General features: G+C 47.6%; 4 protein-coding genes across 8 annotated transcripts; 1 reads left to right on the forward strand and 3 right to left on the reverse strand.

Moving 5' to 3' along the window:
• The first annotated feature begins 1,848 nt into the window (after window positions 1–1,848).
• On the forward strand, window positions 1,849–6,587 carry Pqbp1 (polyglutamine binding protein 1). The gene is made up of 7 exons (XM_059250708.1): window positions 1,849–1,882; window positions 2,556–2,641; window positions 4,925–5,036; window positions 5,228–5,340; window positions 5,422–5,700; window positions 5,906–5,969; window positions 6,126–6,587. The coding sequence occupies exons 2-7, from the start codon at window positions 2,575–2,577 to the stop codon at window positions 6,280–6,282; spliced, it is 792 nt and encodes a 263-aa protein (XP_059106691.1). The 5' UTR covers window positions 1,849–1,882; window positions 2,556–2,574; the 3' UTR covers window positions 6,283–6,587.
• A 55-nt stretch (window positions 6,588–6,642) lies between these two features.
• Slc35a2 (solute carrier family 35 member A2) lies at window positions 6,643–18,093 on the reverse strand. The gene is made up of 5 exons (XM_059250707.1): window positions 17,813–18,093; window positions 16,272–16,454; window positions 10,957–11,108; window positions 8,255–8,988; window positions 6,643–6,913 (listed from the first exon to the last, which is right to left on the reverse strand). Exons 1-5 carry the CDS (start codon window positions 17,904–17,906, stop codon window positions 6,886–6,888), a joined length of 1,191 nt encoding a protein of 396 aa, XP_059106690.1. The 5' UTR covers window positions 17,907–18,093; the 3' UTR covers window positions 6,643–6,885.
• Window positions 18,094–19,251: 1,158 nt separating this feature from the next.
• Window positions 19,252–24,138, reverse strand: Pim2 (Pim-2 proto-oncogene, serine/threonine kinase). Its single transcript, XM_059250725.1, has 6 exons — window positions 23,740–24,138; window positions 23,499–23,608; window positions 22,600–22,650; window positions 20,657–21,029; window positions 20,040–20,216; window positions 19,252–19,939 (listed from the first exon to the last, which is right to left on the reverse strand). The coding sequence occupies exons 1-6, from the start codon at window positions 24,110–24,112 to the stop codon at window positions 19,776–19,778; spliced, it is 1,248 nt and encodes a 415-aa protein (XP_059106708.1). The 5' UTR covers window positions 24,113–24,138; the 3' UTR covers window positions 19,252–19,775.
• A 3,725-nt stretch (window positions 24,139–27,863) lies between these two features.
• On the reverse strand, window positions 27,864–60,709 carry Otud5 (OTU deubiquitinase 5). 5 transcript variants are annotated; one of them, XM_059250440.1, is made up of 10 exons: window positions 59,583–60,708; window positions 59,341–59,453; window positions 47,087–47,177; window positions 35,516–35,580; window positions 35,275–35,431; window positions 35,028–35,176; window positions 30,530–30,733; window positions 28,979–29,180; window positions 28,782–28,895; window positions 27,864–28,507 (listed from the first exon to the last, which is right to left on the reverse strand). In XM_059250440.1, the coding sequence occupies exons 1-10, from the start codon at window positions 59,932–59,934 to the stop codon at window positions 28,383–28,385; spliced, it is 1,572 nt and encodes a 523-aa protein (XP_059106423.1). In that variant the 5' UTR covers window positions 59,935–60,708; the 3' UTR covers window positions 27,864–28,382. The 5 variants fall into 5 exon arrangements, with proteins under 5 accessions (XP_059106423.1, XP_059106421.1, XP_059106422.1 ...); XM_059250438.1 differs by having other exon boundaries at window positions 47,087–47,180; window positions 59,583–60,707; XM_059250439.1 differs by having other exon boundaries at window positions 27,864–28,504; window positions 47,087–47,180; window positions 59,583–60,706.
• Window positions 60,710–62,683: the final 1,974 nt, after the last annotated feature.

Below are 62,683 nucleotides of genomic sequence, written 5' to 3' on the forward strand. Positions count from 1 at the left end.
CTTTGGAACTTGGAGAACCAAAATGGGAAGTTCATGACTGAAAAGAAACATCTAAGATAATAACAAATTAGTTTTGACAGTTTTTTATAAATCTATAAAGCCAGAAAGGAAAGCCAGGCATGGTTCCACATATCTATAATCACAATACTTGGGAAGTGGAGGCAGGAGAATCACCAGCTGGAGTCCAACCTGGGCTATAAACGGAGACTCTGACCCAAAAAGAAAGTTTGTGTAGCCAGGCAGTGGCGGTGCATGCCTTTTATCCCAGCACTTGGGAGGCAGAAGCTGACAGATCTGAGTTCAAGGCCAGCCTGGTCTACAAAGCGAGTTCCAGGACAGCCTGGGATATACAAGAGAAACCCTGTCCCCAAAAAACAATATATATATATATATATATATATATATATATATATATATAGAGAGAGAGAGAGAGAGAGAGAGAGAGAGAGAGAGAGAGAGAGAGAATTATGCCCTGAGTCTGGCAGCACACACCTTTAATCCCAGCACTCCAGAGGCAGAGGCAGGTGGATCTGTGTGTTTTGAGGTCAGTCTAGTCCACTCAGGGTTCCAGGCTAGCCAGGGCTATATAGTAAGATTTTGTCTCAAAACAAATAAACAAACAATACCCAAAACATCTGTAAATCTATCTGTGGCGCAAAAGTGGGAAAATAGTACTTCTTTTTCTTTTCTTTCTGAGAGTGGGGGAGGTGTCTCACTACATAGCCTTCCAAATGCTGGGCTTATTACCGGCAGAATAGTACTCTCGATTACAACCAAGCATCAATCAAACTGTTTTGATGCTATCAAAAAATCAAACGGGCCAGGCGTCGGTGGCGTACGCCTTTAATCCCAGCACTCAGAGGCAGAGGCAGGGGGATCGCTGAGTTCGAGGCCAGCCTGGTCTACAGAGCGAAATCCAGGACAGACAGGGCTGTTACACAGAGAAGCCCTGTCTCGAAAAAAACCAAAAAAAAGAAAAAAAAAATCAAACGGATTCACCGGTACAAAGGGTTGGCAGGTTTCAACAGTGTTAACCAGCTAGCATTAAGTAAAGCAGCACAGGGTGACATTCTGTTCTCTGACCAAAGGAAAAAAAAAAAAAGCATGTCCAAGGAAGCCCTGTACAGTGTCATTTTAAAAATCTAAAACGGAAAAATCAAAAGACCGTGAGGAAGCTCAGGCCCCCACCTCTCAGCCCACAGTGAGTTCATACATGCCCTATCCGGAGTCAAACACCAGTCAGGGAAAAGCCACGCGAGGAAACCCTGTGGGTTTTGGCTCCACGCCTCTCCTCCCCCGCTGCTGGAATGGATCTGCCCAGCGTTTCTCTCTTGGCTCACAAAAGGGGTCTAGGAGAACAGTCAGGGGCACAGTGGCGTGGATTGTCCCACAGCGCACCTCCAGGGACAACTCCACTGTGGCGCTTTTTAACGAAGTCCGAGTGGGAGGAGCCATGGCGGACGCGCTGAGGCAGTGAAGTTTCTAAGCCTCCCGCGTCAGGGACTTGGCAGTGTAGCCTTGCCTTCCCCGCCCGCCTCCCGTCGCTGGCCTGGGCGTCGCAGGGACTGTCCCGAAGCCTGTGCCCATGGCCGTACCAAGGTTCGCGAGCGTACTCCTCCATGGCGCCAGCGTCTGGCCGGGAGCAGTCAGTCGCACGGGCGAGCCACTCCCCCCCTCGGGAACGCCCACAAGCGCGGGGGCGTCGTACGCAGGCCAAGGAAACAATTGGTTCTCCTTGCTTACGTCAGGCCAAAGGTGCGTTCTTATTGGCTAGCCCGGCTGGCCACATCCGTTCACTTCAAGCCCTGGAGTCGACCAGTTAACTGCGTCTGGGGCGTGTGGGGAACGGTTTGTGCTTTAAAAGAAGATCCCTTCGAGATTGGTAAGCATAGTGACAAAGAGAGAGAGGGGGCCAGGGTGACAGACTTTGATCGTCTGTATAGCTCTGCTGGTAACGCCGGGGCGGGAGCTTTCTTTGCAAGCTTCAGAGGGTGTTGGCATGTGGGCACCCCTATCCCAGCGCCTTGGTTCCTCCCACTTTGCTGACTTAGAGGAACGTTGGGTGATCCCATTTCTGGGTTGCGGGTGTGATATACTTGATCCCTCCGGTGATTGGTGGAGCCTTGGCCTGGAGAGGAACTGGGTCTCTGTGTATCCGGTCCCCGGTGCCCCCGGTCAGTGAGTGATGGTGGTAGTAGTCCCGACCATTCTGTCACGTATCGCCTTCATCTTTTTTTTTTTCTTTTGATTTTCAAGATAGGGTTTCTCTGTGTAGCTTTGGTGCCTGTCCTGCATCTCGCTCTGTAGATCTGCCTGGAACTCACAAAGATCCACCTGGCTCTGCCTCCCGAGTGCTGGGATTAAAGGCGTGCGTCACCGCCACCCGGTTCGCTTTCATCTTTTAGCACTCATTTTTGTTCTGTCCTTCCAGCTACTGGTGCAGTTAGGTAGGTCGGGGTCAAATGAGCCCACGCTGTAGTGTGGTGCATGGTTACTCGATATCCTGACTGAAATGTTTATCGGATCTGCCCTTCATACTGTCTGTTGATTCCTAGGACTGGTCAGCAACCCACGATGCCGCTCCCTGTTGCACTGCAGAGCCGCTTGGCAAAGAGGGGCATCCTCAAACATCTGGAGCCCGGTGAGAAAGCTAGTAACAGAATGATGATCTACCATGTGCCAGTGTTAACAGACGTCTGTTATTCTGTTCTTTACCCCGCCCCCCGCCCCCCCCCCCGCTCCCCCCCCCCGCTCAGCCTCCTCCCCCTCCCCCCCCTCAGCCTCCCCCCCCCCCCCCCGCCCTCTTCGAAACCAGGTGCATGCCTAGGAGGCGCTCTATCATCATCCTCAGCCCCAAAGCACACACCTTTTCCCCCCTTGCGTTGCTGGGGTCAAACCCAGGCTCTTGAATGTGCTCAACTATTGAGGTACATCTCCTTGACAGGCTTTATTGTTGATACTCGGTATCTTGCATGGCCTGGCAGGCATCCCACTGTCAATCTAATTTCCTGATATCCATTACTACTGCCTGGTAAGTACTATGTGAATTAATTTAATCCATGAATCAAATGGGCACGGTGCCATGTACCAATAGTCTCAGATACTTAGGAGGCCGAGATATGAAGATGGCTTGAGCCCAGGAGATCAAGGCCAGCCATGGCAACTTGGTGAGACCCAGTCTTCAAAAAATAAAGCTAAGCAGGCCCGGTGGTGGTGTCATACTCCTTTAAAACCCAGCACTTGGGAGGCAGAGGCAGGAGGATCTCTGAGTTCGAGGCCAGCCTGGTCTACAAAGTGAGTTCCAGGACAGCCAGGACTACACAGAGAAACCCTGTCTTGGAAAACAAAAGCTAGGCAGTACTTCAGAGACAGGCAAAGAAGGATTACAGATGACAGCCTGGTTTACATAGTGAATTCCAGGCCAGATATTTTTTTCTTTTAAATACACACACCAGAGATGATTATAATAAATCCAAAGGGGGTGACTACTTGGTCATTAATTAATGCTTGAGACATGGTCTCACTCTGTATTTCTGGCAGGCCTGGAACTCATTATGGAGATCAGGCTGGCTTTGAATTCACAGAGATCTGCCTGTTTCTGCTTCCCTAAGGCTGGGTTTAAAGGAGTGCACCACCACACTAAGCCAGTACTTATTTAATAAGAATCATATATCCTGCAGTCTATGTTTCAAATACAGTGGCAGGGTGTTGATGTTTTATGGTTAAACTCAGCAGATGTAAGTGGTAATGGGCATTATAACCTATTAACATTTATTTGGGGCTAAGTACCCAGCACATATGTTATGCTAATAGACTAAAATGATCATCTATCAATTAGGTTTACTGTATTACTAGATGCTAATTACACATTATTGCCAATAATAATAAAATCTGGCATGAGGGTTTTTATTTTTGTGTGTGTGATTTTTTGAGACAGGGTTTCTCTGTGTAGCTTTGGAGCTGTCCTGGATCTCGCTCTGTAGACCAGGCTGGCCTCGAACTCAGAGAGATCTGCCTGGCTCTGCCTCCTGAGTGCTGAGATTAAAGGCCTGTGCCACCACCGCCCAGCTCTGGCATGAGTTTTAACCTATATGGTGTGTTAGGCACCAGAAAGTGCATCATACTATTGGTGGTGCTAGGGTATGAATCCAGGGTTTCAGGCAAACTCCACATCATTGTTGTTTCTCTTAAGTCTTTTGAGTACTGAGCCCACTGCTGATAGTTTATATTAGCAATAGCAATATGGATGATCATACCTGACATCTCTTTTGGTGTCACTGGGCTGGCATGTGCTTTTTTTTTTTTTTTTGGTTTTTCAAGACAGGGTTTCTCTGTGTGTAGCCTTGGCTGTCCTGGAACTGGACATAGCTCATAGAGATCCTCCTGCCTCTGCCTCCTGAGTGCTGCAATTAAAGGCATATGCCACCACCACTCGGCATGGCATATGTATTTTATTGTTATACCCACAGCTGGAACCTGTTATGGGCCTACTGATTGGAAGGCATTGGGCTGATAATATTTATTCCACTATCACCAGACCTCTTGCTGCAGGCTTACTATATGTCAGCCCTTAGAAGTAGATTCAGAGCACTGTTTGGACTAATTCCTTGCTATACATGACTCAGAAACCTATCACAGTTCAGAAGGTGAATAGATGAGCCATTATTTTTAGGCACCCCCACACACACACACACACACTGCTTTTCAAACCCATGTCGTTTAAATAGGTTTAGATGATACATGGCCATGTGGTATCTGAACTCAGGAATTAGTCAGTTTTTGAAGATTCTCTATCAACTCAACACATACCTCTATGTCTTCCACATCCAATGGTATAGATGTGAGTGGTTATGGCCCCAGGTCCTGGGTATAGAAAGAGAACTCCCAGGTTCTTAAAGTACTTTTCTCTTCCCCTGTCTTTCAGAGCCAGAGGAAGAGATTATTGCTGAGGACTATGACGATGATCCTGTTGACTATGAGGCCACCCGGTTAGAGGGTCTGCCACCGAGCTGGTACAAAGTGTTTGACCCTTCTTGGTGAGCCTACCACCATGAGGCAGGAGGGACGGCTGGCTTTTCCCTTCCTGTGTTAATCCCTTATTGTGGGCTCCATAAGGAAGAGATCTGCATGTGGAGCCATGGGGCTGATCTAAGCAGAGGTTGGGGAGACAGTTGGTATCAGGGACATCTATGTGTGCTGATACTCCCTTCCCTTTTCCTGCCCACAGTGGACTCCCTTACTACTGGAATGTGGAGACAGACCTCGTGTCGTGGCTCTCACCACATGACCCCAACTTTGTCGTTACCAAATCTGCCAAGAAACTCAGGAACAGTAATACAGGTGAGTTGGCAAATGCAGGGGTGTCTTAGTGATTCTTGCAGTCTCAGAGAGGGGCTTTTCAGGACTTCTGTGTTACCACAGATACCGAGGACAAGTTGGACCGGAATCATGAGAAGTTGGACAGAAATCATGAGAAGCCAGACCGAAGTCACGAGAAGCCAGACAGGAGCCATGACAAGGCAGAACGGAACCATGAGAAGTCTGAGCGGGATCGAGAGCGGAGCTATGACAAAGTGGAGAGAGATCGGGACAGGGAACGAGATCGGGACCGGGGCTATGAGAAAGCAGAGCGGGAAGATGGCAAAGACCGGCGCCACCATCGCAGAGAAGAGCTGGCTCCTTACCCCAAGAGTAAGAAGGGTAAGCAGATCAGGTTGGGACTTGAATGAGTCAAGTGAGGTACCAGGGCACAGAATGGAGCGCATGCCTAGACCTGGGCTCCTGGAGAGGCGTGCTGTCGGCCATGGCATCCCCTGGCACCACTGCTTCCTGGGCGGAGGGGCTCTATGATCAGGGGCTCCTTGGACCTCAAGGGAAGAATTTGACCAGCTACTTATTTCTATAGCAGGGAGCCGGAAAGATGAAGAGTTAGACCCCATGGACCCCAGCTCATACTCAGATGCACCCCGGTAAGTGAACCCCCCTGCCAGTCCTCTTATTTCATGATTGTCGCTGTGCCTGTGAACAGTAGCCCTCCTCTTGTATTTCTTCCCATTCTTTCCTTGGGCAGGTGGGGGGTGCCCACTACCTCCTTTGCCTGTCCTCTAATTCTCTGCTGTCCCCAGGGGCACGTGGTCAACAGGACTACCCAAGAGGAATGAGGCCAAGACCGGCGCAGACACGACAGCAGCGGGGCCCCTCTTCCAGCAGCGCCCATACCCTTCCCCAGGGGCCGTGCTCCGCGCCAATGCCGAGGCCTCCCGAACCAAACAGCAGGACTAAACCTTTGTCCCCGGAAGCTTTGGCCCCTCACTTTTCTGTCTTTCGTCCTTGCCGCTCTAGAGATAGGACCCAGAGCTTTGCACATGCTGAGCAATTACTCCACCAATGAGCTATACTCCTGGCCCCTTTATTAGTTTTTGGTTTTGGTTTTTCAAGACAGGGTTTCGCTGTGTAGCTTTGGAGCCTGTCCTGGAACTCACAGAGATCCACCTGCCTATGCCTCCCAAGTGCTGGGATTAAAGGCCAGTGCCACCACTGCTCGACCCCCTTATTGTTTTTAATAAAAGCTTTTTTTGTGCATCAGATCCATGAGGCTTGAGTGCTTCCTTTCTTCATTCGTTCTAGGCTTTCCAACCCAAGTTGACAAGATGCAAAACACACTTTATTTGCAGAAACTCACCTAAGAAATACTGCAAAGATAGCAGGAGTTGAGGCGGGCCCATTAACAGAGGTTAGTCAGGTCAGCCCTATGTGGGGCAGGGTTGGTGGGGACAGGGAGTTCCCATGTCTGCCTCACCCCTAATACTGATAGAGAGTTTAGTCCCAGCTGGGCCAGGGCAAGAAGGGAGATCGAAGGCAGGCCAGCGTCTTCAATTCCAGCAGCTACGAACCCTTCACCTTGGTGAGCAACCTGTGGTGGAAACGGGAAGGAAAGAGAAACAGCAAGCTGGGGTGGGCTGGCAGCTGGGTGTCCTGAGCAAGCGAGGGCGGTAGTAGTAAGCTAGGAAACCTGGGGTTAATAATGGTGCTTGTGTGGAGAGAGCGGGCCCCTGGGTCAGAAAGCTACACATGGACTAAATAAATACAACATCTTTATTTGGCATTGGGTGTCCTGACATATGTTCATTACAGTTCCTTAGAAAACAACTCCCCCCAAAAAAATCAGAACAAATTAATCAAAAATAAAGATCCAGTGGCCCTATTTACATATAGCAAAGACAGCCCAGGCACCTCCCATGCGTGTATTTATGCGTGCGTGTGCGCGCGCGCACACACACACACACACACACAGAGACATACACACACACATACGCACGCACACACATCTGGGATACAGTTAAGGAGTTAATAAGCTTTGGGGAGTGCAGGGGTGCAGGTTCCATGATTCATCAATTCTGACACCCACCATGAAGTAAGGGTGTTTTAAACAGCCAATGGGCTGCAAGAGTGGGATTGGCTGCTTTCTTTTTCCTCTCTGGATGTTTCAGAAGATAATCCTTCGTCTTTGTCTCTTCAATTACACGAGATTCAGCCACTTCAAGGACCTCCCCTCCCCCCTTTCCCAACACTCTGGATCATTAATCCGATTATATCACAAACCCCCAAACTTTGAAAAGCGAACAGTGCTTATTGCACTCTCCCCCAGATGAGCTGATGCAAAATTCTCAGCTTGTGCCTCTCTCCTCACTCCAGGCACTTACAACAGGCTGATCTTCCAGGGTCTCTCTGCAGCAGGGAAAGTGCCCCAAAGCCACATCAGAGACCAAGCTGTTGACAATGATCCAGGGTGGTGGTGCAGGAGAGAAGGCCTCATACAATAGGAAATGGAACCCCACGAGGAGTCATTAGAGTCGTTAGTCGTTACTGAAGAACTGCAGGGCTTTTGTCCAGTCTGCTGGATGGCTGGGATGAACTGTCCCAGGCATGAGAGACAGGACATCCCCAGGAGAGGGTCGTGGGGAAAAGCCTGGAATAGCAGTACCCCAACCCTGTTCCCAGAGAGGTTAGCCTGGGGCAGAGGAAGCAGCTCTATAAAGCTCCTTCAGGAGAGGGGAATCCATGTACCAGGAAGGGTTCATGTGCCATTGGGCCCTAGTTCCATATCCCTCTAGAAGTATGGGAGAAAAACAACCCTCGAACCCCACAAGAGTCAGGCCCTGGCAACAACTTTGAACCTGCAGAAGCCCAACCCCCTCCAGCCCAACCCCCTCCCCTGGCTCCCCCAACCAGCTCTCACTTCACCAGCACTGACTTTGGCAGAAAGGGCTCCGTGATGAGGTCTCCTCGAGAAGACAGCTGTGGTGGTGGCGGCTGCCCAGGAGGCTGCTGGTGAATGCAGGGCCCAGAGGCAGAGGCAGAGGCAGAAGCTATGGCTTTGACTGCACCTCGGGGAAGGCTGTAGAGGTAGACAGCACCAATGACAAGCCCAGCGCCCAGGGCAAATAATGGGTCCAGGTGGAAGCCAAAGAGGCGAATGGAGGCAACAGTGGACAGCACAATGGACAGGGAGGTGGCAAAGCCCTTGAGGATGTTGTCAGCGTACTTGACAACAACAGCCACCAGTAGCCCACCGAAGGCTTGGTTTAGTACCACACCCCAGACAGCAGGCGTGTACCCAAAGAAGAAGCCTCGACGGGCCACAGCAGTGCCCTCAGCCCACCAGAGCCCCACCAGGCCCAGTGCTGTGCCAAAGAGGCCTAGCTGTAGGTTGCGCAGCCACACAGAACCTGAGCTGCCTTTGAGGATCTTCTCAAAGTATACCCCTGCGAAGCCTGAGGAGAGACAGGAGGCCACAACAGCTGCTAGTCCTGCCCCGGGATTCTGATCCAGTGGCCGTGGGCCACCCCCGCCAGCTTGCTGTGCCTGGACAATGGCAACCCCAGTGAAGAGCAGCAGCAGAGAGGCCCACTGCAGGCGGGAGAGGCTGCGGTTCAACATCAGCACGGAGAACAGTGCCGTGGTCAGGATCTTCAGCTGATACGTCACCTGCAAGTTGCGTAGGAAAGGCACTGAGGGCTGGCCCCCAACTCCCAGAAAGTGCAAGGGCTGGGGGACAGCACCCACTGTGGGCCTTCAGGCACAATGAAAAGGATAAGGTGGGGTCCATGGCAATAAAATTAACCACCGGGGCGGTGGTGGTGGTGCACGCCTTTAATCCTAGCACTTAGCACTCGGGAGGCCGAGCCAGGTAGATCTCTGTGAGTTCAAGGCCAGTCTGGTCTACAGAGCAAGATCCAGGAAAGGCACCAGAACTACACAGAGAAAGTCTGTCTCAAAAAACCAAAATAAAATAAAATAAAATAAAAATAAAAAAATAAAAATAAATAAAAATTAACCAACCACTGACTACTGACTAATTTGTGGCTAAGTAGTTCCCAAAGACCCTCCCAGAGAGCTAGGGATGTAGTTCAATTGGTCAAGAGCTCACCTAGCACACACAGACTGCTGGGTTCCATCCCCAGCACCAGATGCAGTGGTACACACCTGTAATCCCAGCACTCGGAGAATGGAGGCAGGAGGATCAGAAATTCAAAGTCATCCTTGGTTGTGGATAGTCAGAGGCCAGTCTGGGCCGGAAATCTTCTCAACAAAGAACCTCCCAGTGAGTTACAAAAAGGTAGCAGTGCCATGATGTCCCAGGCCACACCCAAATCTACAACGCAATCCTATTTTCCCAGCTATATGACAGGGACACATCACCTGTCCTCTCTGAGGCCTGGCACCATCTCTATGAAGTAAAGCTGAGGTATGTAAAACCCCCTCCAAGTAGGTGATAAACAGGAAGCTTTGTGATGAGGGAAGTCTTCAGACAAATGAATCAACAACAAAGCCAGAAAATACTTGTTGGTTACTATGTGTCCAGCCTGGGTCTAGGCACTCTAACAGAAACAGTGCATTTAATCTTCACAGCTACCTTGGAACTGAACACCACTATAATCTGCAATTTAATGATGAGAAAACTAGACCTGGTGGCCCATGACTGAAATCACAACACTTAGGAGGTGGAGTAAGAATCATGAGTTCAAGGCTAGACTGATCCTGTCTCAAAAAACAAACAGCAAATAAAGGCTGAAGACATAGCTTAGCTGGGAGTTCTGCTTAGCAGGCACCTCATAAACAGGGCCCTGGTGCTACACACCTCTAATCCCAACACTTGAGTGGTTGAGGCAGGAGGATCACAGCATATTACATAACAAGATGATGGGCAGCCTGGGCTACATAAGACCTTGTCTAAAGAAAACAAAATGAAATAATAAAATAAAATAAGGATGGGCAGAGAAAGGTAAGTGACTGACCCCCCCCCCCAAATCACATGGCTAGAAAGCAGCAGCACTGGGATTTGAACCCAGCCAACCTTGCTGTAGTATCTAGGTCCTTTAATCAACCTTTTGTATACAAGACTATCCACAGATGCCACAGACTTATCACTAAGCACTCAAGGATTCTTTCCAGGTATTTCTTTGGGTGTATACAGATGTTTTGCCTGCATGAATATCTGTGCACCACATGCATGGCTAGTGCCTTTGGAGGTGAAGAGGGCATCAGATCCTCTGAAAATGGGGCTACAAATGGTTGTGAGTCCCCGTGTGGGTGCTGGGAATTGAACCTGGGTCCTGCAGAAGAGCAGCTAGTGCTGCTCTCAACTGTTGAGGCATCTCTTAAGCCCCAGGAAAGAGTTTCTTTATGCAGTCCTCAAATCCCAAATCGTCCCGCTTCAGCCTCCTGCGTGCTGGGTTTGCAGGTATATACCACCATGTCTGGCCACAGGCCTATTTTCCGTTATCTCAGTATCCCCCCATTCCCAATTTTGACACATACGGAAGCCAAAGTTGAGGGAGTTCCAAGAACATTCTGAAAGTGACATAGTTCCTGCACTTTGCAGACCACCTCCCTCCTCCCGTCTGTATCTCCCTCTCCTGGTTCCCCGGGAGCTCTGCTGGGCTGGGGGCTCACCTGGAAAGTGGCTGCTGGCAGGTTGGAGATGGCGACATACTGGAGGTTATTCTGCAAGGTATAGATGAGAGACGGCACTGCAAGCTTGAGTGTGTCCACATACTGCACCAGGACAGCCTCGTGGAGGAAGAGAACTAGGTGCTTCACATTACCTATGCGGGAGGAGGGTCTGCTGAGCATTGGCCCAGGCTTGGCTCCTCTGTGCACCTCCCAGTCCTTGAACTACTCTTCCCTCCTAGCAGCTCAGTTTCTCCTACAGTAGTACAACAGAGCCAGTAAGAATTGAGTTGGGCATGGTGGCGCACGCCTTTTATCCTGGCACTCAGGAGGCAGAGGCAGATGGATCTGGTTAGTTTGAGGCTAGCATGGTCTACAGAGTGAGACCTTGTCTCAAAAAAAAAAACAAAAAAAACAAAAAACAAAAAAAAACAAGCACTTGACATTGTCTGTACAATGAAATAATTATCAGTAACCAGAAGCGTGACAACATAGAGCTTCTAGGTTCCTGGGCAGGATTATACAACTATCTCTCAGAAGGGAGGTTTTAGACTTTTTTGTTTGTTTTGTGGTTATACCCAGGGCCTCACACACCACTGGGCTACACATCCAATCCAAGGCTTTTAGACATCCTAGCTCCTTAACGGTCCATGAGCCACTTGAGGACAGAATCCATTTCCCACCAAACAGATCTTTTTCTCAGCCCTAGACACAATAAGCTGCCCCTACCCTATGGATGAATGCAGTCTTTTTTCCCCTTTCTTCTCAAAACAGTCTCTCAATGGAACCTGGGCTGGCCTCAAATTCTCCTCCATCCTCCTGCCTCAGCCTCCTGAGTATGCACCAACATGCCCAGATGAATGCAGTCTTTTTTTCTTGGAGGGGGTGGGTTGAGATATGGTCTCACTTTGTAGCCAAGACTGGTCTTGAACTCACAGAGACCCACCTGCCTCTGTCTCACAAGTGCTGTGATTAAAGGCGTGCGTCACCACACCAGGCTTTGCAGTCTTGACCATTAAGTAGAAGTCTGGTTAAGAATTTCTCCAATTAGCCGGGCGGTGGTGGTGCACGCCTTTAATCCCAGCACTCGGGAGGCAGAGCCAGGCGGATCTTCATGAGTTCAAGGCCAGCCTGGGCTACCAAGTGAGTTCCAGGAAAGGCGCAAAGCTACACAGGGAAAACCTGTCTCAAAAACCAAAAAAAAAAAAAAAAAAAAAAAAAAGAATTTCTCCAATTAATTAACTGAGCATCATTTCCTATGTAAAGCTCACCACATTTTTATTTTGGGTCTTGATTAAATTCAAGACCCCCATGTGTGCTAAGCACATGCTCTACCAACTGAGTTCTACACCCAGCCCTCCATCTTACTATTATTATTTCGTTTAGACAGATTTCATGTACCCCAGACTGGCCTTGAACTTGCTATGGATCCAAGGATGAATTCATCTTTTAGGTTCTACCTGAGGACAGTCACCCCTAGAAGATCTCCACAACCACTGCACAGGGTCCTAGGAATGCCTGTCTGATGCTGATCCATAAAATTCTCCCCCTTGCCCATCATAGCACTTATTTCAGTAGTAATGAATGGATTTTAACCTCATATTTTCCAGGTGTTAAAAAGGTAACGTGATGTATGTACCTTAAAACACATCACAAGTCCTGCAGAGCTATAACTGCACACCCTAAAAAAGCTCATTCATATTTCTGTGGAGAATTATGTGGCTATTCACACAAAAGTGGAAAACTCAAAACCCAGGTCTACCAAGAGCTCTGCATCAGGTTAGGGTTAGGCTGCTTGTTATTTTGGTTTTTCAGACAAAGCTTTACCGTACAGCTGAGGAAAGACTCTTATTCCAGTGCCAGGATCACAAGCACACAAGAGCTTTGCCTTTTGTAGAGATGGGGATGGACCCTAGGGCTTTAGCACATGCTGAGCTAGTGTTCAACACTGAAGGCTACATTATCACCAGCTAATTCAAGGAAAAGCAAATTGAGCATACACAATGACGTGCCTGTATCTGTAACACAAGCTACCCCAGAGGCTAAGGTAGGAGGACCATTTTAGCCCAACAGTTTGAGTGTAAGATTGGTCTAGGTAGCACAGTGAGTGAGGTCTTGTCTCAAAGAGGGAAAGGGAGGGCAGATCAGGTAGGCAAACAAATTAAAATTGTGGATCATCATGGTGGTGCATCCCTATAATCCTAAAATTTGGGGAGGAAGAACCAAGAATATCAGGAGTTCAAAATCAAGCTCAGCTACAGTGTTAAAAAACCAGCCTTGGTGACCTGAGACTATCTCAAAAAATCAAAGTAGGACCAGCAAGATGGCTCATCACAGTAAAGGTGCTTGCTGCCAAGCCCGATAACATGAATTCCATCTCCAAGACCCATATGAAGGAAGGAGAGATTCAATTCTTTTAAGTTGTCTACTGACTTCCACATGCATGCATAGCACATGGATGCCCAACTCACAAATTAATGATGATGATGATAATAATAATAATAAATTGTGGATAAAAGCTATTGCTGCTGAGTGGTAGCAGCGCATGCCTTTAATCCCAGCACTTGGGAGGCAGGCGGATCTCTGAGTTCGAGGCCAGCCTGGTCTACAGAGTGAGTTCTAGGACAGCCAGGGCTACACAGAGAAACCCTGTCTTGAAAAACTAAAACAAAAGAAGGCACATTCATTTGAACAGTGATAAACTACATCTTTTGGGTCTCTGATTTTATGCTTGAACATGTGGAAGACAGAGGCTGATGTTGGGGGTCTTCCTCTCTCATTCCCACCTTACTTTTTTTTAAAGATTTCTTTCTTTGTTTTTGTTTTTGTTTTTTTTTTTTTTGAGACAGAGTTTCTCTGTGTAGTTATGGTGCCTGTCCTGGAACTCACTCTGTAGCCCAGGCTGGCCTTGAACTCAGAGATCTGCCTGGCTCTGCCTCCTAAGTGCTGGGATTAAAGGCGTGCGTCACCACCGCCCAGCTTAAGGTTTCTTTTTCTTTTATGTGTAGGAGTGTTTGTGCACATATGTATGGTACATATGTATGCAGGCATAGTTGTGTACCATGTGGGCATGGCCCACAGAGGCCAGCAGAGTGTTGGATCCCCTGGAACTGGATCAACAAATCTTAGCCACCGTGTAGGTGCAGGGAATAGAATATGGGTCCTCTGGAAGAGGAGCAAATGCTTTTAACTTGTGAACCATCTCTCAACCCCCACCTTATTTTAGTTTTTAAGGTTTTTTTTTAAAAGTATGCATATATGTTGTGTCTGTATACATGTGTGAAGGTGCCTGTGGAAGCCATAGGCATTGGATCCCCTGGCACTGGAGTTATAGGAGGTTGGGAGCCACTTGAACATAGGTGCTAGGAACCGAACTCAGCCTCTGCCAGAGCAGACTGTGCTCTTAACTATACGGAGCCATCTCTCCAGTTCTTTCCACCTTATTTTTTGAGACAGGGCTGGATATTTCAGCTAGATTGGCTGCTCAGGGAGCCCACAGAACCTGCCTGTCCTCTGCCTGTCCCTGAACTCACAAAGATGAACTGGGATTAGATGCATGCCACTATGCCTGGGTTTTATAGGGGTTCTGGAGCTTAAACTAAGCCTTCATTATAGCACAGCAAGCTTTTTACCCATAAAGCCATCTTGTATGGTACTGGGGATTGAACCCATGGCCCTGAACAAGCTAGGCAAGTGCTCTACAGCTGAGCTACATTTCCGGTCCTTTAATTGTATGACGTGTGATGTGTATGAGTATGGGCATGCACATTCCATGGTGCAATTATAGAGGTCAAAGGACAACTTAGAGGCAAAAGTCAGTCCTCTCTTTCCACCACGGGTCCTGGGGATACAGCAGGCTGTCAGGGCTTGCACGGCAAGGGCTTTCACCTGCTGAGCTATCTCGCCGGTCCTATGTTTTATTTTGAGACCGGCTCTTACAAAGTTGTCCAAGCTAGTACTGAACTTACGATCCTTTTGCCTCAGCTTCTCAAGTAGCACCATCAGGTCTCGGCTTTGCTTTGTTCATTGGTAGTTTGGGGGTGTTTGTTTTATTTTTTATTTTTATTTTTATTTTTTGGTTTCTTTTTGGAGACAGGGTTTCTCTGTGTAGCTTTGCGCCTTTCCTGGAACTCACTCTGTAGACCAGGCTGGCCTTGAACTCACAGAGATCCTCCTGGCTCTGCCTGCCGAGTGCTGGGATTAAAGGCATGCGCCACCATCGCCCGGCTTGTTTGTTTTATTTTGAGACAGGATCTTGCTTCAGCCCAGGAAGACTTGGAATTTATGATCCTCCTGCCTCCTACATGCTGGGATTACCGGTATGAACCACCATACCCAGCTTTATTATTATTTTATCATGTATGATCTTTATTACGCTTCCTTTTTTAGATAGATTTTCAGATAGTTCAAGCCGTCCCAAAGGTGACCTTGAACTTCTGATCCTTCTGTCTTAGATTATAGGCACTTATCACAACTGGATATCAAACCCAGAGCTTTATGTATGCTAGGCAAGCGCTCTATCAACTAAGCTACACCCCCAACTCTAGGTATTATATTTTCATTTACTTCTTGCTTGTTTCTTTCTTGAAGCATGGGAGCCTTGAATTCATGGAATTAGTTGATGCTCTGCCTGGGTATGCTGATCGGTTGTGGTGACAAGTACATGACACTCCAGCCAGCTGGTCCTGGAAAGGTGCAGCTATGTAAAAGATAAACAGATGGCAGTGGGCACTGAGGGCACTGATGCTGCTTCATGACAGGCTGGCCAAGAGTTGAGAATAGTCACCTTGGGTAATGTGCAGGATTTTCATATTTTATTATTCTTTCTGATTGTGTGTGTGTGTGTGTGTGTGTAATGGAATTCTCCATTTTACAAAGTTTTTCTTTTCTTTTTCTTTCTTTCTTTTCTTTTTTTTTTTTTTTTTTTTTTTGAGACAGGGTCACATATAGCTCAGGATAGCCTTGAACTTCCTATGTTATCCTGAGCTCCTGATCTTCCTGCCTCCACCTTCCAAGTGCTTTTCCTATAAGCATGCATCACCACACTTGGCTTCCATAGGAGAAAGTGAAATCTTTGAATCACCCTGAGTATTCTGTTGCCTTGTGGACAGACCATCTCACTACTGCAGTTTCCAGGTGTATGGGATACACAAGTGGTGATGCAACTTCACACAGCTGGAGTGGCAAGGAAGCTTAGATGCACTTACACACTCCCCAAGCAGTTTCAGACATACCAGTATACTCTCCCAGCAAACAAACCTCCCAGGTGCGCTTACACCCAGGGAATCAGACCAGCCGACCCCTTCCCTGACTCATACCCCTCTTCTGTGCGAAGAGCAGCAGGAGACAGGTGACACCTTTGAGCACTTCAGCCATGACTACAGCAGTGGTGGCAAAGAAGCGGTCCCCAGGCAGTGTGCGAGCGTATCGGATGCTAAGGATGAGGGAGGCATTCTGGACCACCAGCACAGCTAAGGATATGTACTTGAGGCGCCGGTGAGCTGTAGGGAGTGGAAGGAACATAGAAGGATGGGGTCAGAAGCTGTCAGGGTGGGGTACAGCCACCCACCTCACCCCTCTTTTCTCAATCAAAAACCTCTCAGCCACTGGAACTTCCTCTGCCTGCCCATCCTGACTCAATGAGAGTCTGATTCCCTACCTGATTCCACACTCTCAGCTACTGACGAATGTGTCACACAGGGAGAAGTGGGTACCACTCTGGCCAGCTCTTACTCTGAAATCCTTGCTAAGGTGTGAGGAAATGACCTGGGCAGGCCCTGGACACACATATTCACTTCTTCTCCCTCCCCCAGGAAGCAACGCTTTCTCAGACAGCATTCCCCTTATTTATTGAATGCTTACAGTATGCCTATCACTGCACTAAGGGATTTACATGGATTCCCATCATTTGGTCTCTGAAGGTACTTTGAAAAATCCCATTTTGTGGATGAGTAAATTGAGGATTTATATGAAGTGATGTTTCTACTTGAAGGACTGTCCCATAAACGAAATAATATCCCAATATAATGAATGGGACCATTGTTTAAGATGTCCACCTCCTCAGGACTGTCCTATTTTCCCATTTCATATAATGGTTACCCAATAGTCTGATTACCTTAATCACATAAGGAAATCCTTCCCTACTGCATATAGTCTCTCTCTGCTGTACACCCTCCTCCCAGCCAAAGAATAATTCTTTGTTCTACCACAGTCACAATGAGCTCTCTCTGCTATATAGGACTTGGCACCCTCAGAATGTTCTTTCCCTGACCTATAAGGAAGAAACCCTCCCACTTAACATAAATAGAACTATCTCCATTTGGATGGGACATCCCCAGAACATTCTCTCCATGTAATGAAGGACAGTCTCATGCTCAAAATGGATCCACTAGTCATACAAGGATGTGCCCCACCCTGACAATTTATAAGGTCCCTTTATAAGGAAAAAGCCACCACCCTAAGAATCGTCTCTCCCTTCTATAAGGAAAAACTCCCACCCCAGAATCGTCTCTCCCTTCTGCAACTAAGGATTGTGCACACCCCCAGAACATTCTCAGTGGTCTTAGCCTCCTCAAAGGAAATTCCCTACACATTCATAACAGTCTTTATTTCCAAGTCCAGTGACACCGTCACATACACCCACAAAACGACCGATTCCTACCCGCAACCTACAATGGTCCGTTCTCTCCTCCCTTCATCCCACAACATTCTCACACACACACACACACACACACACACACACACACACACACGTAGATCCGTTCACAGGAGATGCCGCTGTCACTTCAATCAAGGATCACTCCACCCCTAAGGATCCCGACCTCCGCCCTGCCAACTGTTCTGCCTCAGGTCATCTCACCCGCTGTAGCGGACCCAGGTTCCAGCGCGCCCGCGGACACGGCCCCTGGCCCCGCCGCCGCCGTGGTGGATCCGCCAACCCCAACCGCTGCCATGTTGGCATCTGCCCGTGCCGTCCCCTCGGCAACAGCAGGCTACTTCCGTATCCATCACGTCCGCTTCCGGACCTCCGGAGTGGAGGGCGGGGCATTAGCTGGGGCTGGAAGGTGGTGTACTTAGCCCGTTCCCAGCCTAATTCTAAAATGGTGGTTTCGGGCTTCCCAAACTTCGTCCAAACTGGAGACCCAGGGTGCCGCAGAGCCCATCGCCCGCAGCTTTTACACATCTCCATTGGCCCGCTCGCGACACTAGACCCGGCCCATACCTCCCGTTTGCCCGCCTTACTGACCCCGACTGTCCCTACCACCTGCCCAAGCCGCCCCGTGCTCTCATTGGTTCCGTGGCTCCGCCATCTCGGCTTCTTATTGGAACCCTCAGATGGCACCACCCTTCTCCCATCAGAAACTCAGTTTTATTCCCATCTCCCAGCCAGGTCCCGCCCTCTAAGGGCCGTAAGCCAACTGGGAGGAACCGGACTTTCGAGAAGGCGGGACAAGCGAGCCACAAGCCTGCGGCTAGATTCACTGTTGAACTAGAGTAGGGAGGGCTAGTCACCGTAATAGAGAAAAATGAGGAGCAGGGCTCAGGACAATTGACGCCAGGATTAGAGAAACCTAGGGAGGTTGAGTTGAGGAAGATGCAAAGGAGGAGCATGAAAGTAAAGACAAAATTAAGATTTAAAGTTAAGAGCTACACAGAAAGTGCTAGAAAGATTCCACTTGGAGCCTGGGATTTATTTTTGTGCAAGTAAATCCCAGCACTCCAAATTTGTGGCTAGCTTAGGTTTCAAAAGACCCCATCTAAAAACAAAACAAAACCCGTCCAACTGGCCCAGCTCTGTGACTGTGTTTTTCTTCGAGATTCTTCTCCAGCCATCTCCTAAACTCAACATTCAGTATATGCTCCACTTGTGACTTCATTATTTATTAATTAAATAGGTTTCCACACATGGCTTTTTAAATAATCCAGGCAGGGGGGAGAAGGGACAGGAGGGCACACCTGCAGCTCTCCTACCTCCAGCACATATTTACAGTTTGCCACTGGACAATCCTGGCTCAGGAGGAGGCAGCAAAAGTTGGAGAGGGGGGACCCCAGGAGAACAAACAGTAAGACTTATTTCCTCCATTCCATCCCCCCAAAACCATCCATCCCATCCTAGTCTCTGGTGGTGTCCGATGATGTCCATCTCCCATTCCTTCCCAAATTATGGAAGTAAGGTTCTTCTCACCAGAATAAGAGCACTTGGGATAACAGTAGGGTCCCCTCACCAAAAAAAAAAAAAAAAGAAAAGAAAAAAAGAAAAAGAAAAAAAGAAAGAAAGAAAAGAAAAAAAGAGCACTGGGATACTAATTAATAGGGCTTAATAGGGCATTACCTTCCCCAGAATAATTATTTTCTGGTCTAAGGCAGGCAAGCAGCAGCTGAATGAGATCCCAGGGTAAGGGCCCTTTTGCTAAAGAGCTGCTGGGGTATTTTAAGGAAAGCACCCTTGCCCGAGTGAGAGCATTTGAACTAAGTGTCTAAGTTTGTGCAGTAGTATAGGAGGTGCCAGTGTAGGGACTACAATGTCAGAATAAGAATCTTAGGGCCCAGAAGGGAAGGAATCCAACCAAATAAACATCCTTAACAGAACAAGAAACAAGTAACTCCCCCCTCCCAAACAAGGGACCCCAGGTTCAGAGAGGAGAGCTCCTTCACAGGATTGGGATAGGAACTGGGCAGACTTGGCTATCTTCTGACCCCTGATCCTTATTCCCTGACCATAGTAATACTGGATTTTTAACAACCTGTATAACCAGGTCAACAGATGTCCATCTATCCCTGTAGCATGACCATGGGATTCCAACCAGAGAGCCTGGCTGGGCCTAGGGAAGCAGGGACCAGGGTAAGGGGTTGGGGCTTCCTTTGGAGGGATTGATGGGTGCTTCTTCAGCTGGTGTTTTCATCCAAGGGTCCAGTAGAATCTCCTCCAGTGAGGGTCGGGAACAGGGTTTAGGGGCCAGGCACCGGCGGATTAGGGCACAGCAATCTGTGGGGATAAGAAGCACAGAGGAGATTAGCAGTCAGCAAAGGGTCCCCAGTCCTGCGAGGAACGAAGCCTGTTGGGCTGGGGTCAGTGTGGGCCTCACCTGGGGAGACATGAGCAGGGAAGTGGAGCTCAGCCTCTAGAATCTCCTGGTCCCTCTCGAAGGGAATGTCCCCACAGACCATGTCATAGAGGAGAACGCCTAGTGACCAGACAGTAGCCGGGAGGGCATGGTACTGGTGTCGAGAGATCCATTCTGGAGGGCTATACACCCTGGTCCCTGCACACAAGCCAAGGATTAGATCTTTCTCTGACCATGCCCTTCCTCAACCCGTGTCCCCCCTACAAGTGTGAACTGTAAATTAAAGGAGAGCATCTGCTTGCTGGAGCAGTAACGATTCAAACTTAATAGCAGAGTCCTGTCAGCAGCAAAATAGCATAAAAAAAGTACTTCCAAGTTAACAGATCACCTCACCAAAAGCAAACCCAAACAAAAACCAACACTAACAAGATCCCCACACTAAAAAATAAGAGCCCAGAAGGTTAAGGAACTGTAAGATGAACTTTATCAGAGATCTAGGCTTGAGAATCGAGAACCTTAAAGGGGACAATATAGGTCAAAGGTTACAAGGACAACCCAATACTAAAGCTCAAAAGGCAGAAGAATTAAAGATTAAAAACAGCCCTCCCACTATAAATTGTAGGGAAGAAAAGCCTTACCATCAAAGTCCGTGTACGGTTCATCATGCAGCAGGGCACCAGAACCAAAATCAATGAGCTTAATAGAACCACGGCACAGGTCTATCAGGATGTTCTCATCCTTGATATCACGATGGACAACTCCGCGGGCATGGCAGTGCTGCACAGCTGCCACTACTTGGGTGAAGAAGCTGCGGCTACGGCTTTCACCCAGTGGGCCCTTCTCTGTGATGTAGTCAAAAAGATCCTGGGCGGGCATAGGCCGCTCAAGGACCAGCATGAAGCCCTCCGGCGTCTCAAACCAGTCAAGCAGGCGTATCACACCTGGATGCCCATTGCCTTCGCCCACCTTCCACAGCAGTGCTACCTCAAGTGGACAAGTGACTGAGTCTGACTGGGGTGGGAAATGAAAAGGAAAAAAAAAAAAAAAAAGGAAGGGAGATGTTAAGTCTGTAGCCCTATTGTCAATATATCAAAGTTTATTTTCAGAGCACTGATTTTGGCCTTTAGCAAGCCATTTCCCTTCCTAGACCTCCGTGTCCTCTCAAAGGCTCAAACCCATTGGAGTGAATAAGCAGAGACCATATACATCTGGCATGTAGCAGCTCAGTAAATATTTGAATAAGTTGAAGTGTTTTCTTTTTAGGGGGGAGGGAGCTTGAGACAGGATCTGTACATAAACCAAGCTGGCCTGGAACTCAAGAGATCCACCTGCCTCTACCTCCAGAGTGCTGGGATTGAAGTGTGCACCACCATGCCTGGCTTTCCAAGTGTTTTCTAATTTAAGTGTCCGTCCCCCCCCCCCCCCCCCCGCATAAGCACTATCAATCATGAAATATATCTGCCTGTCTTGTTAGCCAACATCCAGATCAGGGAAAGTTTTATGCACACTAGATACTCCATAAATGTTTGTAAATGGAAGTACTTTACAGCAAAGAGGGGCTAGCACTGAAAAAATATACTATTTTTTAAAAATAGTTAAATATACTACTGTATAAGTGTTGAGGGGCCAGCAGTGCCCAGTAACAGAGTAAGACTCAGTATGCTAGACAGAGAGAGCAGTTAGTTAGTAGAAGGGATCGAGTACATATTGAATTCTAATAAATGTACTTTACAAAGTGCCTATAATTATGCCACTGCATGGCTGTTCTCTGGCTTTTAAATTTTGTCTCATTTTTGAGACAGGATCTTGCCATGTAGCCCAAGCTGGCCTCAAATTCCCCGAAATCCTAGCTGCTTGAATGTTGGGATTACAGGTGCACACCACCAATCCTGGCTTTCATTTGTTCAAAACAGCTTACAGTGATTAATTGCAAAAGCACCTGGCACAAAGCAAACATTTAATGAATAAGATGTTTTGTCAGTCTTACTAATCAACGGGCACAACTCAATAACGCCACCACCATCACCCCCAACGTGAACAGGCAGTGCGAAGGGTCTTGTTGCCTCAGGTTAGGCCCTTTACAGGCCCACTAACTTGCACAGTCGCAGACAGGTTTTCTCACGGAGACGCAAATTCAGTTACTGCGCAGGCTCACCCTCCCTCTCCGACCCAGGGCCGGCATAGACTGTCTGAAATGCACGCCAGGGGGAGCTCTCTTACCTACAATTTGCCCAGACCCGCCCTGATGTCCGTTAGCGTTCTCCGGGTGGCAGGAGAGAAGCAGCCAGCATCACCATGACAACCAGTGACCTAAGCCCCTCCTTCCCCACCAGCATGTCCTGTGAACAGCCCCAGAAGCCGTGTTTGGAAAAAGGATGCGAAAGGAGAGTTTGAGAGGAGAATCCAGAGCTCTGGGGAAATTGAGGTGAAATCAGTACTATCACATAAAGGCAGTAAATACAGGCTGGTGGGGTTCTCACGGTTTCAGGGCCCAGGGAATCATATATCCTCTAGAAAAAAAATCAGGAGGTGAGTTCGGTGATGGAGTCCACGGGTCATGACGTACACCAAAGACACTCACCACGGTGGACCAGCCTAGCACACGGTTCCGGGAGATTACTTTGATGGCCACCTAGAAAAAAATGCTGAGATAAGGGGGCCAGCCGGTGATCCCAGACTCTACTCAATCTAGACCCTCTGCCTAATTCCAATCTCTGCACGTTGGTATTTCCAGTTCTCATCCATATCACACCCACTGGAGCTCGAATGCCTGTCCAGCACTCTGAAGTCCCCAGAAGCAAGTTCACTCCAGCCATCTAACATCTTTACTCCTGAGCTCTTGTCAGGAAAGCATGAAGACCCTCTGAAATCCAGAACGGAGTTTTTTTGTCTTTTGTTTTCTCTTTTTCCCACTGTCTCCCTACACCCCCCACCACCACCCCGTGATGTTGGTATTGAACTCAGTGCTTGTGAATGGTGGACAAAAGATCCACCATTGACCCATATCCCCACATTCAAATTCTAAGTTTTTTGACATCGCAAGCCCTCCTCCATCATCCTACCCATCTCCAGAACACAACAACTCTGTATCTGGATTCTTGTTCTCACGACTCCACACTTAACACCTACTTAAAAAAAAAAAAAACCACTTTCCCAGACACACACACGCACACACAGACACAGACACACAAGCACGCACGCACGCACGCACGCACATTCCGTGGATCTTGGGGTCGAGTCCTGAAGATATGCCCCCTTCCCAGTAGGAATACCCAGTCTTCCAGAATTCCTGCCCACCCTCATACCCACCTGAACTGCAGACAGGCGCGAGCACTCACACACATAGCAACCCTGCTCCTTATGACTCTACTACACATTTGCGGGCTCCCCACTGGAGCAACTGGCATCTCCGTCCCCGCCACCCCACCACCATCCTTCGCCCAAACACCTGACCCTCCCAGAACCCCTGTAGGGGGATACCTGACGTCTATCCGTGACGCGGTGTCCCGCGAAGACGGTGCCAAAGCCTCCCTTACCCAGGAGGGGGCCAAGTCGGTATTCGGCCTCGAAAGCTGCCCGATTCTTGCCACCTACGCAAGCGGAGGCGAGGGAGTCAGGGTGGCGGTGTACTCTGATCCCAGCCGTGACTCTCTCGCCCCCACACCGGCACCCACCATTCCAGTCCACCCAACCTGCTTGTGTTACGGGAGGTTGCGCTCACCTGGAGGCTGCGTGGGGGTCACAGGGGGCGAAGGAAGCCCCTGCAGAGGCTTGGTCAACATGGAGGAGGCGCTGCGCAGATTGAGCCCGCTGAATCCGCTGAGCCCGCAGGGCGTGGATGCCCGGGGCAGAGCGGCCGGAGAGCCAGGGCTGGGGGGCGCCAGGGTGGAAGGCAGGGAATCTGGTGGCCCGGAAGCGCCCGCAGACGGCGCGGCGTTAAGATTCGTCGCGCGCGCCAGCCCCAATGCTACTGAGCCGGGGCACGCGCCTCCCGGAGAGTCGCCCTGCGCGACAGCCCCGCCCACCTGGCTTTGATCAATCCGGACGCGGCACCTGCTGTACCCCGGCCAATCGGAGCCAGTCCTTATTTGCATGCCACCATCAACGTTTCAAGTGCCCCTTATGCAAATACACGCCAGGTTCCTCCGCGGAGGCGGGGACTGTATGCAAATGTGGGGGCGGGGGCGGCCGCGCGCGCGCAAACACACACGCACAGACACACGCGCGCGCGCGCGCGCACACGCACTCACGCACGCTGAACAGGTTCTGGGAATCCCTTTGCGACAACCCCGTTTGTTTTGGTTGTTGGTGTGGTGGGGTGTGTATACACACTTAAAAAAAAGTGCAGCCTCCTTTCCTAGGGCGCAGGTTTGTTACCGCCGCTTCCCAGCCTTGGGATCGGATACTACGCCAAGCAAGCTTTTGAAAATCAAAACCTGGCGGGGGTGGGGGGGTGGGGGTGAGTGGAGGGGGAGTGGTGGCACAAGCCTTTAATCCCAGGAGGCAGAGGCAGGGGATCTCGGTGAGTTCCAGGACAGCCAGGACTATTATATGAGAAACCTTGTCTTGAGAGGAAAAAAAAAAAGATTCAGAACCTGGAGCTAGGCAGGATCCTATCAAGCAAGGGTGTCTCTCACCCAAGTTCAGTCAGCTTTTGCCTCAAAACTGTAACCGGGCCCTTATAGAAGAGCTGGTCCATTCTTCAGGAAAGGATAGCTTATTTATCACCACCATGACAAGGAAGGGAGCAGGGCGGTCAATGGCAGTTTGGCACCTATAGGGTGGTTTTTTTTTTTTTAAATTGTCATTATCCTACACAAACCTGGTTATACTTAGCCCTGGACCCAGTCAGTGGGTCTAGAATATGTATGTAATGGCAAGGGCTTGGTTCTTGTGTGAACTACAACTTCCTTGTAGAAGAGTTGGGAACTGAAAGGCTGAAGAAGTGGTAAAACTGCCCCAGGCACGTCTGTGTAAATATCCAGAGGGCCTCATGTCCAGGAAGACCTAAATATACATGAAAAGCTAGGCATTGTAGAGTCCACGTGAAATCCTCGTACTCTATGCTGAGTCAGGAGGACCATCATGTATCGGTGGCCAGACTGGGCAACATAATGAGAATGTAACTTAAAACCAAAAGAACTGCAGAGGAGATGGCTCAGAGGAAAAGGGTATTTGCTACCAGGTCTGCCAACCTGTATTCAATGCCCACAAGTTGTTTTTTGACCTCTAATCGCGTGTGCAAGTCACATACTGACACACAGACATACACAGAGGGAGGGAGGACCATCAAAGGTACAGTCAGATGTATTCGGGCAGACTCATCCTAGACCTAGATGCACATGAAGATACACCCAGAAAACAATATCCCAGAAACACTCAGTGATATGACCTTACTCATTCTGTCCCATGGGGTCAATTAACACCGTATGTCCCACCAGAAAGTGACAAACTTGTTACAAGCACAGCAGCAGCACCACCACCAGATACCCACATTTACATCAAGATGTGTACTGCCCCAGAAATGAGGGACCCAGATTCTGTCACAAGAATATAGTTTTACACACGTGCGCGTGCGCGAACACACACAGACACACACACACACACACACACACACACACACACAAACACACACACACCCAAAGCAGGCATATAGTGATCTAAGCACCACATAGATAAGCAATGTCACAAAAATAGATCCAATCACATACACACTATCAGACATGCAGCCTTCTCACTGAAAGTATCCAGACAAACTACAGATGCACTGTTGCTGACAGGCCCACGCAGACATGCACTTCTCTCAGATCCCAGACACAAACTGTCATGGGCAGAGTCCCACACTCAGTCGCCATCTGACACACCTGGAAACAAGCCCTCGTCGGACACAGACACATACACACTCCGCCAGAGACACTGAAATGCAGAGAAACTGGTAGATTCACTGTGGTCACAGGCACAGATAGACACACAAAGCCTAACGGTTACATTTAATTTCCCTTCATTCGTCCAACGTTACTAGGTGTTTTACTATGAGCCTGACAGGCTTTAGTGCAGGGGTAGATCTTAAGAGACGAACAAACAAGATAAGTAAGCATCACAGCCCCAGCCCAGAAGTTTATTTCTAGTACAGTTATTGGGGATAGTTGTAGACAGAAGTGAGAACGTGAATGAGATCACACGGGGTTTTCTCAGGTGACCCCTTTGTCTTAAAAGACAAATAAGGATGGTAGCTGAAGACACGGTTAGGGCAAAGTGCAAGTGAAAGCCAAGAGTAGCAAGAGGCAGGCTGAGGCCAAATGGTACAAACTTACAAAATACGGTAATACCCCCAACATTTGTGCTCTACAAATGTACCAGGCACTGTTCCCAGTAGTACATTATTGACCATACACATTCTCTGTCAATACTCACAAATCAGAGAGCATGAGGTAGCAGACATTAATCACCCCTGTAGTTGCAGATGGGGCACTTTAAACTCAAAGACAGTCCAAAGCCACACAGCTAGAAAGTGCAGATAGATTTGCAATCAACCCTCTTGGCATGCTCATGCTTGACCATGTATCTCAGATACCCTGCGGCCGTCCACCGGGCAAACCACACCCTCACTGTGGGGCCACCACACACAGCCTTCTGCAGGGACCCCACTGAGGCATGGGGGGGAATACTGTTTTGAGAAAATCTGAGGGTCAGCCAGCCTTCTCAACCTGGGCTTTACAAGCCCTAGGAGGGATGGACAGAGGTGTCAAAAGAATTTGGAAACAACAACAGAAACGGATTTAGCCATTTCATTCTCCAGCTTCTTAAAACCCAGGCAGGCAGGGGTCACCTCTGGTCACTTTGATTAAACTCATGTAGCTAACTGTTTATTTCTCCATCAGATCATCCTAAGAATGAATACGAGGGTTGAGAGTGGAAACGCAGACATAGTTCAGTCATGGCCTTTACTTCCAACAGTCCTTAATTAGCCCGAGGCTCCCGTCTGGAACTATGGTAGGCGGGAGTAGGGGCTGCAAACAAAGGAGACCTGACACTGAAGAAGTTTATAATTCCTGAGAAAAGTGTCTCACTGTGTAGCCCAGCAAGCCTGCAACTCTACTCTGTAGAGCAGGCTGGCCCAAAACTCATAGATCCACCTGCCTCTGCCTCCCCAGTGCTGGGATCAAAGGCATGACCCAGTTCTAGAAGAGTTTGGTTGTTGCTGGTTCTGTTAAGAACCAGAATCTTGGTTATATGGCCCAGGTTAGTTTCAACCGCCTGGGCTCTACCTACACTGACTGCACCTGGCAAGAAGTTAACTTAATAAACAGATCAAAGATGAACCCCAGCTACAGACAGCACCTACTGGAGAACAAGTAGACTTCAGGTCAAACCAAACTCTGTCCTTCCCAGAGGCCCATCCACCCCTGCCCCACACAGAACAGAGTTGCTCAGGGAAACTGACATTTGGTTTTATTGTGCCAAGGACATTACAGATGGTGGATCTTGTCAACACCTGCAGGGCACGGGTGCCCCATCTGCAGAGGCTGCTCCCACTCCCTAAACTCCAATCTTGGGTAGTGGCCATGGTCTCCAAAGAGACCCCCCACCTCAAGATTGTAAACAAACTAGTGGCCGTGGAAGCAATAGGAATGCAGCAAGGTCAGGGTCTCATTGTCCAAAGCCAGTCTGCCACCTGCAACCCCCGCCACCTTCCTCTGGCTCCATCTTCGGCCCCTCCGAGGAGCTGGAGGCCAGAAGACAGCAGAAATCCATCTCTTTGCCTGCCCACCATGCCCCATGACCAGCTTGCCCGACTCCAAACCGGAGATGCCACCCTCAGAACCAGTGTTACCATGGGCATCGTTTTTGATTTCATGATTTTTGTAAGATAAAAGTACATTTTAATAAAGAAAAATTTAAGGTTGAAGGCTCAGATTCTTGGGGTACTAGGAAGGAAAATTTCCCACTCGCGCCTTTCCTGCCATTCTTTCTGGGGAGGGGTAACAAGTTTATCTGATGTGTAAGGAAGGGCAAACAGAAGACTTCCTTTGTGTGAGGGTCTCTCTTCTGGGGCTGCCTGGCTGCCAGATGGTCTGTCTCTGTGTGCCTCTCGCCTACCTTCGGCACCCTTTCCAGAGTCCCTGGTGGAAGGCTGAGATGGTGCTGTGCAAGGGGCAATAGGGCAGCACATCAGCTGGCAGAGACCAGTGTGGTGGCGGCAGGGATGAGATGGACGGAGCGCACGGGTGGGCCAGCCAGAGGGAAGTGGAAAAGAGGAAACCAAGGAAGGAAGCCAAGAGGGAAGAAAGCCAAAGAAGGTTGGGTGGCATCAAAGGGCAGGAGTTGGGGTTTGAGGGATGGTGTCCAGTCCCTGGGTCTCCATCAACTCTTGTCTGGGGGTGGCTCTCTGTGCACTTTGTTTTTCTTCATACTGTCTAGGTACTCCTGCTGGGACACTGCCAGCACCGATGCTAGGATCTCATCATCATCCCAATCATTCAGACCTGCTGGGCAGGAGAGAGAAGAGGAAAATGGTGATGGGGGTCCTCAGCCCCCCCATTTCCCTCATGCCTGGAAAAATCCATCCAGGTCCCAATCACTCACTGGATCCCTCAACTCTGTGAAACCCTACTCAACCTCTGTGGAGACAAGCTTTTAGGCCTGAAATGTTCCCTCTTGCCTCTGATTTGGGAAGATGCCCGGGGGGGGGGGGGGGGGGGGGTTCAAAAATCCTCCAGGCTTTCCCAACGTCCAGCTGGCCCATCCCCTAAGGGAGCTTACCAAAGGCAGAGGGGGACATCTGCTGGATGAGGGCCCGGCACTCCAGAGCAGGGTAGAGGGACACAAGAGGAGAAGTGGCTCGGTCAGCCCCTGCCGAGAACTGACTGCTTGTACCTGAGGCAGATGAACAGTCAGAGGTGGGCCCACCAAGCAGAGCCTCTTAGCCCAAGCAGGCACCCTGAAAGCAACTCACTGACCTGGTGCACAGGGTGAAGGAGGTTTGGCAAGAGCTAACACAGTGCCTGGGGAAGGGGGCTTAATGCCTAGTTCGGCATGCAGTTCGGGGTGCTCAGGTGACGAGGCTGAACTTCGTTGCCGTGGAGACCGGCTAGTCCATTCCTCCAGGCCACTGGAGGCGGCTGCTGTGGCTGAACTGCATGTGGCACTGGCTTTCCGGGGCTGCAGTAGGGAAGGAAAAAGTGATAAGGACCTACACCAGCTACGATCCTCTTGTGCCAGAGTGCTTATACCCTTTCCAGAATCCTGGCTACAGTACAGCTTTAATGTAGCACAATGGAACACAGGCAGATTCTTTAACCACTACCGTGACTTGGGGGTTGACTGAGAGAAAGTCCTATTTTTCTTTCAAGAGATCCTGACTCCACAGCACGACCACAGTTCCTTTACCATGTACTACCTTAGTAGCCTTCTCATTGGTCTCCCACTTCTACCTTTGCGTTCTATAGACTGTTTTACTCAGCAGTCAGGGTGATCATCCTGTTAGGTCCTGACTCACATCCCAATCCTTTTTCTCTTCACAGCCCTCTCATTGTTTCTGCCTCATTCAGAGCAAAACCAAAGTCCTCCCCAGGGTTCACAAGGCACGCTCCAACCTAGTCCCACCACCCTGATTTCACCCACTACATTCTGTTCAGCTACAGTCTCTGCCTGAGTTATACCAAGTATGCCGCACTCACCCCAGGCCTTGCTCTGTCCACATACTCAGCTAACATACCCCTTTCTGGGAGTCTTTCCTCATCTCATCTGCTGAAACCTACCGTGATGACTGTTTAATACTATGACTTCCATCTATCCATTTGGTTTGAAGTCTCATTCTTCCCCTGTACCAACTGCCCATTTTTCCATCTACCACACCTCCAACTAATTTATTCATTATGATTATTGTATTTCACTTTGATAAACTGTGTGTAGCCTTAGGGCAGAGACCTTGGCCTGGTAGGTTCACAAATGTATCCCACTACACTAGGAATAGGACCTCCTGCTCCTGGCACAGGCCTACAATAAATATTTGCTGAACAGATTATTCAGCTCTTGCAAACATCTAATCATTCCGAACTCCTTTGTGACTCCTCAGATGCCTGCCTTCCCCCTCCCTACCCTAAAAAGACAACTGATTGAATCCTCCACCCCTACTGTCTTCCACAGCCAGGGCAGGGCCACAGGCCCCACCAGTGCCTTGTCTCCCTCCACAAACAGGATCATTGAAGGCAGGGAAGGAAAAGGTTTTACATCCTCAGTACAGAACGTAACATGCAAAGCGTTTCCCAAAAAGCTGGTCTCTTTGTAGCTACCCATTGTCCCTTTGTGCCACCAGCAGTGGTGGCTGCTCTCCTTTACTTCTGAAAAGCAAGTGTTGACTGTTCCAAGGTACGATGCCAAGACTAAAGATGAGATGAGTTACTGATGGGGCTGGGAGCTTCTCTCTCCCATATTTTATCCCTGTTCATTAGGGACCAAAAGAGAAGTAACAGGTCTTGGTCAGGCCAGTGACAGAGTCCATGACCCACCTGGCTGGGTCCCCGGACCTGGCGGGCCTGTTTCTCCTGATCCCTCAGCCATTGCAGGTAGGATTCTCGGGCCACCTGCTCCTCTATGGCCTCATTTGTGGCCTCCCAGTCTGTGGCTCGTTTCTTGTCTTCCAACATTTGTTGTTCGATCCATGATTCCTCTGATGTCTTTATGGCATTCTTCATCAGGGACTGCTCTGCAAACTGCCAGGAGGAGAGGAACAAGGATGTAGGGGTGATGCTCTGAACCTGGGCAAGAGCCTGAATGAGCTCAGGAAGGTAGGCTTACAGGCCTTAACAAAGACAACACAGGAAAAGTTATTTTTACAAAGTACTCCTCAGCAGACTGCATAGATCGGTAACTGGAGCAAAGCAGGCCTAGATTATAAGATCTGGCATTCTGAATTCCTACGGTCAGAAATGCTGGCCCAACCCCAAGACATCTCAAGTGAAGCACTAAGTCTGGGGATGAGAAGGGCTCTTCAGTCTAGGCCTTACTTTAAAGAAGCCTCACCTAGTAACGGCTCTATTTCACAATGCTGCAACCTTTCTCATATATTCACAGACAGGGCAAAGGAAACAGATGAGCAGAGAAGTGGACTGTACAGACATGGAGTGGAGGCAGGAGTCAAGCATATATGAGGCTGGGTGTGGCTATGTGAGGGGATGAAGGGTCAGTATCGGCATGGTGTGGGTGCTAGAACACTGTATGAGAGAGAACTTCATGCCAAGTTTTAAGATACTACAGCATTATTTGTTTGTTTGTTTTTTGAGACAGGGTCTCACTACATGGCCCAGTCTGATCTTGAACTCACTATGTAGGCCAAGCTGGCCTGGAATTCATGGCAATCCTCCTGCTTCAGCCTCCCAAGTGCTGGGATTACAGGCGTGAGCCACCACATCCAGCGATGTGACACTAATGAAATAATAGAGAACATCAAAGTATATTTCAGGGATTAAGTGTAAATACTGCTTCATAAAGTTTTAGTAGAAACAATGGCTTGGTATGCAGCTCAGGTTAGCTTTGCATTCACAATCCTCCTTTCTCTGCCTCTGGAATACAAGGATTACAGGCATGGGTCACCATGCCCCCAGCAAGTTAACATCATTTCCACACACACATACACACAAAACATACATAAGTGCACGTGTGCTAAGTAATGATGTACAACATAATTTTCTATCATGAAGCATACTGGGGGAAATGTATGTATGAAAATGTTAGATTGAGCCAATTTAACACTAGGCAGATATGGTCTAGCTCAGTGATAAAGAGTGCATATACAATAACGTAATTTAATTTCCAGCACTGCAAAATGACAAAAATCAAAGCAGGGAAGCAATCTAACTACAGAGAAAGATCCAGAGATAGCAAATGGACATACACAAAAGATACTCAGGCTGGGTGTAGAGCTCAGGGGCAGAGCACTAAAACAATGCTCAACATATTGGTATCAATTCAAGCAAACCTAAAAATCCCAAGAATGGCTAAAATACAAAAAAGTAGTAAGACCAATTCCTGGGAAAGTGAACTTTCATTTATTGTGATGAATACACACACACACACACATTAGTCTGCTTCATACAAAGTCTGGCAGTTGCTTACAAATCACAGTATAGTTTTGTAATCCCGAAATCTTGCTTCCAGATAGTAACACAACTAATCATAAAATTTAACTTCCCACAAAAACCTGCACACAGCAGTTTACAGAAGCTTTATTAATCATCATCAAAACCTGGAAGCAACCAAGGGTATCTTTCAATAGGTGAATGATTAAACAAACAGTGTGCCTCCACAAATGGACCAGTAAGTGATAAGAAAATAGCTAACAAGCCGTGAAAAAACATGGATGAACCTTAATGCATACTGCTACCTGAAAGCAGCATTTTGAAAAGGCTACTCACTATGATTCCAATTACGTGACTTTCTGAAATAGGCAAAAACAGAGTCAATAAAGGATCAGTTGGCTGGAGAGGAAAGAAAGAGTGGGGAACCTTCAGGGGCTAAAACTGTTTGAATGATTAGGTGCCCAAGATAGATGCACTTTGTTGTTATGCCTCGGTCAAAATCCAAGGAACTTTACAAAACAAAGACTAATCCTTAATGTATGCTAATCGCTTTTTAAAGACCGGTTAAGAAGTGAGGCTCCAAGTGACAAAACCATCTTACAAATGTATTCAAGGACAAGCAGGTGGTGGCCTCGGGCACTTAGGAAATGAATAGAATCAGTAACACTAAACATAAAAAGAACTGTGCTTATCACTGGACTCCAGGGGGTCCAGTTAATGAGTCTGCCCCAGCTTATACACGAATTCGTAAATAACAGTCATGTAAATGACTGGTGGGTGGTGGGGAAAGTTTTTCAACTTTAAAGTGGGAATTTACTCAGGAAAAGGGAAAGGAGGCAAGAATGAGGAATGTGGTGGGGGGATTTTAACTGGAGACATCAGCAATAACTCTCTGTGTTTAGGTTAACATAATTTCAGGGAGACAGCTATAATCCTCATTCCTTAGGTGTGATTTCCTTCCTCAACAGTACAGTATTCAAAAGGTGGGAAACTTAACACTACTTCTGCCAGATGACCAAAGACAATATCCACAGTCATGATCTTACTCCTAATATGTGCTCTGGATACACATATTCCTAATATGTGCCGAGAACAGTCCTTCATCTGGGCTTAAATAATGAGAACAACATCAGAAAGAGAATTTCACTGTCATACTTTTGAACAGTACTCCTTAAACTTCCCAAGATCATCAAAACAAGAGGAAGGATGAGGCAGGTTAATAGGAATGTATTAACACTGGGTCAAACCCTAACAAATGTACCAGAGTCTCTGTGCCTTGGGAGGAAAGGACTAGATGGAAACTCTGGACACTGAGAAAACTATTCTGAAGGTTGGCGAGATAGGTCAGGGAGTAAAGGTACTTATGCCAAGCCTGATGACCTGAGTTTAAACCCCATAGACAGAAGTGACTCTTACAAGTTGTTCTTTGACCTCCACAGACCCCTACCTGAAATAGATAAATGTAAAACAATTTTTTCAACAATTAAGTCTATTAATTAGAGAAACTTTTAAACATTTAGATTTAAAAAAAAAAGGAAATAAACAGTCAAGCCAGGAAAAGTTATAGATGAATTTTTTTGGTTGTTTTTTTCGAGACAGGGTTTGTCCGTGTAGTTTTGGTGCCTGTCCTGGATCTCGCTCTGTAGCCCAGGCTGGCCTCGCACTCACAGAGATCTGTTCGTCTCTGACTCCCGAGTGCTGGGATTAAAGGTGTGTGCCACCAATGCCTGGCGATGAGTCTTACTTAAATAGTATTAAATGGTGGTGGGGGAGCCATTCTGGTAAAGCTACATACATATTGCATAATTCCCAATATATGACATTCTAGAAAAGACAAAACTACAGAGTGGGTCAACAAATCAAAACAAAAACAGTGAAATTCTTTAAAATTTGTTCAAGCCACAAAAAGTCAAAGAGGACAATTAAATGTGAGATAGCATCCTGGATAGGATCCTGGAACAGAAAAGGTTCATCAGGAAGAAACTGAGAAAATGTGAATAAAATGTGGTCTTTACTTAATGTATCAATACTGATTTGTTAATGACGGCAAATGTACTCCATTAATGCTAATCATAATGTGGCATATGGAAACTCTAATATTCTCACAATCATTCTGCAAATGTAAACCTTTTCTAAAATTTATTAAAGAGCAAAACAACCCCCCACCCCGCCCCCTCCCAGGGTTGGAGGGTATGTTAATGCTAGAGTGTTTCTTAAGATGAGGCAGGACCACCTTCTGTTTGTAGGAAGTGAAACCTGAATAGAGGATTTCAAAATCCCCAGGAGGGGGTAGAGGGAAGACAGAGAAGCGGGAGGAGAGGGGGTGGGGAGGAGGGTGAGGAATAGAAAAGCAGCTTAGGAGGAGGGGGAAAGGGAGGGTCAGAGGACAAGATGAAAGGAAGGAAGAAAGAATAGGGAAGATGAGAGGAGAGAAACTATGAGAATGAATGATTATCTGCCAGTAGATGCTGGGAAAATGAAATGCCATCTTCTGATACTTACTAGGTCTCAGGCCTGTGCAGTATTGGCCCAACCTATACAATCCGCCCCTAGGGTCCATTCCACTAAGCTGTGTGTGGGTCAGGGTTCCATTCCAAGTCTGTGCCCTCAACTGTGTCTAACTGCTACGCACTTGGAGAAGATCCATGTGGAAGCCTGGATATCCAGTCCAAGGTATCCTAAAAGGCCACTCTCAACAAGCATAAGATGGGTGAGCCACCTGGCTCTGCCCCCTGAGTGCGGGGATTAAAGGCGTGCGCCGCCACCACCGCCTGGCATAGAATGACTTCTGATCAACAGTAACTCACTAATTTTATATACAGCTCAGAGTTCAGGGGAGACTCAAAGAGAAGAGAGGATACTTTGTGGGCTAAGGGCAGAACCAACACTCTGTATCCAGGAAATACCCATGGGACAGGGACCCACTTACCCCTGGTTTAAATGACGGTAGGCCCAGCCCCACACCAATAGTGGCCTTGTTAGGATTCACTACTGAATTATAGTGGATATTCCGGTGGTAGCTGACACGGATGGGCTCATCTTCATTTTGATGGATCCCATGGAATGTGTTGATAGGTTCTGCAGAGAAAGAGAAGGAGGGAGCATCCACAGGGGACCCAGTATGGTTGGCTCTGATGAGGCACCATTAGCCCCTCACCTACCCACTACAGAAGTACCTGTGCTATACTGATACACCTCCACAGGACGGTTGTACATCTCTGCCATAGCCTGCATCTCAATGTGGTTCCCATGGCAGTTGTTTTTCCTCTTCCGATTGATATAGGTGGTGAAGTCTTCTGTGACATAGTTGGAGAAGTAGTCGGCATTCTTCATCTGTGGAACAGATTGAAAAATTAAGAACTGTGTGCAAAGGAGCTCCTCCTACCCTCCTGTCCCAAGGCCTCCCCAGGATCTCACCAGATAGTCCATGCAATGCTTTCGCACAACTTCATGCATGTCCTGGTCTCCATACACCTGGTCAGCTAGAGTTGCAGGGACAAAAGAAAGGAGAGGATGGAGTCAGAGCTGTACCCACAAGAGTTGGAGTCACAGAACATCATTTATTAAGAGAAGGATGGGCTGAGGAACTAGGGAAACTCCCTTTTCTACACCAAGCCCCAGACAGTTCTTTCCTTTTTGTGTGACAAGTGGCAAGCAAGGGTTGAAGATATGCTCAACATGCACACACAAGCCCTAAGCATATACAAGGGGAATGATCAGAAGATTATCTTCATCTATCTATCTGCAGCCACAAAGTAAGTTCAAGGCCAGCCTAGGCTACATGAGACCCTGTCGCCAAAAAAAAAAAGGAAGAAGCTCAGACAATGTTGAAGAATGGGAGAATGTAAGGTGTACAGCAAGATGGCTCAGTGGAGAAAGGCTCTTCCTCCAAGCCTGACGCTCGAGACTCCCATGTTTGAAGGAGAGAACCAACTCCCCTAAGTTGTCCTCTGACCTCTACATGTGCCCTGTGGCATGCTACCACAATCTCCACACCTACCAATAAATACAAATGTAATAACAGAAAGCTCTAAAAAGAATAATACAGCCACATCAGAGGTATTTCTGGCAAATGAATTTGTCCCTTAGACAAACCAACAACCGAAGTCCTGTAAGCGGCCCCAGGAACCACCTATTCCACACCTCCTTCTCAATTTTACTTGAGGACACTGAAGTTAAGGGGAAAGTCTGGCTTACTAAAGGTAACTGTGGTGACAATGTTAAACTGGATGTCTCCTCAACAAGTAAGGATGGCCTCTGTAAATTCAAAGTAAAAAAGGAAGTCGGGCGGTGGTGGTGGCGGTGCACGCCTTTAATCCCAGCACTCGGGAGGCAGAACCAGATGGATCTCTGTGAGTTCGAGGCCAGCCTGGGCTACAGAGCGAGATCCAGGACAGGCACCAAAACAACACAGAGAAACCCTGTCTCAAAACCACCCCCCCCCAAAAAAAAGTGAAAAAGGAGGGTATTACACACCTATAATCCAGACTGAGAGTCAAAAGAATTGCTAAGGTCAAACACAGCCTAGATCACATAGTGAGACTCCATTTCAAACCAAACCAAACCTCTACATTCAATGCCTACCACCATCACTACCACAGAAAAAGCCACCATGCCCCCACCATTCTGAGAATTTGTTTTGCTTTTTCAAACCACCTAGCTATGATCAGAATTTTAAACAGAAGAAAAGGAAGAAAAGACGTAAGTTCTGCCGACTAGTAACTAGTGAGGTAAAATCGAGACAAGTGACTCTCTGGCTACCAGATAGGTACGACCTTGTAGACCTCTTGTGGACAGTAAGTATAAAGTGGTAGAACCCCTCTATCACCCAATACAGACTGACTTCACAAGGCCTCTACTGAAGGCAGAGGACGGCTCACACCTAAGCCCACCGCCAGCTCCGAACCTGATATATAGCAAAAGAAATTGGGTCTAGTTTGCTAAGCAGCCATACAGGCTGAGGCATGGAAGCAGGAGTCTCTTCTCCCACAATGTGGGTCTGAAGATTAGGCAAGCCTGACTTCACTGGCTGCCTTGAAAAGGGAATTTCCCCGTGTTTCCCCAGAGGGAGATTCACGGCTCTGATGGGCTCCCCTTAGGGCACAGGAAAAGGGATGCTAGGAATGGGAACATGCCCATCAGCCAGGCCGGCCAGTCTCTCTGAAGACCCGCCAGAAGGTCTTCCCTGACTTCTGACTCCCTCCACAAGGGTTCTGCATGCTGTGGAAACAAAGGCTGCTGGGAGCTAGAAAGTGGGCAGCTACAGCAGCCTCCAGTCATCCTAGAGGTGCAGATACCTGAGGAGTGGAGAAGGGCTGTGAAGGCAGGAAGGGGTAGCCCCTTCACTGATGTAAACAAGGATGTGGCTTCTGTGGCCACACTCCCCCCTCAAGCACTTCCAGCAAGTCACATGTCCTGCATACTAGCTAGGGGTGGGGGTGGGGGGACGCTGCTGCCTTTCTTAGAAGCCAGGACCACAGAGGCTGCTGTGGCTGCCTGGGCTGCTGGAGGAGCTATTTCTGTAGGCTAAGCTTGGAGGCAGTGCAGTCTGCAGCTGCCATAAACAGGAACTAAGAGAGGAGTGAAAGGGTTAAATAGGGTGGGCTACCAGGCTCAGGGAGCTGGGCTGAGATAACGGGGAGTATGTATCTCCTACAGAAGGTACAGAACTAGATGCTAGATTTGGGGAAAGGGGGGGGGCGACAGAGTCTCTTCTTTTATCTTGCCTTTTTCTGGCATAAAGTTCATGCCACCTCTTAGCCTTTCATCTCTGGGTTGAAATGTCTTCATTCATAAAGTGGGGACAGTAACTCTTCTTCCACTGAAAATGGTATTATAAAGACTATAGAGTGCTGGGAATACATCTGGGAACATGGGGTGCTAGCTAGATTCAATCTCCAGTATGGGGATGGCACTACAAGGGAAGGTCTGTCAAGTACCTGAAGCATACATAAGCAGTGATCAAAAAACAGGCACTTCAGGCCAGGGGTTCGGAAGCATGCCTTTAATCCCTGCACTCAGGAGGCAGAGGCAGGAGGCTCTCTGAGTTCAAGGCCAGCCTGGGCTACAAAATGAGTTCCAGGACAGCTAGAGCTATATAGAAACCCTGTCTCAAAAAAACCCAAACCAAACAAACAAACAAAACCCAACCCAAACAAACAAAACACAGGCATTCCATTTGTCATGAGGACAGCAACTCCTGGCATACTGCAAGCTACCCACCAGTCAGCCCGAATGCTCCGAGAATTGCTTATTAAGGCCTTCCTCATTTCTGTTGCACTTCCTCTGCCAGAGGAAAGCCCCAATGCAGAAAGGAGGGGTATCCCTTCAATGACAAGCACTGCTAGCTCTCTACAGAATTGAGTCTTTGGTCCAAACTCTGACAAGCAAACTCCAGTCAAACAGTATTGCTGGTTTTCTGTGTAGGTCCTTAGGTCCAGGCAAGTTACAATACTTGTACAGAAACTCATCCCAGCTTTTGTAAGGCACAACCTCACACTGACTCTAAGATGGTCCTTCGCTGTTTTTTTTTTTTTTTTTAGTTTTAGACACTTGGTTGGAATAGTACTCTATGTAGCCCAGGCTGGCCTCAACCTCACAACAATCCACCTTCTCTGGCCTCCAAGTGCTAGGATTCTAGTATATAACACCATACCCAGCATATACCTTAATTTTCTAATTATTAACATGGAATAAAACACGCATCTCTGGACCAAGGAAACACACACAGTATCTCCCTATCGAGAGGAAAAAACCTGCAATGTTATAGGCAAAACACATCATAAGATGAATTAGCTTTTCTAATTTTCCTAGCCTTACCACTTCTGTCCTTAGGAAAATTCCTCCTCCCCCCAGATTAGCATGTGGGGGCCAGGATGGGCTTCCCTGTGGGGGGCCCAAGGTGGGAGAAAGAGTGGCCCACTGGACCCATAAATGCAGGGGGAATTCAGAGAAACTGTTTTGACAGAAACTGAAAGTCCTCCTCTTGCTAACACGGCACTTGGCCATATGCACCTGTTTTCTTCTTCCAGGGTCCAGCTGGAAGGGGATTCCCCCACTCTATTCCACCTCTGTTCCCTTTCTAAGCAGGGCCCACAAATTCCCAGCATAGTACTCTATCATTAGTTCTACTACAGACTTTCAGACAACTCATCTGATCCTCACCCAAACCCAAACCCAAACCCAAAGTCACACAGGATGGAGGAGGCGCTGACACAGAAAGAGCACAGCTAGTTCAGGATCACATATGTGCTGTCAAAGGTGGGAAGGCACCAACATCTGGTGACATCCCCCCCCCCACCTCATGGCCCACAGCCACCTTACTTTGCTAAGGGCTAGCCTTGATCCTGTCTACTCCAGGTTCCCTGCTAGCACAAGGAATCAGTTGGAATAAGGGGAGGATAACAAGTACCAGGGAGTGCACACTTCTCCAGATTCAACACCAACTTTCCTCCCCAGCCACCACATGACTTTGCTTTCTCTGAACATACAAAGATACTCACATACAAGTGCACATATGTACCCACATGCAGCCCGCAGAGCCTCCAAAAGACTGAACCCTTTGAGACTAAATACCCACACGACCAACTCCACAACACAGAACCACGGCATACAGTGAGTACTAAGTGCCCTTGTCACCAATCAGGAAAGACTGAAGACTAGACAAGATGTGCGGCTGCGCGTACTCAGGAACCGATACCACTTCCTTCCCAGCCTTGGCTAGGGAGTGGTAGGAGAGAAATGACCAACACCTCTAACAAACTTCTTTCATCTTCTCTCTGCTGCCCTAAAATGTAACCTGCATTTGCCCGTACTTACAAGGAGAAGCAAGACAGAGAGAGATTCTTCTGCCCCACACCTGCAACAAACATTATCTATATAACAAACATTATGAGTTTTGTCTGTGCCACATGCATACCTGATGCCCACAAACAGGAGAGGGCACTGGATCCTTTGGAACTAGAGTTAAGGAAAGTTGCGAGCCCCTCTGTGAGTGCTGGGAAGCCGACCTGAGCCACCGTCCCTACTGTTCTTTGATTACTTCATCATTACATTTACTATCTAGTTTGCACATCTGCATGCCCAAGCACACGTCTAGATCAGAGGACAACCGGTGAGAGTCTGTCCTCTCCTCTCATCACATGACTCCTATGGATTGAACTCGAGTTGCCAAGCTCAGCAGCAAGCACCTTTACTGACTGAACCATTTCATTTCACCAGTTCAAGTCCAGATTTTTTGTTTGTTTGTTTTTTGAGACAAGGTTTCTCTGTGTAGTTTTGTGTCTTTCCTGGAACTAGCTTTTGTAGACCAAGCTGGTCTTGAACTCACAGAGATCTACCTGCCTCTGCCTCCCGAGTGCTGGGATTAAAGGTGTGTGCCACCACCGCCCGGCTCAGATTATTTCTAAAAGGCAGTAAATGGTCCTCCCTTGCTTTGGAGGGACCTGGGAACCACGTACTCCTCAGGTTGCTGTCTGACTGCTTCCCTACCATTAAGCTCTGCTAAAGACAAAAAAGGAAGTTTGGAGGTTATGCAGATGGCTCAAGAGGTAAAGACACCTGCTGCCAAGCCTGACAACCAGAGTTCGATCCTAGAACCCACCTGGAGGAAGGAAGAAGATAATAGACTTCCGAAAGTTCTTCTCTGACCTCCATATAAACATACTATGGTGTACGCACCCACGCACGCACGCACGCACGCACGCACGCACGCACGCATGCACGCACGCACACTATGTTTAATAAAGGAAGCTTAGCTTTTGTGAAGAACCTAAAAAGAAACCACACAAACATGGGTACACACAGCAGCAAGGAGGAAGAAGATAACAGACTTCCAAAAGTTTTTCTCTGACCTCCATATAAACATACTATGGTGCACGCACGCATGCACACACGCACGCTATGTTTAATAAAGGAAGCTTAGCTTTTGTGAAGAACCTAAAAACCACACAAACATGGGTACACACAGCAGCAAGAGGCAACGGTAACCTAGTCTGCTCTCTACTGTCTTGCTCCTGTGGGAACCTCGGCCGCACTAAGGAAAAGAGCCAGGAAAATATCCACCCACCTATCAAGAACTATGGAATGCACACCCAACTGTTCAACTGGGTACAAACTATGGGCAAGACACATGACCTCAGACCCAATCTGAGGTCTATACTTTTCTGCTTGAGGATTCCCATGGGAAACTGGAAAACACAAAGATGCTGAGCACAGAGAGGTCAATGGAGAAAGTTGTACAGGAAATAGCACAGAGAAATCACCTGTGTCTTGATACAATCTCAAACACTGCTGTTCTGACATTGGCTGAGTGACCTAGATAAAGACAGGGTCCTGGCTTTCTTGTGAGGCCTCAGTTTCTCATTTTATAAAGCTGTCAAATCTAAGGCCAGGGGGTTGGCATATGCCTTTAATCACAGAATTTGGGAGGCTAGAGGTAGGCGTATCTCTGAGTTCAAGGCTAGCCTGGTCTACAGAGTGAGTTCCTGGACAGCCTGTGCTACACAAAAAACCCTGTCTCAAGAAACAAAAACAAAACCAAAAAGTTGTCAAAACTAAATAACAAGGCATGATGGCAATATGTCTGAGACAGGAAGCATGTCACAAGTTCAAGGGCCAAGGCTACCTGGTCTCCAACAAAGTTCCAGGCTAGACAGGATCCTAGAGTAAGTCCCTGCCTCAAAAAAAAACAAACAATAATAAAAAGCAAAATCTTAAAAATTATCTAAGAGCCATCCTTCCCAGTGTTGACGATCCATGGTCCAAGACCAAAACAACAAAAGAAGTGGATCTGGCTATATGTCTGGGCCATAATACCAAGTCCCAGCTCCTCTCTCCTGAGGCCCATGCAGACACATCTATGTAGCTTCTACTTGGCTCAAAGGTCAGCATCACTGCCATGGCCAGGGTTAGATGTTTCTGCTGAGTCAAAGCCAAATGGAGGAAAAGGGAGTGAGGCTCGTTTCTAGGAGGGAGGTTATCTGAGCACAGCAGGGCAGGGTGGGCCACAGGAAACCCACCTCCACCCAAGACTTCACTGATGCTCATGAATCTCTAGGAGGAGGTGCCAGGAAGAAATGGGTACAAGCAACTGATACTGGTTCAAAAGTGCTGCTCAGATGTCAGTGGCAAAACAAAGGACAGAAAACCACCTGTGCCAGATTCTCAACAATGGAAGAATAAATTCTTCTAGCTGGAAGAAGGAAGGTCCAGAGAGGTCAAAGAACAGACAAACTCAGAAGCTGGAGCAGTGGTTCTCCACCTTCCTAATGCTGCGACCCTTTAATACAGTTCCTCATGTTGCGTTGACCCACAACCACACAATTCTTTTCATTGCTACTCCCTAACTAATTTTGCTACTGTTATGAATCGTAATGTAAATAATTATCTGTTTTCTGATGGTCTTAGGTGACTCCTATGAAATGGTCATTCCTCACGCTGGGGTCATGCCCCACAGGTTAAGAACCACCGAGCTAGGGCCATCCTTTGGATATCTGAAGGTTCCCATCAAACTCTACCACTGTCACTTCCCTCTCCATCCCTGGTGGTGCTGGGCATCAAATCCAGGGCCTCCTGAATGCTAGGCAAGTGCTCCAATACTGAGCTCCACCTCCTGCCTTCTCTTCGGAGCTTCAACCGACTCTACTTCATGGGCTACTGACTGGACCCTTTCAGGAGGGCCTGAAGCATACAGATGCATGTGCAGCACACAGTAGGGTTGGGGAAACAACAACAAAGTGCCATACATGTGTGCAACCCACTCAATTCTAACTCTCCATTTCATGTTCCCTCTACTGTTTACGACACGGGAGGAAGTTAAAGCCTGCAGGCCTTTGCAGAAAGCTGGAGATGATGGCCATCTGTCCCTGTATACACTAGGCTAGAAACAGGGGGACACCGGAAAGCCTGGGGGCAAAGTCCCCTTGCCCAGCACATGTATTGTGTACATTGCACCAGGGAAACCTCTAGGAGCCCTAGAGACGGGGGCCGCGTACTTCAGGGGAGAGGCCATAGGACTCCTGAGCTTTTACAGAGAAAAGCTGAGGGCAGCCCAGTCAGGGGAAATGTGTAGCCATAGTGCTGATAAGGAAAGGCCTTCAACCTGCTGTGGTCAGCTCTTCCTGCGTGCTCTGGGCCCTTTACTGGAAGGCCCAATGGAGGGGGGAGCTAGATAGACACACATACAAAAAAAATTGCTCTTGATGTGGGTTACTATTCATACCAGGTCAACAGCCCCAAGCTGCCTCAGTGAGCATCTGAGGCCAGATGCCCAACAGTAATCTTGCTTATCCAACATCCAGCCCAAGGTTAATACAGGACCTAGAAACTAACAGGTCCTTACCTTTTCATTTTCTGCCTTCCTTTTATCCCAAAGATACCTTCAAACCGAGGCCCTTCTCTAGTAAATATCACAGGGAGAAGATGACTTCCAGCCAGAGGGGTAGGAAAGTTGGGATTTTTCTCCAAACCAACGGAAACCATTACCTGAATAGTTTCTGCTTGGTAGAAGGTAAGCAACCATTTGTCCCACCCATTCCACACATAGTTGTGGCTCTGAGACACAAATGAGAACAGCAGCCAGGCTTTACCAGTGCTACTAGTCCATGATGACCTACTATGTATCAAGCATTGAGAGATTTATCAATCATAGTAAAATCAATCCATAGCAAAAGTAGAATCCTGCCAGGCGGTGATGGTGCACGCCTTTAACCCCAGCACTCGGGAGGCATAGCCAGGTGGATCTCTGTGAGTTCGAGGCCAGCCTGGGCTACAGAGTGAGCTCCAGGAAAGGCGCAAAGCTACGCAGAGAAACCCTGTCTCAACCAAAAAAATAAAAAATAAAAAATAAAAAATAAAGTAGAATCCTTTAAGCCATTCTTCAGCTAATGAAAGAGGGTCCAGAAAGAAGAGCCAGTTGCCCAGGAGTGGTACCTGATCCAGTCTAGCTTACACCAGACATGGGGGTCACCCAGAAACTAAGAACAGACCTAGAAAGAAGTCAAGGAGCCCTGGGGAGCACCACCATTTCACAGATGAGGAAACAGCCTAAGACCCACAAAGCAGTTATAAACTGGGGCTAGAACTAAAAGGCAGATCTTTGATTCCCAGCTTTTTTCCCTGGAACCACTGGTGTGGGAAGAGAACAGGCTACACTCTTATCTCCCTTTGAGTCGGTATGGGATTTCACAAACACTTGTTTGGTCAAAGATTCATAGCCACAAGGGACTCAAAGATCTAGCTCAGGCTTAGTAGACAGTATTAAGAAATTACTAGCCAGGCGGTAGTGGCGCATCCAGGCGGGATCTTTGTGAGTTCGAGGCCAGCCTGGGCTACAGAGCCAGATCCAGGACAGGCACCAAAACCCTGTCTCGGGAAAAAAAAAAAAACCAAAAAAAAAATACAAAAAAAGAAGAAGAAGAAAGAAGAAAGAAGAAAGAAGAAAGAAGAAAGAAGAAAGAAGAAAGAAGAAAGAAGAAAGAAGAAAGAAGAAGAAGAAGAAGAAGAAGAAGAAGAAGAAGAAGAAGAAGAAGAAGAAGAAGAAAAGAAATTACTAATTCCAGCCTGGCACAGTAGCACACATCTTTAATCCCAGCAGAGGCAGGTGGATCTCAAAGTTTGAGTCCAACCTGGTCTACATAGACAGTTTCAGAACAGCCAAGACTAACAGAGATAGACACTCTCAAAAAAATTACTAATTCTGGGCTGAAGAGATGGCTCATAGGTTAAGAGCACTGACTGCTCTTCCAGAGATTGAGTTCAATTTCCCAGTAACCACATGGTGGCTCACAACCACCTATAATGGGATCTGGCGCCCTCTTCTGGTGTGCAAGCATACATGCAGGCAGCACACTGTATACATAATAAATAAATGAATCTTAAAAAAGTACTAATTCTTAGCTGTGCATAAGTGGCTCACACCTATAATCTTAGCTCTTAGGAGGCTGGAGCAGGATTATTCCAAGTTTCAGGCTAGTATGGGCTAGAGAATGAGACTGTCTCAAAAAAGGAAAAAAAAATTAATTTTTCTAGTTGTGACAGCAGTATTTTGCTTATGTTAAAGACAGAAACCAATACAGATATATCAGTTAAAGAAACATACAGAAATATTTATTAATGAAATGATCCTGTGTCAAAAGTTATACTGTAAAAATACTGTTTCAGGGTAGTGAGAAAGAGTGGGCAGGGTAGTTATAAAGTAAGGCTATGTGTTAAATGACTTTGTGTGTGTGTGTGTGTGTGTGTGTGTGTGTGTGTGTGTAGTTTTTTTCAAAATGGTGTTCCTCTGTATAGCAGTCCTGGCTGTCCTAGAACTCTCTTTGTAGACCATGCTGGCCTTGAACTCACAGATATCAGCCTGCGTCTGCCTCCTAGGTTAAAGATTGTGTTGGGGAGTTTTTTGTTTTTGTTTTTTTCGTTTTGAGACAGGGTTTCTCTGTGTAGTTTTGCACCTTTCCTGGAACTCACTCTGTAGCCCAGGCTGGCCTCGGGAACTCACAGAGATCTGCATGGCTCTGCCTTCCGAGTGCTGGGGTTAAAGGCGTGCGCCACCACTGCCCGGCTTGGGGGGTATTATTTTAAGGTGTGTTACTTTTGTTTATGTTGCATTTGTTTAACTCTGTGAAGCTGTGTTACTTACTGTGCCTGTGTAAAACACCTGATGGGCTAATAAAGAGCTGAATGGCCAATAGTGAGGCAAGAGAGAGAGGCCAGGCTGGCAGGCAGAGAAGATAAAGAGTAGGAGAAATCTGGGACGAGGAGAATCAGCAGCCAGAGAAGAAGGAGGACATCAGAGGCCAGCCACCCAGCTATACAGCAACTCATGGAGTAAAAGTAAGATATAAAGAAGAAAAGGAAAAAGCCCAGAAGCAAAAGGTAGACAGGATAATTTAAGTTAGGTTGGCTAGCAACAAGCCAAGCTAAGGCTAGGCATTCATAATTAAGAATAAGCCTGTGTGTGTGATTTATTTGGCAGCTGGGTGGCAGGCCCCTCAAAAGAACAAACACAAACAATAAATTTGCACAACTACCACTCAGCTGTGTTAATGACTTTTTGAAGCTAGATGATTGCATCTGAAAGGGTTCAGTATTTTCTCTACTTTTGTGCAAGCTAAAAGAAAAAACAACCCTAATATAGAAATTTGTAAAGACCTAGATTTTTTTGGGTGTGTCATAAGACAAATATATCCTTGGCTGGCATGGAACATGCTCTGTAGCCCAGGCTGGCCTTGAACTCATAGAGATCCACCTGCTTCTGCCTCCCAGTGCTGGGATTAAAGGTATGCTTCACCACACCCAAATTCACACACAGGCACAAGCATGGAATAGAGACCTTCCCCAACAGACCACACCACAGAAAACTCTGGGTACAAACTCTTACATACCAAAGTGACAACAATGTGATGTGGCTAACTCAGATATAAAATCCTGACTATCATACTTCTTGTGTAACCCTGGGCAAGTCACTCCCCATTTCTGAGACACTTTTCTCATCTGACAAGTAGAAGCAACATCAGTCCCCACGATCACCTAAATTGTGGGATAATAAAAGGCTTTTCACGCCAGGTGGTGGTGGCTCAGCCCTTTAATCCCAGCACTTGGGAGGCAGAAGCAGACAGATCTCTGAGTTCAAGGCCAGCCTGATCTACAAGGCAGTCAGGACCACACAGAGAAACCCTGTCTCGAAAAACAAACAAAAAAGATAGATAGACAGACAGACAGACAGACAGATGGGTTTCCTGTAGTGTTTAGTAGTAGCGTTAGTCTCTAAGTGATGTCACTTTATTATTACTATTGCTGTAATTATTTTCACTCAACACAATCCAAGACCAGAGGCCAAACACTAACAGTAGATTCGTGCCTGGATATCCTAAAATACCAACTAGTTAACTATGCCTCAATCCTGTCTCAGGGGCTACTACTGACAACTGGGACACAGCTCAGGGATATCCTTAAGCCCCCCCAGCCTGCATGACCAAGGCAGATACTCACCTACAGCCCGGAATAGACAGGCACCATCCTCCTTCATCTGCTTGATGATGAAGCCTTTCTTGTCCCGTAAGGCCTTTTCAAACCAGTGTTCCTGCTAGAGGAAAGAGCCGGAGGTCAGCAACAGGGAAACCTGTTACCCAGGAAAGGCTGTACCCCCTCCCCAGGGTCCTGCCTTCAATTCCTGAGAGGACCAGATGATTGGCAAAAAGGATACTGGGAAATTCACAGTCCTTCTTGACTACTCTGACTACAAAGCAAGAGATTCAGTCACTGGACAAGATCAAAACTTAATCCCAGAGAGGCCCCAAATCCCCTGGAAACTTCATCTGCTTTCAGGTCCCTGCTCTAGATATTACAAGACCTGGCCCAGGCAGCCAGAGGCCTAGACTCCATAAGTGCCTAGATGGAGAATGTGGTTTTCTATCAAGAAGTTGGACCCAGGGAAGATGCTGAAGAGAATAACTAGCTAAAATGTAGATCTTGAGCCTATAAACATCTGGGAAATTCTAAGAAATACTGTGTAAGGCAGAAAGAGAACCAAGTATGATCTCACATGCGTCCAAATATATCTATATATACATGTACACAGTCTCTTGCACACGTATGTATACAAACATATATATAGTACAAAACATTAAAAAAATAGACAATAAATATAATCCTAAGTATTCGTGCTATAGGTGATTTTTCTTAACCCCCTTTCCCAATAAAGATACACAATTCTTCATCCAAAATCCCAAATTCCTAGATGCTCTGAACATCAAGAGACTTGAAAAAATACAGAAAACCCAGTCTTAATCTAATTCGTGTCCCATCATAACCTGAACAGAACCGACATATACCCAGACAACCTACTTGAGGGTGAAGATTCAAATATTTTCATGCAGAAACATTCAGGCACTTGACCATAAGGTACTTCTCCAGCCTCTGCTGAAGTATTCTATAATACAAAGTCTAAACACCAGGAGACTTGTCTAAAGTCTGCATATTTTCTCAATTCCAAATTACATTGGATCCCAAAGGGCTGGTTAATTGAACCTATACAAACCCATACTTCCAAATTAAAATAATAATGACCTTGACAGCGTAAGACATTTCCATTTCAAAATGAAGCAGAAGCAGATCTTTCTCAGGCTCCTCACGCCCTCTGCTGGCTGCCAGAAGCAGACAACTTGACCCAGCAACAGGGCTCTACTACAGAATATGAACGTCTATTCCTAGGGGACATTACCCTACCTAGGAACTTAGAGGATCTCTGCTAAAGATGACTACAAAAGGCCATTTCTGTAGCCCACTACAGGCAATGGGTATAGTCCATTCCCTAAAAACACAGGAGAGATCGCTGGCAGAGTGGGCAGAGTGTCTGGAGGTCTAAAGCCCTGGTTTTCTTGTTGTTGTTGTTTTGGTTGTTGGAGACAGGGTTTCTCTGTGTAGTCCTGGCTGTCCTGGAACTCACTCTGTAGAAAAGCCCTGGTTTTCAACCCAGCCAGCTCCATTACTGCACTGGTTCCTGGTTGTAGGAAGCTGCCTAAACTTGTCAAACCAGTTATAAAAATGGGAAGCGTTTGGTCTACTTGACACATCTGTCAAGAACTCAGGACTTCTGGCGGGACCTAAAGAGGCTCTGGAATAACATACGGTGGGGTGACCACTCAACCTAAGAGGGGAAGAGGCCAGCATAAAGAGATGATGTACCATGGAGACACCTCAAGAAGCCCTAGGTGAGCGGCTAGGCAGAAGCTGAAGAGGGACAAGGGAAGACCCAGGCAGCCCCTCCCTCGGGGCCCACCACACCAGGAAGGTGTGGCGTCATTCGCAGAGATGACAAAGGCACCGGGAAGCCTTTCATGTGCCTCCCTGCTGGTGCCCAACCTTCTAGCAGCCCAGGCGTTCCTCCCACCCTGGAGGCTGTGCACTAGTACACTAGCTAGTTCGTCCTTGCTCACACTGTCTGCCATCTCCCGGAACCACGAGGCCTAGTCCATCCAAGGGTGTCCCGAAGAGAAAAGTTTAACTATAACCCCACACTGATAAAAGGGACGAGTGCAGAGGGAAAGAGCATCCTCCCAGGTATGGGAGGAAGATAGAAGAAAGGGCAAGAAGAGAAAAGGGGCTCCTAGTTAATCATCTCCCAAAATATGAGTCACCCTACGCTGGACAATGAGGACAGAGAAATGAATCAGACTTGTCTCTATCCTGATAAATTAGGGGAGGGGCAGAGAAATAGGCCACGACTACACACAGTATGAGTGGGACTGCAAAATAGATGAACACTCCCCGGCTTTTGTAAAACAGAAAGAGCCCTTCCCCTGACACTAAGGCTGGAACTTGGGCAAAGCATTAAGACCCCAAGACCTCCAGAAATGCTTGATAAGTGGCTGAGAAGGTCATTGCTGCCACTCAGCACCAGAGATGCTCAGAGCCTGGCAATGTGGACAGTGGAGCAAAGATCGAGCAAGACTGGACAGCTAAGCAGGGAAAAGCAGGAAAGATGAACTCACATTAGCTGAGTGCTTTGCCCCATGCCAGGTGCCAGATGCAAAAGTGACCTCATTCAATTGTCCTTACCACAACCCAAGTGGCAGGAAGCAGTATCCACGTTGTACAAAGGCAGAAAGGAGCTGCAGTTTGGGTGCCAGCGAAGCCTAGTAGTATAGCAGCAACACATGAGTGCCATGAGCAGTGACACATGCCTGGCAGCAAGGCCTGGGGAAATTCTGGCTTGTCCCCAGAAAAAGAAGCCTGAATAGACAGACCTTTTGCATAAGTGGGGTGTGGATCTTAAGGTAACTGAATGGCACCTAGGCCTGAATCTAGGGGATGAATCACTAAGCAGCCACTGGCCTTGGCACCCAGCTGAAAAAGCAAGGGCTCTCTTTCCCTCCCTCTCCCACTTTGGGAAGAAAATGTTTAGGAAGTGCTGGAGTGCTAGAGAATAGTTTACTATCAGTAGGTTTAGTCAGTAATGATGTCCTGACCTGAAAAGATCAAGTCTCAACCCTGAACTTTACAAGTTCAAGACCAAGCCTGGAGCAGAGCCCCTCCCTATCTCTAAGCCTCTGTAAAAGGACTGGACAATGCTCTCCCTTCAGGGAGTTTCCAGATAGGTATACCTCACCATCTGAATGTGGGTAACGCCGTCATATAGGCGGGGGTCTGAGGCTGAATCAGTGTTCCTCGCTTCATGACCAGCTGCCTCACATTCCCACTGTCATGCCTTGCCCACTGTGATGGACTATATGCCCAACCTAAACCTCATGGCAGGTATTCTGTTACAGCAACAAGAGAAAAGTAAGAAAGTTGGTACCCAGAAGTGGGGTCATTGCTGTGACTATCTCATCACACAAATCTGTAGGCATTTTGAGGTGCTTTGCAGGAAGAATTTGGAAGGCTTTGGTCCTGTTGGCTAGATAAGACCTAGAGTGCTGAAGTAGAGCTTTACAATATATTCTGGTGGGAATGTGGAGTAACAGAACACAGACAGAAATGTGAACAATAAAGTCCTGGTTAAGGAGATCTCAGCTAGGTACAAGGACTAGAGGCCGTTTGTTTTATATTCTGGCAAAATAATCTGGCTCATTTCTGCCCACCTGATCATTTGAGTGATGCTGAATTTAAAAGTAATGGACTAAGTTGCTTGAAGGAAATCTGAAGTCAGCATAACTTCTAGGCTGTAGTATAGTTATAACTTACTGTAGTTATTATTGCATCAATCCATTGAGAAAGCACAAAACACACACAAGATGTAGAAAATGTACAGTTTGGTGAAGAAAAGAGCATCAACTAGGTTGAAGCTTTAACTGGGCCCATCCTTATAATCCTAACACTTGGGAGGTAGAGCCAAGAGGCTCAGGAGTTCAAAGTCAGCCTCAGCAACATAGCTAGTTTGAGGCCAGAATGGGCTACATGAGATCCTGCCTCAAAAAAAAGTTATGGACATAAATATGCAGTTTGACAAGAAAAAGAACATGGCTGCCTTAAAGTTGAAGATAGTTAGGATTGGACAAACTGGCTAGAAGTGTAATGAAATTTGTGCAATTAAGGAAAACCTTAAACCCTGTATGGTATATACATTGCCTTGAGGGCAAGACTCTACCAGGAAAGGCTCCAGGATATAAAACTAAAAACTCAGTTGAAAAACATTCACTTGAAAGGCTAATGCCTAAAAAGCAGTCTCTAGACCAGTGGGGTTCTCTTTTTTTTTTTTTTTTTTTGGTTTTTCGAGACAGGGTTTCTCTGTGTAGCTTTGCGCCTCTCCTGGAACTCACTTGGTAGCCCAGGCTGGCCTCGAACTCACAGAGATCCGCCTGGCTCTGCCTCCCGAGTGCTGGGATTAAAGGCGTGCGCCACCACCGCCCGGCTCCAGTGGGGTTCTCAACCTTCCTGATGTTGCAACCTTTTGATACTGTTCCTCATGTTATGGTGACCCCAACCATAAATTTATTTTCATTGCTACCTCATAACTGTGATTTTGCTATGATTATGAATCATAATGTAACTATCTGATATGCAGGATATTTGACATGCGACCCCTAAAGGGGTCGGGACCCACAGGTTAAGAACTGCTGCTCTAGAGTAAAATGCAGAAAACACTCTAGAGAAGTATTTTTCCTGTTCAGTCAAGGCGGCACACAGAGGCCACAGCACCTGTTGCTTTTTCAGATGTACAGAATTCAGCAATGAGATAATCATACAGCCTTGCACCAAGGTTTCAGAAAGCCAATGAAACCAGGAAGTGTGAGACAGGGTCATTTTATGAAGCTATGGAGGTGATGCCTACTTGCAATGGTGCCCTCAAGGATATTGGAGATGCCAGAAACATCTGCCAAGGAAAGCTTTGGGCACTGAATAAAGTTGACTCAAGACAGAGGCTACATATAGCCAAAGCAACAGAGCTTCTTGGACACATGATGCCATCAAATGCACTAACTCAGGGTTTAGTGTTTTCCCTGCTGAGTTTCAGTCTCGTTTCCATCTAATCTTTCCTTGTTAATGTACCCATTCCTCTCTTCTGGGAGTGGGAGAGTGTTTGCTCAGTGCCACTGTATATTAGATAATACAACTTTTTTTTTTTAAGATTTATTTATTATGTATACAGTGTTCTGCCTGCATGTATCCCTGCAGGCCAGAAGAGGGCACCTGATCTCATTACAGATGGTTGTGAGCCACCATGTGGTTGCTGGGATTTGAACTCAGGACCTTTGGAAGAACAGCCAGTGCTTCTAACCTCTGAGCCATCTCTCCAGCCCTAGATAATACAACTTTTAATCCCAGCACTCAGGAGGCAGAGCCAGGCAGATCTCTGCGAGTTCCAGGCCAGCCTGGGCTACAGAGTGAGTTCCAGAAAAGGCCCCAAAGCTACACAGAGAAACCCTGTTTTAAAAAAAAAACAATAAATAAATAAAATTAAATAGATAATGCAACTTGTTTTGCTTTTTAATTTCACAGGGACTCACAATGAAGAGATTACTTTGAGTCTCAGAACAGACTTTGAAAACAAATTTTTTGAGGCAGGGTCTCACTATTCAACTGTGGCTGGCCTAGAACTCAGAGAACAATCTGCCTCTACCTCTCAAGTGCTTGGAGTAATGGTGTACACCACCTTACCTGGCCTTGAACTTAAGATTTTTGAACAACACTGGAACTATTAAAAATTTAGATACTCTTACAAATGAACTAAATGTGTTACCTATCTTGAGACGGCTATGTGACATTGAGGACCAGGAGTAAAACATTAACATTTAAAAGTAACAGGTTTGGGTGCCAAGTTGAGAATTAGTAGACTTGTGATAGTTAATCCTGTCAACTCGAATGGGTTTGAAATTACCTAGGAAACACACATCTTGGTGTGCCTTTGAGGGATTTTCAAGAGCATTAACCGATGAGGGAAGACCCACCCTAAACACAGCATCATTCCATGGGCTTGGGGTCCTGTGCTGAATAAAAGGCGAGAGGGGGAAGGGGAGAAAGTGAACTGAGCACCGGCAGGCATCTCTGCTTCCTGACTGCAGACACAATGTGACCTCTGCCTCACACTCCTGCCACCAGACTTACCCACCAAGAGAGACTATATCACCTCAAACCGTAAGTAACAATAAACCATTCCCTGCCTTCAGATGCTTTCGTCATAAGAAAAGTAACTAATACAACTGTCTTTACAGAGAGAGGAGAAGATTTAATACGGAAAGGGAAACCACACACATACGCAGAGAGAAAGCAATGTGAAGACAGAGGCAGAGATTGGAGTGATACAGCTACCAGAAGCTGAAAAGGTCTAGATTCTCTCCTAGCCCCCCTAGAGGATGCTCATTAAGTACCAACACCTTGATTTTGGCCTACTGAAACCCATTTGGAACTTCTGACTATCGAAAGTGCAACAGAATATATCTGTTGTTCTAAGCCACACAGTCCATGGTTATTTGTCACAACAGCCACAGGAAATTAATGCATCCTCCTTGTAGTACTCCTTTGGTATGTGAGCTCCAGAGCTTTGTGGCTGTGAGACAACACAGCATGGCTCCCATTCTGTACGATCCACCTCCCTAAGGAGGGGGTTAAAATTAAAAAGCAGTAGGGGCCTGGAATCCTCCCTTTCAGCCTGGGAAGTTGCTGACCTAGCCTGTGGGTAAAAGAGCTGCCAATAAAGGGGGAAGGGTACAGGGAAGGATGGCGACAGCATTGGACAGATGTCTTCTCAGAGCCCATGGCCAAGAGGTGTTTAGTATTCTAGGCCTCCCAGCTTTGTCCCAGCAAGCTTGGAGCCAACACCACCCCCTCACCCAAAACACCCAGGAACACTGGCTCTGCTCCAGGGGTAATAAACAAACACAGGCGATCTATCCAATGAGAAACACGGACATACTGCTTCTCTAAAGACCCATACAAGCCCACCAGAATAGAAGAAAGAGGAGGACTCCCCCAACGTATTTCTGGGCCACCGAGGGATTACAAAGCCCCAAGATCCTATTATTTGGCGATAAAAACAAATAAAGTACTGATATATGCTACTCCACGGATGTGCTCTGAACACATGCTAACCAAAAGAAGCAAAGTTACAAAGGACCTACATTATTATATGATTCTACTTGTTTCAGAATAGCTGATCAGTCCAGACAAATTAGTGGGCTGCCAGGGGCTGGAAAGAGATGAAGGAATTGTGGGGTGGGGGTTAAAAGGTATTAAAAAAATGATGGGGGTGGGGGTTAAAAAGTATTAAAAAATGATGTTAAAAATATTCTAAAATTGATTGATGACAGAAGTACAATTCTATGGATATCTTGAAAGCTACTGAATTATACTTTTATTTTGGTTATCTTAGCATCTCATTCTTTTTTTTTTTTTTTTTTTTGGTTTTTTTTTTTTTTTTTTTTTTTCGAGACAGGGTTTCTCTGTGTAGCTTTGCGCCTTTCCTGGATCTCACTCTGTAGCCCAGGCTGGCCTCGAACTCACAAAGATCTGCCTGCCTCTGCCTCCCAAGTGCTAGGATCAAAGGCGTGCGCCACCACTGCCCAGTTTATCTTAGCATCTCAACACTAGCTCAGGCTGGTGTCAAACTCTTGGCAATCCTCTTGCCTCAGCTTCCGAAGTGATGGGATTATAGGTGTAAGCCATCACATTCAAAAATTGTACACATGAGTTTCATCACAACAAAACTGTTAAACAAACACAAAACCACCGAAGAACCTATAGCATCTACCAGGAAGAAAGCAGCTCAACACTGGCTGAAACATCATAGCACATCTTCTAAAAGGTAACATCCGCAGAGCCAAGGGTCCTACATAAAATTCCATGAAGGGCAGAAGAGTGTAAAACAGGAAATTAAAGACAAGATTACATACAACTTTCTTCAGAGAAATGAGTCCAACTACCCTCCTCATCACTACCTATTTAATAGGTAGAGAAATCAAAATCCAAGTTAGGTGTGGTGGTACATGCCTTTAATCCCAGCACTTGGGAGGCAGAGGCAGGCAGAGCTCTGAGTTTGAGGCCAGCCTGGTCTACAGACTAAGTTCCAGGACAGCCGGGGCTACAACAGGGAAACTCTGTCTAGGAAAGAGAGAGAAAGAGAAAGAGAGAAAGAGAGAGAGAGAGAGAGAGAGAGACAGACAGACAGACAGACAGACACAGAGAGAGACACAGAGAGAGAGAGAACACACAACTGATCCTGAAAAGGGAACTGCCCAAAGACTACACAAAAGTTTAGTATAGAAAAAGAACTAGCCAGGTGGTGGTGGCACACACCTTTGATCCCAGCACTCAGGAGGCAGAGGCAGGCAGATCTCTGAGTCCCAGACCAGCCTAATCTACAGAAAGAGTTCCAGGACAGGCACCAAAACTACACAGAGAAACCCTGTCTCAAAAAACCAAAAAAAAAAAAAAAAAAAAAAGAAAGAAAGAAAGAAAGAAAAAGGACTAGCCGGGTGGTGGTGGTGGCGCATGCCTTTAATCCCAGCACTCAGGAGGCAGAGCCAGGTGGATCTCTGTGAGTTTGAGGACAGCCACCAAAACTAGACAGAGAAACCAAAAAGAAAAAGAAAAAGGACTAAAATCCATGTTGCCAGGTCGGGGACCATATGGTGCTTCCTACCAGCCAAGCACCCAACTCCAGATGGGCAAGCTTCTAAATGTGAAGAGATGTGTACTATGGATGGACAAGCCCTCTTGGGAAGAAAACAAGATGGTTCTGCGGCAAATTATTCATCCTGAGCAAAATGAACCAGTCAAGGTGGGCAAGGCTAGATATCTACACTCTAATAACCCTCATGAATTTTTGCCCTAAAATGAGAGTTCTACTGTAATCATAAAACCAGTTCAACAATTAACACTAGAGTTTGAACTCAAGGCTGCCCAGCTCCAAACTCCAAATTCTTTCCACGTACAACTGTGGAACTTGATAGGTGACCACAAACACTGCCACGCAGCATCCTGAAGCCTCATACCAAAGCCTGCCCATCAAACCCCTACGGCTGGGGAGCAAGGAGGAAAGAGAAGGAATCCAGCTCCTCTTCAAAAGACACCCACTATTCACTGTCAACTTCAGGGACAGGGGGCTTTGAGATCCCTAAAACCCCAAAGCTAACCGACACCTCCTCAGCACATGCGCAAGAGAGGAAGGAAACTGCAGAGAGCAGAAGCAGAGCAGCAGCTCTCGTAGTTCATCCTGCCAAACTGGACAGCCTTAGAAGTGGACCCCGGACACACTGACTGCACTGCTAAGCCGAGCATCTTCCACTATTTCAGCAGGGATGCCCTTTCTCCGAGATCTCTGTGAGGTCTCCCAGCACAGGAGGCTCGTTAAGTCATTGTTTTCAGGCTCTCAGCCAGGTGACCGTGCCTATTAAAGGAACTCTCTGACATCATCTCCCTCCCCAGCACCTTGACCCCAGATACCTGGAGAATCCGACAGGGATCAAGTACACAGTCATAGAGCTGAAACCAGATTCACCATGAGACTAATCATCATCCCCTTCTGCCAGCGTCAAACCAGCCTCTAGGTTACAAACATCTTCAGCAACAGCTGTGGACCACGATCAGGGTAGCAGAACCAACCTCCCTTCTTCTCATCTCCAAAAGGCCCCAAGTTGGGCCAGGGGAGGCAGGAAGAAAAGGAATAGCTCTGTCTTCCCTTTGTCCCCACAGCAGAACAGAAAGCCTCTCCCCTGTCATAGGGAAGAGCAGGTTTTATGAGTTTATCAGATCTTACTTCCAAGTTCTTATGAGGAGGAATGTAAGGGCAGAACTGCAAAGGGGGTCTAAGAATGTGGCCTTTTGCATCTTCATGAACAACATATCTTCTCTGTCCCTGGAACAAGGAATATATAGCTCTGTAAGAGGCAAAGAGACTTTACAAGAACCAGGGATTCATGTAACTCCTGGACCTGACATCTGTGAATCCAGATGATTTGTTCTGTCAGAAATGATAGGAAAGGAACAAGAACAGTAGGTGTGAGACCACACTCTGGCCCCTGTAAAATAGAAAACAAATGAGACACAAGGAAATGGGATGGGAGAGAAATTTTCAAGACCCTGGAAGTGGGAAGCAACAATTGAAATATGGTCAGAATCTACCAGTTTGAGGGACACTTCAGGCTTCTGCTCCCAGGATCTGACCACCTTTTTGGCTCTGACCTGAGGACAAGGAACTGTTAAGACAAGAACACCCAGGTCTTCTGTCCAAAGGAAGAAGCCTCTGGCCATACTGAAGATGACTTCATGTCCTCTCCCTGGTGACAGAGAATCACCTGGTGTGTTGGGAGGAGAGCTACGTGCCTAAGCAAGGATTCAGACCTCAGTCCCCAAGGCAAAGAGTCTCCTGTCCCAAAAGGAAATGTTTCAGATGAAAGAGGCCCAAACTATTTTCCTCAGAATTGTACCCTGCCCATGTCCCTGAGCCTCAAGTGCCCCCTAAAGAGAATCTTATGTTCCTAAAAGACTCCTATAAAGAGCATACTTATGTTGTCTTAGGTGATAGCCCCAAAGATTCAGGTCACAGATCCTAAGGTGTAGAGCAATCCCTCAAACAACTGATGTGATGTTGAAAGCCCTTGGAAAGAGATTAAGACCATGTTCCTCAGGGACCTCATAACCATGCCCCCAAAGAAAAGTAACAGCACTCAGTCCTGGTGCGAAACAGCATCCTGTCTCTGGAGAGCACTCCAAGTTCCATGAGGAGGAACTTCAGACATTACCTCTACACACAGTTTTCAGGAGCATGCATGGGGCTCCTGCTCCTAAGGAAAACCTTATGATCCAGAAAAGAGAGCCTCAGGCCCTGGAAGGCAGAGTTAGGAGGAGACCTTTGACATCACCTCTGGGTCTCCATACAGTCCATGTCCTAAGGCTGGAGTTTCCAAGGCAGGGATTGGACAGGGCCCATAGCTTCCGTGCTAGATTCTGGGACCTCATCTGCAAAGTCAATAGGTGAAAGTTCTCCAGGACAGATGGAGCTCTGGAGCACTTCCTGAGGGAAGCCTCAGGTTTTTTCCAAGGACTTAATCTGTGTTTAGTGACTTGAAATTTTCTTTTCCTGTGAGACTAACAGCTCAGCCTCTGGAGAATCAGAGAAGTCTTGAGAAGGGGAAAAATGGGATGTTGAATCCCAGAAGTGAATTTCAATCAGTAAGACATATATCCTTAGGAGAATATATAACCACCCAAGAGCACAGATACCAACCAGTCTGTGAATGAAAGTATATCTGGAAGAACTCTTCTTGCCTGAAACATCTGTAACTGTCATACTCCTGAAGAGGCCACAAGCCTAGTCGGTAAAACCCCAGTCCATAAGCAAAGAGGTCTTTACATCAACATCAACTGTGATCCAAAGTTCTAAGTCTCATTCATTTGAAGAAAGACTAAGGTCCCTGGCTGAACGGTAGGGGTGAAGGCAAAGAGCCCATCTCTGAGAAGAAACCTAGGATCCTGGACTCCAAGGTTGCAGGTCTCAGCCCACGGATAGAAAACTCAAACCAGTGTCACTCAGAAAGGATGAGACAGGATGTCCCTGGTCCTAGGTATTGGTTTTGGCCTTTGTCTCCAAGAATTAAGAGAACTTTATCTCCCAGAAAGAAGTTTCACATCACTGGAGGGATGCTTTGGAACTCACTATCTAAAAGTGTGTGCGTTTACTCTTAAACCCTCAATTCTACAAGGAGGTCTAGGTCCTTGATAGACGCTTAAGACTCCCGACGAGGTCACAGGCATGGCTGGTGAACAGACCGTAAACTCTGCAAAGGAGAAGAGGGTCCTTCCTACATGAAGAATGTCAGATTCTTTAAAGGTTTAGGTTTCTTGGGTATGCTTAGATCCTATCTGAGGACACTACTTTATCTGAGTTCTTTGGAGAGGAAATCTCAGACTCCTCCTAAAGAAAAGAGCTCTTAAGTCACTAAACCAAAGTCCCTTAGCGAGACCTGATCTTCCTCTCAGGAACGGATCCAACCTACCTGTGACTCCTGGGGGCTTCCCACCATCAATCATGCAGATGAGACTCCAGGACCAGGACTGACAAGTATGGGCTGCAAAAGAGCTCCCAGACCTCATCTTCAAGTATCTTAGCATACTTAGAGCCCCTCATACCAAGCCCTTGCAGGGAAATGAGGTTTCATCAGGCCTTCACCACCAGAGAAGAATGTCAGGCCCAGCAACAAGACCTAGGATTCTTGGACCAATCCGAAACATTTCCTTGGGTCCCTTCTCAGTCTGGTGGACTCACGTGCTGTTTGTTATCCGCCAGCCCCTCACCTTGTAGCCCTTACCTGCTCGACAGTGGCAGGATCCATGGCCTCGATTCGTGCCGCAGCAGCTTCATATTCGTCTTCACTGTTGTAGCCTGCTCCGACCTCTTCACGTTCCGGACTGCCCCCGCCAACTGCGCCAACGCCGGGAGCTTGACGCCGCCGCTTGCTGTGCCCCGGCCCCGAGCAGCAGCCGCCCACGCCCACGGCACCACCCACGCCCACCACCACCCCTGCCGCGCCCACCCCCGCAGTTGCCGCACCAAGAGTGTCACCAGGACCGCCGCCGGGGCCACCAGGGCCCCCACAAGGAGGTGGAGAAGCCTGCTGTGGCCGAGGGCCCGCCACTGCGCCAGGAGGCACGGCTAGTGCCCAACGATGAAGAGCACCAGGCGGCCCCGGTAGCGGGCCCTGGGGTGGTGGTGAAGCCCGGGGACGAGCCCCCACGACGCCGGAGTCACGGTCGCGCTCTCCTCCACCCACGCCCGTGCCGCCGCCGCCCACGCCCACACCCCCACCGCGCCGAGGCGCTGGGGGCAGCGGCCCGGGCGGCGGCGGTTCGTTGGCCGGGTCGGCGTCGGGAGGTGGCGGCTTCTTTTTGGGGAGAATAGTCATGGCCGCACCGCCAAGTACCCCACAGCAAACCAGACGCTGAGAACGCCGGGAGAGAACCCGGATGAGGGGGCTACTGTTGTGCGCGAAGCACGATGGGAACAGCGAGGCCTGGATAAAGAGCTCGGGACACCGGTTCGAGAACTGTAGGCAGTACGCAGGTCACGCCCGGAGGAGATCCCGGATGTGAGGTCCAATAGGATGGTTCAAAGACGAATCTGTCGTAGCCTTTTCTCCCTCCAAGTCCAGCCAAGCTTATTGCTACCTTGTTCCGGGATCAGCTTCAAAGGAAACACAACCAAAACAAGCACCTCTTCGCCCCGCCCCTTCACAGGTTCTTGAACTACCGGGTGGGGCCTCCCGGGCTGTGCGCACGCGCAGTAGGACACAACCCTGCCTCTTGTTCGGAAGTACGTGGGCAAAATTGTCGCGGCGGTCACAACTGCGGACACCAACCAATTGAAGAAGCTGCGTAAAGCCTTGACAACACCCACGAGCCAATCAGGGGCGAGCGCTTGCTCTCTCGTGTCCTCCGTCTCAAATTTCAAAGTCTGCAGCGGTGATCCTAGCTTTTTTCGTCGGTCGCGTTCTGTTCTTTACTTTCCCCAAGGTTCTGACCCACAGGTATCGGTACTATGAATAACCAGAGTAGTCGGCCTTGCGATCAGTACAACTCGTGTTCTCAAGGATTCCATCCGGAACTCACTCAGACTCACTGGAAAATATCAACATTCCCAGAGCGTATCATCCTCTGTAGCGTCACTTCCGATTCCTCCCAGCTGTAAACCCGAAAAGGCGGGCCCTGCTTCACCCTGACAACAAACGTAATCTTGCGGTGATTGGTTCAAGGATTCTGTCCATCACTTTAGATGGGCCAATCGCTACACAGACATGCACCATACCGATAGTTAGTGTTTGGCGGAAAGACACGCCTTTCTGTCACCTCCGCCCTCTTACCCTCACGTTGACCTCCTCAAACTTATGGCTATTGCGCAGGCGCGGTACAGCCTTTATCACCATCTCCACTCCACCCCCCCACCCCGCATCCCTTAGTTTACTCAGCAAAGAGAATGTTTATGAACCAACACTGTCAGCAGGAGTGTCTCTCGGTGGTGTTGGCAAAATTCTAGATATTGAGCAGCTTGGCCCTTAATGTTTGAGTGTTTGGAGCAAATCAGTTAAAACCTGATCCATCCTCTATTTCTAGTTCTCTGTAAAATAGCAATAATTTCTATGTGTTAGAAATTAAGGCCAATAAACAGCCTGGTTCTGCGCATGGCACACAATAAGTACTATATAAATTAGAACCTATGGTAGTACAGGAGAAGGATCCTGGACTTTGATTCTGTATAAGGAAATCCTCAGTTCTAGGCACACATAGATCATTATGAACTATATCACCTTGTGCAAATTGTCTCTTTTGAGACTTCCTAACAAAAGTGCAATATCAAAAATGGGGTTATCATCGCTCTGGAGGCTCAGGCAGGACAATCAAGAACTCAAAGCCAGGGGCTGGAGAGACAGCTCAGTGGTTAAGAACATTTGCTCTTCCAGAGGACCCAGGTTCAATCACATGGTGGCTCACAACCGTCTGTAATTCCAGTTCCAGGAATCCAACACCCTCTTTTGGCTTCAGCCTGCTCTAGGCATGCTTGTGATGAAAACACATACATGTAGACAATACACCTGTACACATAAAATAATTTTAGAGTGAGTTCAAGGCTAGCCAGGACTACATAGTGACCCTGTTTCCAACAAAATATATTTCAGGGGAAACAGAAAGACCACCTAACCTTAACAAAAGCTTTTCTCTGAAAGGCATCAGTAATATATGGGTACATGTGGGTCCTGGTGACACTTTCCGTTCCTGAGACTTCACAGTAGGAGGGGACTCCTATCTACTGAGGCTTCTGTGTTCAGGGATTCCTGCCAAATGCTGATGAGCATTATACCGACTTGTCTTATGGTTGTCTTTAGACCCATATATCTCATTCCCTACAGGATATCTGCTTAGCACTACCCACCTAAAACTAAACTCATAGTATTCATGACTAGCCTTCACCCAATACTTAACTATGTACCTGGCACTACAGGAATAGCTTTCATGTTTCCTTTAACAGCAAAGAGCACCCCCAGCCAGTCATTGCCCAAACCCGAAACCTAAGAGTCCAATTTAACAGCTTCCTCTTCTCCAATTCCCACTTGCCTGTCAATTCCAAGTCCTGCTCATTCTATCTCTGGAATTTCACAACTTTCCAATTCTACTGCTATCACTCTAGGCATACCAACATCCCCTACCAAATGAACGACTACAAAAGCTCTTAAATGATCCTCCTTCACCTAAGACTTTTATCTCCAGACCCCAGTTCCCACGGCCAAAATTCCTCTTCTGAAACGCAAACTTCGATGACTTGTCTGTTTGAGTTTTCGGTGGCCCCCTTACACAGGGCCCTTCTGCAAGGCCTTTTGCAGCCTGGACTGTCTGCTTCTTCCCTCCCTCCAGCCTCACGCTTTCCTTTCCTGCTAGGCTGAACTACTTTCAGTTCCCCAAAGGCCTGGAGCTTGCTCTCTAACCTCCAGGTCACTGGACACACTGTGCCCTCCACCCGCATGTTCAGCCTTTCATCTATTGCCTAACTCCAACTCCTTGTAGCCATACAACTCCTTATATGCTCGCCAGTTTAAGCTACCTTGCCATCTATGTGTTTCTATAATTCATCAATTTTAGTTCCACCCCACTGTATTGCAATTG

This window comes from Peromyscus eremicus, chromosome X, assembly GCF_949786415.1.
Source record: "Peromyscus eremicus chromosome X, PerEre_H2_v1, whole genome shotgun sequence".
Lineage (NCBI taxonomy): Eukaryota > Metazoa > Chordata > Mammalia > Rodentia > Cricetidae > Peromyscus > Peromyscus eremicus.

Coding starts and splice junctions, on each gene's coding strand:
- Pqbp1 (XM_059250708.1), top strand. CDS start 2,575: ATGCCGCTCCCTGTTGCACTGCAGAGCCGCTTGGCAAAGAGGGGCATC. Junction 2,642..4,924: donor CCTCAAACATCTGGAGCCCG/GTGAGAAAGCTA, acceptor CCTGTCTTTCAG/AGCCAGAGGAAGAGATTATT. Junction 5,701..5,905: donor TTACCCCAAGAGTAAGAAGG/GTAAGCAGATCA, acceptor TTATTTCTATAG/CAGGGAGCCGGAAAGATGAA.
- Slc35a2 (XM_059250707.1), bottom strand. CDS start 17,906: ATGGCAGCGGTTGGGGTTGGCGGATCCACCACGGCGGCGGCGGGGCCA. Junction 8,989..10,956: donor TGCCAGCAGCCACTTTCCAG/GTGAGCCCCCAG, acceptor CGCAACTTGCAG/GTGACGTATCAGCTGAAGAT. Junction 6,914..8,254: donor ACGGAGCCCTTTCTGCCAAA/GTCAGTGCTGGT, acceptor TTTCCACCACAG/GTTGCTCACCAAGGTGAAGG.
- Otud5 (XM_059250436.1), bottom strand. CDS start 59,934: ATGACTATTCTCCCCAAAAAGAAGCCGCCACCTCCCGACGCCGACCCG. Junction 35,177..35,274: donor GGTGTATCAGTATAGCACAG/GTACTTCTGTAG, acceptor CTTTCTCTGCAG/AACCTATCAACACATTCCAT. Junction 28,508..28,781: donor GATGTCCCCCTCTGCCTTTG/GTAAGCTCCCTT, acceptor TCTCCTGCCCAG/CAGGTCTGAATGATTGGGAT.
- Pim2 (XM_059250725.1), bottom strand. CDS start 24,112: ATGCAAATAAGGACTGGCTCCGATTGGCCGGGGTACAGCAGGTGCCGC. Junction 23,609..23,739: donor GACCCCCACGCAGCCTCCAG/GTGAGCGCAACC, acceptor CCGCTTGCGTAG/GTGGCAAGAATCGGGCAGCT. Junction 19,940..20,039: donor CCCTGCTCATGTCTCCCCAG/GTGAGGCCCACA, acceptor TTATCCCCACAG/ATTGCTGTGCCCTAATCCGC.